Source organism: Myxocyprinus asiaticus, chromosome 26 (assembly GCF_019703515.2).
Source record: "Myxocyprinus asiaticus isolate MX2 ecotype Aquarium Trade chromosome 26, UBuf_Myxa_2, whole genome shotgun sequence".
In the NCBI taxonomy this organism is placed as follows: Eukaryota; Metazoa; Chordata; class Actinopteri; order Cypriniformes; family Catostomidae; genus Myxocyprinus; species Myxocyprinus asiaticus.
The window spans coordinates 5,209,672-5,280,000 of NC_059369.1; the positions used below are offsets into that span (position 1 = coordinate 5,209,672).

Sequence of the window (70,329 nt, forward strand, 5' to 3'; positions counted from 1 at the left end):
GTTCTTCAGGTGGGCCAACACCAGTCTCTCAAATGATTTCATGACCACAGACATCAGGGCGACAGGTCTGTAGTCATTAAGTCCTGTGATTTTTGGTTTCTTTGGGATGGGGATGATAGTGGAACGTTTGAAGCAGCATGGGACTTCACACTGCTCCAGTGATCTATTGAAGATCTGTGTGAAGATGGGGGCCAGCTGGTTAGCACAGGATCTAAGACATACAGGTGAAATGCCATCTGGGCCCTGTGCTTTCCTTATCCTTTGTTGTCGAAAGACGCGGCTCACATCATCTTCACAGATCTTAAGTGCAGGTTGAGTAGCAGGAGGGGGGGAGGAGGGGGGTTGTAGGAGGTGTTGGTGTTTGTGTGAAGTGAAGGTCAGAGTGGGTGTGGGGTGTGAGATTGGGCCTTTCAAATCTGCAGTAGAACACATTCAGGTCATCAGCCAGTTGTTGGTTCCCTACAGGGTTGGGGTAGGAGTCCTGTACTTTGTGAGTTGTTTCATGCTACTCCACACTGATGCAGGGTCGTTAGCTGAAAACTTGTTTTTCAGCTTCTCAGAGTATCTTCTTTTAGCCACTCTGATTTTCCTGTTCAGTGTGTTCCTGGCCTGATTGTACAAGACTTTATCCCCAACTCTGTAAGCATCCTCTTTGGCCTGACGAAGCTGCCTGAGCTCTGCTGTAAACCACGGTTTGTCATCGTTGAACTTTAAATAAGTCCTAGTAGGAATGCACATATCCTCACAGAAACTGATATATGATGTAACAGTATCTGTGAGCTCATCCAGGTCTGTGGCTGCAGCCTCAAAAACACTCCAATCCGTGCAATCGAAGCAGGCTTGTAGTTCTCGCTCTGCTTCATTGGTCCATCTCTTTACAGTCCTTACTACTGGCTTGGTTGATTTTAATTTCTGCCTGTAGGTTGGAAGAAGATGAACCAGACAGTGATCAGAGAGTCCCAAAGCTGCTCTAGGGACAGAGCGATATGCATCCTTTATTGTTGTGTAACAATGATCCAGTATGTTCCTGTCTCTGGTGGGGCATGTGATGTGCTGTTTGTATTTGGGCAGTTCACGTGTGAGATTTGCTTTGTTAAAATCCCCAAGAATAATAATAACTGAGTCCGGGTATTGTTGTTCCATGTCTGTGATTTGATCAGCCAGCTGTGTTCAAACATGCGTTTGGTGTGATATACACACTATCATAGATGAAAAAATTTATGATCAAGAAGGAGTGTTAAAGTTTAGTAGAATATTGTTTGCAACGGCCACGATAAAGGAGAATTTTACACTAAAAGAGAGTCCAAGATGTGTGGGTAAGCTCACAAGAACACAGTCTTGTAAATTGTGAAAACCAAACTTTAGTTGCCCCTCTCATAAAAATCTATGAGGAACAAACAGCAGCTATAGCAGATTATTTTTGGATTTGTGGAGGAAGAAGGTTGAGAGCTATATTACCAAGATATTGGAAAGGAATATGCACCAGAGTGAGACTAGTGCAAGAATTACCCATGTTAACATGGGACCCCCAAGAATCTGAAGCCCAATACAAATTGTCCAGAACAAACATAGAGTAAAGAGAGCATACAAACCAGACCCTAATGTTTACTTAGATGCAATTGGACAACCAGAGGGATATTTAAAGCTAGAGATGAAATAAAATCAGGCTTTGAATCTATATTCATGTGGATAACACCCAAAACAAATGCAGAATGGATCGATTACATTTATTACAATCAGCAAAGATTCATAAATTACACTGATGAAGCTTTAAAAGCCGTAGGAGAACAGTTAGCTGCTACAAGCAAAATGGCATGGCAAAACAGACAAGCTCTGAATTGGCTATTGGCAGAAAAGGGAGGTGTCTGTGTTATGTTTGGAGCTGACTGTTGTACTTATATCCCAAACAATACAGCTCCTGATGGCTCTTTTATGGCAGCAATGAAGAACTTGAAAAATTCAAGAGAAGAAGTGAATATGAATGCAGGAAGAGACCAACAATTCAGAAACTAGTTTGATAACCTATTTGGGTCATGGAGATAATGGCTAATTAAAGTGGGAATAATGATAGCCACAGCATTTGCTATTTTTGTGTTGCTGTTCTGTTGTATTGTGCCTCTTCTCAGATCAGTGATGGCTAATGTGGCAGCCAGACAGATAGTCAATGTGTCTGTGAGACATTGTGGGATTGACATTGCAGCCACTATGCATCCCATAACCATAGGTCCTGGACTGGATGAGCTGGACGAATTTTAAGAGTAGTAGGGAAGGGGAGCCTTTTTATTTTTGACTCTTTATTTTTACTTTTCTATTGTTTCTGATAAGAAGGGGTATATGCCAAAATAACAAACATAACACCCTCTATCTTCCTGCCTACTCTATCCAATCTAGAGTTCTACCTAATTTTATGATAAAATACAATGAATATGCTGACTCCCTGAAGTTATTATTCATTTACTATTTTAATTTTACTCATTAAGTTCAGTAATCATTTCTTTTAATTATAATGTTTAATTTTTAAACCAGTAGAATTTGAATCATTTTAGAATGTATCATGATTGAGTAAATTACTTTACACTGAAACATATACATGTATAAGGTTTGATAAACACTGAGACACATAAAGTGTCAAGAGGAAAATAAGAAAGGATCGATGAGCACCTCAGTGCTTAGCAGCAAGAGTAAGACTCTACTGGTGGTTTAAAAACCCGCTGTCTACTCCAACACCACCAGATAGCACTCCAGGCCACCGGGAATGTCTGTGAGCTCCTCTGGCACTGTGGGATGTACCATCATTCTGAGTAATCTACTAATATTGTTTAATCACTGAAGTATGTTAATCTACTAAAATAAGTGTAATCACTGATGTATTCTACACAACGCAAGGCTAAGATTGCGTGCACATGCTTTTATACACAAAGCTGATTGTTTCTGATTAAGGTTAATTTAGTTAGGGAGATAAGATCTTTTACTTCCTCCTTGTCAAATGTTTGGTCTTATTTCTCCTCCGGAGTGCAGTTTCATAAGGGCAGTCATTGGTAGAGGAATGTGTGACTTATATTGGTCACTTGGTAAGAATGAAGGAGACTGACCAGGTTGCACTCTGGGAAAGGGCAATAGGGGTGAGACTGTGAGAAAGTCTCAAAGGGGGGATATATATGGTATATTTTCAGTATTAATCATAGAAATAGAAGTATTAACAAGCATTATATAAGTTAGAGATACGTACATGTGACATAACCAATTGTAATGAGAAAAGAACGTGTGGAACATGCTCAGCCAACATACAGAGCAAAAACAGACACTCATGATGTGCAGTATAGTCATTAAGCGAGAAGCTCATTATGGTTAATGACAAGAGACTAATTGTGTTGTTATTACATTATTTTGTTTGTTTGAAATGTACACTTTCTAAAAATAAATGTTATTTTTAAAAATTGGATAAGTTGCTAGGTTTCCACCATTAGAAAGAAGTCAGATGGTCTAAGAAATAATGGTGGCAAGCTGAAATGATGTAAGATGCAAGTTCATTGGTTGGAGATAATCAGGTTGAGCGATTTATGGACTCAGAAGAGATAACAGAAGTGTATAAAGTTGGAAGTGTGGAACAGTGAAGCCAGAACGGACAGCTGGCCTTCTCAGGTTTATTGGTTGCTCAATAAACTATTACCTTTGGCATCTGGAACCCCTGACTCTGAGAGTTTTCTTGCAAAGAGGGAAAGAATCTTCAACATTTTTCCACAACATATTCTTGGTGACCACGAAGGGACCAGAATCAAGGCCAGGAGGGTGGAGGAACAACGGAGGGTCTACTGGCATGGATTGCACAAAATCACTGGCGCCAAAACTGAGGTAAGCACTTTGCTTAAAAAGTGTTTTTGTAAATTTAACTACTTGCTACAGTCTCTCCCTGTAGATGTCCCCCTCTCTTATTTCAAGCAATTTGATAGCATAGCAAAGTCTTTCATTTGGAGTGGTAAGCACCCCAGACTACATTTCAATAAATTACATAGGCCGATTGACAAAGGTGGGCTAGGCCTACCCAAGATTTTGTTTTATTTTTATGCATTCGGTCTCAGACATTTGGCTCATTGGTCGCTTCCACCTGAAAGAGCCCCTCCCTGATCTGCATTGAACAAGAACTCCTTGCTCCTATTTTGACATTGCACAGCCTTTCCATCAAACTAAATAGCGAAGTTTAATCACACCCCATTATTTCACATTTACACTCAGTATGGACAAAAGTGTCCAGAGTGTTTAATTCAGATATTTATCTAAATGTTGCCTCGAACCTATGGCTAAACCCCAAACTATGCATTAACAAGTCCCCTTTTTGTTGGTCAGAGTGGATTGCGAGGGGGGATAATTCACTCGGTGATCTTTACGAGAGGGGTGTGATGAGATCCTTTGAAAATCTGGTTCAATATTTTGGGATCCCCAGATCTCAGTTTTTTAGGTATCTTCAGTTACGCCATTTGCTCTGTACTATTTTTGGGAGCATACACCCCCTAAAGCAGCAGATACTCCAGGAGTGGTGATTTCTGCTTTTGGAAAGGGCCATGAGGCATCAGTGTATTACTCCTTATTAATTCAGAGTCTGGGGGACGGAGTCTCAACCACTCTCAAGAGATTATGGGAGAAAGATTTAAACCTGGAATTGGAGGAGAGAGAATGGGCTAGGATTTTAAAAAACATAAAAACTGCATCGAGAGATGCAAGGGTGCGCCTTATACAATTCAAGATTTTACATCAGTTCTATTGGACCCCCTCTAAATTGTATAGGCTTGGTCTTAAAGACACATCCACCTGCTGGCGATGCCAATCAGAGGAAGGAGACATGGCCCATGTTTTTTGGTGGTGCACTGAGATTCAGAAATTTTGATTGAAGGTACAGAGTGTTCTGTGTGATGTGTTGGGCATTCAGATTTCATTTTGCCCCAGACTCTGTGTTTTGGGTGATGGGGCGGTCATCGACATAGGTGATAAATACATAAACAATTGGATCCTTACTAGTGCGATGATAGGCAGGCAGATTGTTTCAAGGGGTTGGAAGTCGGTGGGAGCACCCTAAATTCGGGAGTGGTGCGAAGAGATGGGAAGGGTGGCAGCCTTCGAAGAGGTATCATGTAGAAGGCTGGGGATATGGGATTCTTTTATTGGGAAATGAGGTAGATATTTAACGTTTTTGGGGGGCTCTCGCAGTGGGTCTGTGGAGAGAGAGGTATAGTTTAGAGTTGTATGTTTATTATAGGTGTATGTGTATGTATATGTGTATATATATATATATATATATATATATATATATATATGTGTGTGTGTGTGTGTGTGTGTGTGTGTGTGTGTATATGTTTATTTATGTATGTGTATGTATGTGTATGTGTGTGTGTGTGTGTGTGTATATATATATATATATATATATGCGTGTATGTATGTGTGTATATATATATATATATATATATATATATATATATATATATATATTATTTTATTCTCTGTAAATGTGTGTACTTATGTAAGACCACTGGGATGTTCGTTTGGGGTGGGGTTCTTGATCGATGAGGGGAAGTAGTGGGTGTTAATGTTGAATCACTGTATATATGTTTTGTTTCTCTTTGTTTTGAAAATTAATAAAAATGTTAATCACAAACAAAAGTGTTTTTGTGTGATCTGATGTAAGTCTGACCTAGTAAGTGGTTGCTCTAAAAATCCTTGCCGGTCCGAGCATAACTGAATTACTAATTGGTTAAAATAAAAAGCAGAATCCAGATTTCAAACATTCTGCATACAAATGTGAATAGATATTGTAAATCATTTGAAGTGCGCAAAAATTGTGTGGATGTCGCTCTCATCGGGGCCCCATTAATTAGAGGGAGACTGCACTAAGATAGAGGCCCTTGAACTGGCTGAGGGGAAGTGAGCCTGCAAATTGATGGTGGCACTTCGTCTCAAAGCAGCACCGCTGAGAGAACGGGCATTGACAGACAATGCAGAAGTAGCATGATTACCCAGAAGTGGGATGTGAAAATCCTATATAGGTTGCCAGAAATGGCATTGAGAAGTTTTGAAGCATTTAAAGCCTGAGTAGAATGTAGAGGTTTATTGAGAAATGTATATATGTGTTGTGTTGGAATATGTGTGGAATTGACTGCATTGTCTGTTTATATGTGGTGCTGGTTTTCAAACACATTCTGGGAATTCCCTGACCGGGAATCTAACCTGGGCCATGGCGGAGAGAGCACCACAACTAAAGCCACTAGACTGCTACTGACCTGCCTGTGAGAGCACCTGAGGAAACCTTGCAAAAACACATTCCCTGACCGGGAATCGAACCCGCTTCAAATCCCACTTCTGACAAGTTTTTCCTCTGCGATCATCCTGGAACTGTCTGACCAGCGTTGTGGTGTCACATTTGCTACTTTCATTGTAAAGGCACTGGCTGCAATTTTGCTTGAGCCCCTGAGCACTGAAAATGGAAAAGATACAGAAATGAAGAAAGCATTCGAAAAGAGGAATTATTTGAAAGAAGCAACGGTGACTGTTGATTTGGAAGGAGCGAGAGCTGAGGACATAATCAAAGCGGTCACAGAGAGAATCGGAGGAGGAAAGATTTTAGCAGTTAGACCAAAACAAGCAAAGGAATATGAAGTGACTTTGGAAAAAGAGGATTATTGTGAAGATTTGATGGATGGACTGATGATAAAAGGAACAAAATGTGAAGTTAAAAAACTGCCAAACAGGGACTACGTGGTTTCCTTTATGCATTTGCCTGTTCACTTAGAGGATGAGGACATTGTAAACAAACTGAGGGGATGAGGAGTACTCCCAATCTCAATGATAAAAAGGAGGGTATATCCGGGAACGGACATTGAAGACGGCACAAGGTTTGTCAAAACCAGATTCCCAAAAGAGGTGATTTCCCTGCCATATAGCACGAAACTGGAGACGGCGGAGGGACCTCAATGCTTCCGAGTAATGCACAGCCCCCAGGTTAAAACCTGGCGGTTGTGCATGAGCCCGGCTATCATGTGGTGAAGGACTGCCCAGAATTCCGGTGTTACAAGTGTGATGAGAGGGGACACATCGCGAGGGATTGCAATTCTGTCAAGTGCCCGGATTGCAGGGAGACTTTTAAATAAATGTGAGTGCTGGATGGAGAACGAGGAGGAAGAAGAGAATGGAGAAGAGCAGGTGGACAGGCGGATGGAAGAAGGAAAGAACGAAAAAGATCCAGAGGAGGAAATAGAGGAAATACAAGAAAAAGAAACAGAAGAAGAAACAAACAATGAAGAGGAGAGAGAGGAGGGAAAGGAGCAGGAAGGATAAAAAGAGAGCAAACACAAAGCGAGGAGGAAACATGGACACCAATGGAAATGACTTCAAGTATGGGATTTTTTCTGGACAGAGCTGAAAAGGAGCAACAAGGGAACAATGAACTAAACAAAGAAATAAAAAATGAAGAGATGGAAAGAATGGAGGAGGAGAGGAGAGACAGTGCGGGGAGAGGGAGAACAAGAAGAAGATCGATTAAGGTAACACCGAATTTAGAAAGTGGGGAAAAAAAGAGTGCTCAGAAAAGGAATACTTAAATGTATGAACAGATATGAAGTGTTAAAAGGACTAGAGGAGAACCACTGAAGTTATGATGTTTAAGTATTCATTGTTCTTCCTTATGGTTTTAAGAATTGGGGCATTTAATGCAAGAGGACTTTTGGACATGAACAAATTTGAGAAAGTAAAAGAAATGTGTAAAAAAGAAGCTATTGTTGTATTGCAAGAAACAAATTGGAGAGAAGATTGTATGAATGAGATTAGAAAGATGTGGAATGGGGGAATTTTATACCATAACGGTGATGGAAAGTTAGGAAGAGGAGTAGCTGTTTTAATAAGAGATGAATTGGATAAAAAAAAATGTAAGATTTTACATAAGGATGAGATTGGGAAATGCATGATGGTTGAAATGAAATATGAAGGGAAAGAATTTATCCTGGTAAATGTACATGCACCAACAGAGGAGAAGGAAAAGAAAGCGTTTTTTAGTGTTTTAAGAAATCTGACAAAGGAGTATAAGGAAATTGCAATTATGGGAGATTTTAACACGGTTTTTAGTAAATTAGACGTGGCAGAAGGGATGGTTTTCAAAACAGATACAGGAAGAAAAGAATTAAAACTGCTAATGGAAGAAAACAACATGATAGATGTATGGAGAGAGAGGAATGAAAAGAAAAAGGAATATTCAAGGAGACAGATTGTGAGGAATTTTATACGCCAAACCAGAAATTTGGAGAATTGTATAGAGGAAATGTGGTATGAAGAAACAAGTTTAAGTGATCACAAATTGGTTTTAATACAGGTGGATTTTAATGCAGTGAAAAGAGGGCCGGGGATATGGATTTTAAACACGGAGGTTCTTAAAAATGAGGAATATAAACTCAAAATAATGGAAATCATAGAAAAGGAAAAAGAAAATGAAATGTATGAAGATGGTAAGAGAATATGGCGGGAAAACGTGAGGTACATAGTGACCAAATATTCAATCAAATACTGTGGTGCAATACAAAAAAGGGAAAAGGGAAAAGAAATAGAAATAAAGGAAGAGCTCGAAAGAGAATCAAACAAAGAGAAAAGGGATATACAAAAAATTAAAGAGATAGAAGGAACATGGAAAGAAATGAAATATAAAAGGGGCAATGTTAAGAAGCAAAGCAAAATACATAGTAGAGGGAGAAAAATGTACGAAATTCTTCTTTGTATTAGAAAAAAGAAAGGGGAAATCTGAAACAATAAAAGAAATAAAAAAGAGAAATGGAGAAGTAGTGGAAGGGGAGGAGGACATTTTGAAAGAGATAAAAATATATTACGAGGAACTTTTTAGTGCAGAAGGAATAAAAGAACAAGAGAAAGAGGAGTTACTGAGACAAATAAAGACAAAGAGTCGGAGAAGAAGACAAAAAAGAGTGTGATCAAGAAATTGTGGAAGATGAGATAGAAAAAGCAATAAGTGAACTAAATAGAAAGAAAAGTCCAGGAACAGATGGCTTAGGGAGTGAATTTTATATAGCTTTTAAAGATAGTTTAAGCCATATTCTGAAGGAAGTGTATGATGAGATTTTTAAGAAGAGAGAAATGAATCAAAGAGAAAAAACAGATTTGGAAAATTACAGACCGATTACAATGCTGAATACAGATCTAAAAATATTAGCAAAAATACTAGCAAACAGACTGAAGAAAGTGATGCCAAATATATTAAAGACAAATCAAGCATATGGGGTGAAAGGGAGGGTTATAGCAGATACAACAAGTAGCATAAGAGATATTATAAGATACATGAAAGAAAAAAAGAAAGATGGATATGTGATTAGTCTAGACTTTGAAAAGGCCCTTGACAGGGTAGAACATGAGTATTTATTTGGAATTTTAAAGGGTTTGGGGTTTGGGAGGAATTTTATTCAGTGGATTACAATTGTATATAGAGGAGCACTAACAAAGATCAAATGCAATGGCTTTTTAACAGAATGTTTTAAAATAACAAGATCTATAAGACAAGGATGCCCCTTATCGGCACTTTTATACTCACTTGTAGCAGAACCGTTAGGCCTGGCTATAAGAAAGGAAGGAGAAATAAGAGGTGTAGAAATGGAAGAAGGTAAGGAAGGAGAAAAATGTTTCCAATATGCAGATGACACAACAGTAGTAGTTAATGGAGTGGAGAGTGTGGAAATAGCCATGCGAGAAGTACAAAAGTTTTGTAAGGCATCAGGAGGAAAAATAAATGAAGAAAAAACTATTTTTATGAGGTCTGGGGAAGTGCCGGTTTTAACAAATATTTTTACTTTTAAAAGTAAAAAGAAGTGGGAATAACGAAGGTGAGGGATGTTTTATATGAATTTAAAGAAGGTTTTTTACCAATACAGTTCATAGTGGACACAATGGAGGAGGCAAAGGAGGACTATAATAAACAGGACATAATAAATAAGTATGAAATTATAAAAAAAAAAAAAGCAATACCAAAAGAATGGTTACAGAATATTCGACAAATGGAAGAAGGACAAAAAGAAATGGAGATATACAGTATGTGAGGATAGGGGAGGAACTACATGATTTTAAAGCTTGTACTGTAAAGGTGTTTTATGGTATTTTTAGGAACAAAGTTTTTAAGAAACCTATTGCAAATGAGTATTGGTTGCAGCATTTTAAAGATCTGAAAGAAGAAAATTTATGGAGAAACATGAAAGGGGTGATTGTGGAAACAAAACTGGAGAGTTTGGAGTACCTTATAAGGCACAGAGCAATTGTTTCAGAAATGAAACTTTATAAAATTGGGATGGAGGAGAGTGCAAGATGCAAAGTTTGTCAAGAAGAAGATGAGGGGTTTTTACATTTTTTTTATACTGTAAAGAGCTGGAAGAGTTTTATGGAAAATGTAAATGGCTAATAAATGATTTGAGAGGGGAGGAGGATGGGCAAGAAACGGAGTGGAACAAAGTGGTAATGTTTGGGTGGGATAAAAATTGTAAAAACAAAAAAGGGATACATTTATTCTTAATGTTGATCAAAAGTGCAATATGGGAAAGAAGAACTGTGGCAAAAAAAGAGAAAAATCTAATTGATGTATGGTGTGTTTTTAAAGGAAAGACGGAAAGATACATAGAAATGCTGTACATTTATTTTAAAAAACAAGACAAGTTGGGAGAGTATTTTTTAAAGTGTTCACAAACAGTGTTTCTAAAGTTCTAAATGAATTTAATTGGAAGGTGCCTGTTGGGCAATGATGATTATGAAAACAGGGGAAAGGTTTTTAATGTATTTGGGTGAGATCATTTTCATATAAACAAAGTGATCTTCAAGAAGAGGATAGGTTTTAAACATTTGCCTTTGAAGGATTCTTAAAAAAAAAAAAAAAAAAAAAAAAAAAGAAAAGGTCAAGCCAAGTCTTGTCCGATCTCGGAAGCTACGCAGGGTTGTGCCTGGTTAGTACTTGTATGGGAGCCTTCCTGGGAATACCAGGTGCTGTAAGCTTTTGCTTCTCCTGGATTGCTTTAACTAATACACTTCCCCCTGCCACAGCTGTGATTTTTATTCATTCATCCTTGGAAATAGGTTGGGGGGGATTCATGTATTTTCGTTCATTTTGCTTGCTCTGTGGCAAATGACAGCCTGGTCCTTTTTCTAAAAAAAAAAAAAAAAATCAATAAAAACAAAAAACCATTAGCTCTGTGAATCAGGAACAAGCATCCAGCATACTGTGCCTTCGATAGCTCAGCTGGTAGAGCGGAGGACTGTAGATGTTGCCTTGGCCATCCTTAGGTCGCTGGTTCAATTCCGGCTCGAAGGAGTGTACTTTTTACCACTTGGAGGCACTACTTGCCTTGCCCTCAAACTCACTGCTCCTTGAACTTGTGTCAAAGATGCAGGCGTTGGATCGGCAAAAATACGTTCACTGACCGTGAATCGAACCCGCTTCAAATCCCACTTCTGACAAGTTTTTCCTCTGCGATCATCCTGGAACTGTCTGACCAGCGTTGTGGTGTCACATTTGCTACTTTCATTGTAAAGGCACTGGCTGCAATTTTGCTTGAGCCCCTGAGCACTGAAAATGGAAAAGATACAGAAATGAAGAAAGCATTCGAAAAGAGGAATTATTTGAAAGAAGCAACGGTGACTGTTGATTTGGAAGGAGCGAGATCTGAGGCCATAATCAAAGCGGTCACAGAGAGAATCGGAGGAGGAAAGATTTTAGCAGTTAGACCAAAACAAGCAAAGGAATATGAAGTGACTTTGGAAAAAGAGGATTATTGTGAAGATTTGATGGATGGACTGATGATAAAAGGAACAAAATGTGAAGTTAAAAAACTGCCAAACAGGGACTACGTGGTTTCCTTTATGCATTTGCCTGTTCACTTAGAGGATGAGGACATTGTAAACAAACTGAGGGGATGAGGAGTACTCCCAATCTCAATGATAAAAAGGAGGGTATATCCGGGAACGGACATTGAAGACGGCACAAGGTTTGTCAAAACCAGATTCCCAAAAGAGGTGATTTCCCTGCCATATAGCACGAAACTGGAGACGGCGGAGGGACCTCAATGCTTCCGAGTAATGCACAGCCCCCAGGTTAAAACCTGGCGGTTGTGCATGAGCCCGGCTATCATGTGGTGAAGGACTGCCCAGAATTCCGGTGTTACAAGTGTGATGAGAGGGGACACATCGCGAGGGATTGCAATTCTGTCAAGTGCCCGGATTGCAGGGAGACTTTTAAATAAATGTGAGTGCTGGATGGAGAACGAGGAGGAAGAAGAGAATGGAGAAGAGCAGGTGGACAGGCGGATGGAAGAAGGAAAGAACGAAAAAGATCCAGAGGAGGAAATAGAGGAAATACAAGAAAAAGAAACAGAAGAAGAAACAAACAATGAAGAGGAGAGTGAGGAGGGAAAGGAGCAGGAAGGATAAAAAGAGAGCAAACACAAAGCGAGGAGGAAACATGGACACCAATGGAAATGACTTCAAGTATGGAATTTTTTCTGGACAGAGCTGAAAAGGAGCAACAAGGGAACAATGAACTAAACAAAGAAATAAAAAATGAAGAGATGGAAAGAATGGAGGAGGAGAGGAGAGACAGTGCGGGGAGAGGGAGAACAAGAAGAAGATCGATTAAGGTAACACCGAATTTAGAAAGTGGGGAAAAAAAGAGTGCTCAGAAAAGGAATACTTAAATGTATGAACAGATATGAAGTGTTAAAAGGACTAGAGGAGAACCACTGAAGTTATGATGTTTAAGTATTCATTGTTCTTCCTTATGGTTTTAAGAATTGGGGCATTTAATGCAAGAGGACTTTTGGACATGAACAAATTTGAGAAAGTAAAAGAAATGTGTAAAAAAGAAGCTATTGTTGTATTGCAAGAAACAAATTGGAGAGAAGATTGTATGAATGAGATTAGAAAGATGTGGAATGGGGGAATTTTATACCATAACGGTGATGGAAAGTTAGGAAGAGGAGTAGCTGTTTTAATAAGAGATGAATTGGATAAAAAAAAAATGTAAGATTTTACATAAGGATGAGATTGGGAAATGCATGATGGTTGAAATGAAATATGAAGGGAAAGAATTTATCCTGGTAAATGTACATGCACCAACAGAGGAGAAGGAAAAGAAAGCGTTTTTTAGTGTTTTAAGAAATCTGACAAAGGAGTATAAGGAAATTGCAATTATGGGAGATTTTAACACGGTTTTTAGTAAATTAGACGTGGCAGAAGGGATGGTTTTCAAAACAGATACAGGAAGAAAAGAATTAAAACTGCTAATGGAAGAAAACAACATGATAGATGTATGGAGAGAGAGGAATGAAAAGAAAAAGGAATATTCAAGGAGACAGATTGTGAGGAATTTTATACGCCAAACCAGAAATTTGGAGAATTGTATAGAGGAAATGTGGTATGAAGAAACAAGTTTAAGTGATCACAAATTGGTTTTAATACAGGTGGATTTTAATGCAGTGAAAAGAGGGCCGGGGATATGGATTTTAAACACGGAGGTTCTTAAAAATGAGGAATATAAACTCAAAATAATGGAAATCATAGAAAAGGAAAAAGAAAATGGAATGTATGAAGATGGTAAGAGAATATGGTGGGAAAACGTGAGGTACATAGTGACCAAATATTCAATCAAATACTGTGGTGCAATACAAAAAAGGGAAAAGGGAAAAGAAATAGAAATAAAGGAAGAGCTCGAAAGAGAATCAAACAAAGAGAAAAGGGATATACAAAAAATTAAAGAGATAGAAGGAACATGGAAAGAAATGAAATATAAAAGGGGCAATGTTAAGAAGCAAAGCAAAATACATAGTAGAGGGAGAAAAATGTACGAAATTCTTCTTTGTATTAGAAAAAAGAAAGGGGAAATCTGAAACAATAAAAGAAATAAAAAAGAGAAATGGAGAAGTAGTGGAAGGGGAGGAGGACATTTTGAAAGAGATAAAAATATATTACGAGGAACTTTTTAGTGCAGAAGGAATAAAAGAACAAGAGAAAGAGGAGTTACTGAGACAAATAAAGACAAAGAGTCGGAGAAGAAGACAAAAAAGAGTGTGATCAAGAAATTGTGGAAGATGAGATAGAAAAAGCAATAAGTGAACTAAATAGAAAGAAAAGTCCAGGAACAGATGGCTTAGGGAGTGAATTTTATATAGCTTTTAAAGATAGTTTAAGCCATATTCTGAAGGAAGTGTATGATGAGATTTTTAAGAAGAGAGAAATGAATCAAAGAGAAAAAACAGATTTGAAAAATTACAGACCGATTACAATGCTGAATACAGATCTAAAAATATTAGCAAAAATACTAGCAAACAGACTGAAGAAAGTGATGCCAAATATGTTAAAGACAAATCAAGCATATGGGGTGAAAGGGAGGGTTATAGCAGATACAACAAGTAGCATAAGAGATATTATAAGATACATGAAAGAAAAAAAGAAAGATGGATATGTGATTAGTCTAGACTTTGAAATTGCCCTTGACAGGGTAGAACATGAGTATTTATTTGGAATTTTAAAGGGTTTGGGGTTTGGGAGGAATTTTATTCAGTGGATTACAATTGTATATAGAGGAGCACTAACAAAGATCAAATGCAATGGCTTTTTAACAGAATGTTTTAAAATAACAAGATCTATAAGACAAGGATGCCCCTTATCGGCACTTTTATACTCACTTGTAGCAGAACCGTTAGGCCTGGCTATAAGAAAGGAAGGAGAAATAAGAGGTGTAGAAATGGAAGAAGGTAAGGAAGGAGAAAAATGTTTCCAATATGCAGATGACACAACAGTAGTAGTTAATGGAGTGGAGAGTGTGGAAATAGCCATGCGAGAAGTACAAAAGTTTTGTAAGGCATCAGGAGGAAAAATAAATGAAGAAAAAACTATTTTTATGAGGTCTGGGGAAGTGCCGGTTTTAACAAATATTTTTACTTTTAAAAGTAAAAAGAAGTGGGAATAACGAAGGTGAGGGATGTTTTATATGAATTTAAAGAAGGTTTTTTACCAATACAGTTCATAGTGGACACAATGGAGGAGGCAAAGGAGGACTATAATAAACAGGACATAATAAATAAGTATGAAATTATAAAAAAAAAAAAAAAAAAAAGCAATACCAAAAGAATGGTTACAGAAAATTCGACAAATGGAAGAAGGACAAAAAGAAATGGAGATATACAGTATGTGAGGATAGGGGAGGAACTACACGATTTTAAAGCTTGTACTGTAAAGGTGTTTTATGGTATTTTTAGGAACAAAGTTTTTAAGAAACCTATTGCAAATGAGTATTGGTTGCAGCATTTTAAAGATCTGAAAGAAGAAAATTTATGGAGAAACATGAAAGGGGTGATTGTGGAAACAAAACTGGAGAGTTTGGAGTACCTTATAAGGCACAGAGCAATTGTTTCAGAAATGAAACTTTATAAAATTGGGATGGAGGAGAGTGCAAGATGCAAAGTTTGTCAAGAAGAAGATGAGGGGTTTTTACATTTTTTTTATACTGTAAAGAGCTGGAAGAGTTTTATGGAAAATGTAAATGGCTAATAAATGATTTGAGAGGGGAGGAGGATGGGCAAGAAACGGAGTGGAACAAAGTGGTAATGTTTGGGTGGGATAAAAATTGTAAAAACAAAAAAGGGATACATTTATTCTTAATGTTGATCAAAAGTGCAATATGGGAAAGAAGAACTGTGGCAAAAAAAGAGAAAAATCTAATTGATGTATGGTGTGTTTTTAAAGGAAAGACGGAAAGATACATAGAAATGCTGTACATTTATTTTAAAAAACAAGACAAGTTGGGAGAGTTTTTTTTAAAGTGTTCACAAACAGTGTTTCTAAAGTTCTAAATGAATTTAATTGGAAGGTGCCTGTTGGGCAATGATGATTATGAAAACAGGGGAAAGGTTTTTAATGTATTTGGGTGAGATCATTTTCATATAAACAAAGTGATCTTCAAGAAGAGGATAGGTTTTAAACATTTGCCTTTGAAGGATTCTTAAAAAAAAAAAAAAAAAAAAAAAAGAAAAGGTCAAGCCAAGTCTTGTCCGATCTCGGAAGCTACGCAGGGTTGTGCCTGGTTAGTACTTGTATGGGAGCCTTCCTGGGAATACCAGGTGCTGTAAGCTTTTGCTTCTCCTGGATTGCTTTAACTAATACACTTCCCCCTGCCACAGCTGTGATTTTTATTCATTCATCCTTGGAAATAGGTTGGGGGGATTCATGTATTTTCGTTCATTTTGCTTGCTCTGTGGCAAATGACAGCCTGGTCCTTTTTCTAAAAAAAAAAAAAAAATCAATAAAAACAAAAAACCATTAGCTCTGTGAATCAGGAACAAGCATCCAGCATACTGTGCCTTCGATAGCTCAGCTGGTAGAGCGGAGGACTGTAGATGTTGCCTTGGCCATCCTTAGGTCGCTGGTTCAATTCCGGCTCGAAGGAGTGTACTTTTTACCACTTGGAGGCACTACTTGCCTTGCCCTCAAACTCACTGCTCCTTGAACTTGTGTCAAAGATGCAGGCGTTGGATCTGCAAAAATACGTTCCCTGACCGGGAATCGAACCCGGGCCGCGGCGGTGAGAGCGCCGAATCCTAGCCACTAGACCACCAGGGAAGGGCTGCTATTAACCTCTCTGGGAGAGCATCCGAGGCCGCCTTGCAAACTATACTGAAGAGCAAGATTGGGTTTTCTACCTCCAGAAAAGAAAGTCTCTCATTTGTCCTAAAAACAAACTTTGAGGGTCGAACTCACATCCTACAGATTATGAGACTGACGTGCTGCCTAGCTGAATGACCGAGGTCCTTCCCTTCTCACCGAATGTCAGGATGGCCGAGCGGTCTAAGGCGCTGCGTTCAGGTCGCAGTCTCCCCTGGAGGCGTGGGTTCAAATCCCACTTCTGACAAGGTTTTATTCTGCATTCATACTGGAACTGTCTGACCAGCATTGTGGTGTCATGTTTTCTACTTTCATTGTAAAGGCACCGGCTGTAATTTTGCTTGAGCCCCTGAGCACTGAAAATAGGAGTTATCATTCTTTCCAAGCTTTGGTTTGTATGTGTGTGTGTGTTTGTGGCTTTTTTTAACGATTACTAGGTAACTAGCACTTTTCAAGCACACCACCTCAATGGGCACCCTGTCACTCTGGAATCAGCAAAATGCAGGCCACTGGGCCAAACAGACAGCGGGCCAGTGACGCAATGGTTAACGCATCTGACTACGGATCAGAAGATTCTAGGTTTGACTACTGGCTGTCTCGGTTGGCTTCTATTTTTTTGCACTCCCTGACTCCCACGCCATTACAATGCCATGTCCCCCTGGAACCATTAGCTCTGTGAATCAGGAACATGCAGTCAATATACTGTGCCTTTTTTAGCTCAGCTGGTAGAGCGCAAGTCTGTAGATGTTGCATTGGCCATCCTTAGGTCGCTGGTTCACTTCCGGCTCGAAGGAGTGTGCTTTTTACCACTTGGAGGCCCTACTTGCCTTGCCCTCAAACTCACTGCCGCTTGAACTTGTGTCAAAGATGCCAGCGTTGGATCGACAAAAACACATTCCCTGACCGGGAATCGAACCCGCTTCAAATCCCACTTCTGACAAGTTTTTCCTCTGCGATCATCCTGGAACTGTCTGACCAGCGTTGTGGTGTCACATTTGCTACTTTCATTGTAAAGGCACTGGCTGCAATTTTGCTTGAGCCCCTGAGCACTGAAAATGGAAAAGATACAGAAATGAAGAAAGCATTCGAAAAGAGGAATTATTTGAAAGAAGCAACGGTGACTGTTGATTTGGAAGGAGCGAGATCTGAGGCCATAATCAAAGCGGTCACAGAGAGAATCGGAGGAGGAAAGATTTTAGCAGTTAGACCAAAACAAGCAAAGGAATATGAAGTGACTTTGGAAAAAGAGGATTATTGTGAAGATTTGATGGATGGACTGATGATAAAAGGAACAAAATGTGAAGTTAAAAAACTGCCAAACAGGGACTACGTGGTTTCCTTTATGCATTTGCCTGTTCACTTAGAGGATGAGGACATTGTAAACAAACTGAGGGGATGAGGAGTACTCCCAATCTCAATGATAAAAAGGAGGGTATATCCGGGAACGGACATTGAAGACGGCACAAGGTTTGTCAAAACCAGATTCCCAAAAGAGGTGATTTCCCTGCCATATAGCACGAAACTGGAGACGGCGGAGGGACCTCAATACTTCCGAGTAATGCACAGCCCCCAGGTTAAAACCTGGCGGTTGTGCATGAGCCCGGCTATCATGTGGTGAAGGACTGCCCAGAATTCCGGTGTTACAAGTGTGATGAGAGGGGACACATCGCGAGGGATTGCAATTCTGTCAAGTGCCCGGATTGCAGGGAGACTTTTAAATAAATGTGAGTGCTGGATGGAGAACGAGGAGGAAGAAGAGAATGGAGAAGAGCAGGTGGACAGGCGGATGGAAGAAGGAAAGAACGAAAAAGATCCAGAGGAGGAAATAGAGGAAATACAAGAAAAAGAAACAGAAGAAGAAACAAACAATGAAGAGGAGAGAGAGGAGGGAAAGGAGCAGGAAGGATAAAAAGAGAGCAAACACAAAGCGAGGAGGAAACATGGACACCAATGGAAATGACTTCAAGTATGGAATTTTTTCTGGACAGAGCTGAAAAGGAGCAACAAGGGAACAATGAACTAAACAAAGAAATAAAAAATGAAGAGATGGAAAGAATGGAGGAGGAGAGGAGAGACAGTGCGGGGAGAGGGAGAACAAGAAGAAGATCGATTAAGGTAACACCGAATTTAGAAAGTGGGGAAAAAAGAGTGCTCAGAAAAGGAATACTTAAATGTATGAACAGATATGAAGTGTTAAAAGGACTAGAGGAGAACCACTGAAGTTATGATGTTTAAGTATTCATTGTTCTTCCTTATGGTTTTAAGAATTGGGGCATTTAATGCAAGAGGACTTTTGGACATGAACAAATTTGAGAAAGTAAAAGAAATGTGTAAAAAAGAAGCTATTGTTGTATTGCAAGAAACAAATTGGAGAGAAGATTGTATGAATGAGATTAGAAAGATGTGGAATGGGGGAATTTTATACCATAACGGTGATGGAAAGTTAGGAAGAGGAGTAGCTGTTTTAATAAGAGATGAATTGGATAAAAAAAAAATGTAAGATTTTACATAAGGATGAGATTGGGAAATGCATGATGGTTGAAATGAAATATGAAGGGAAAGAATTTATCCTGGTAAATGTACATGCACCAGCAGAGGAGAAGGAAAAGAAAGCGTTTTTTAGTGTTTTAAGAAATCTGACAAAGGAGTATAAGGAAATTGCAATTATGGGAGATTTTAACACGGTTTTTAGTAAATTAGACGTGGCAGAAGGGATGGTTTTCAAAACAGATACAGGAAGAAAAGAATTAAAACTGCTAATGGAAGAAAACAACATGATAGATGTATGGAGAGAGAGGAATGAAAAGAAAAAGGAATATTCAAGGAGACAGATTGTGAGGAATTTTATACGCCAAACCAGAAATTTGGAGAATTGTATAGAGGAAATGTGGTATGAAGAAACAAGTTTAAGTGATCACAAATTGGTTTTAATACAGGTGGATTTTAATGCAGTGAAAAGAGGGCCGGGGATATGGATTTTAAACACGGAGGTTCTTAAAAATGAGGAATATAAACTCAAAATAATGGAAATCATAGAAAAGGAAAAAGAAAATGGAATGTATGAAGATGGTAAGAGAATATGGTGGGAAAACGTGAGGTACATAGTGACCAAATATTCAATCAAATACTGTGGTGCAATACAAAAAAGGGAAAAGGGAAAAGAAATAGAAATAAAGGAAGAGCTCGAAAGAGAATCAAACAAAGAGAAAAGGGATATACAAAAAATTAAAGAGATAGAAGGAACATGGAAAGAAATGAAATATAAAAGGGGCAATGTTAAGAAGCAAAGCAAAATACATAGTAGAGGGAGAAAAATGTACGAAATTCTTCTTTGTATTAGAAAAAAGAAAGGGGAAATCTGAAACAATAAAAGAAATAAAAAAGAGAAATGGAGAAGTAGTGGAAGGGGAGGAGGACATTTTGAAAGAGATAAAAATATATTACGAGGAACTTTTTAGTGCAGAAGGAATAAAAGAACAAGAGAAAGAGGAGTTACTGAGACAAATAAAGACAAAGAGTCGGAGAAGAAGACAAAAAAGAGTGTGATCAAGAAATTGTGGAAGATGAGATAGAAAAAGCAATAAGTGAACTAAATAGAAAGAAAAGTCCAGGAACAGATGGCTTAGGGAGTGAATTTTATATAGCTTTTAAAGATAGTTTAAGCCATATTCTGAAGGAAGTGTATTATGAGATTTTTAAGAAGAGAGAAATGAATCAAAGAGAAAAAACAGATTTGAAAAATTACAGACCGATTACAATGCTGAATACAGATCTAAAAATATTAGCAAAAATACTAGCAAACAGACTGAAGAAAGTGATGCCAAATATGTTAAAGACAAATCAAGCATATGGGGTGAAAGGGAGGGTTATAGCAGATACAACAAGTAGCATAAGAGATATTATAAGATACATGAAAGAAAAAAAGAAAGATGGATATGTGATTAGTCTAGACTTTGAAAAGGCCCTTGACAGGGTAGAACATGAGTATTTATTTGGAATTTTAAAGGGTTTGGGGTTTGGGAGGAATTTTATTCAGTGGATTACAATTGTATATAGAGGAGCACTAACAAAGATCAAATGCAATGGCTTTTTAACAGAATGTTTTAAAATAACAAGATCTATAAGACAAGGATGCCCCTTATCGGCACTTTTATACTCACTTGTAGCAGAACCGTTAGGCCTGGCTATAAGAAAGGAAGGAGAAATAAGAGGTGTAGAAATGGAAGAAGGTAAGGAAGGAGAAAAATGTTTCCAATATGCAGATGACACAACAGTAGTAGTTAATGGAGTGGAGAGTGTGGAAATAGCCATGCGAGAAGTACAAAAGTTTTGTAAGGCATCAGGAGGAAAAATAAATGAAGAAAAAACTATTTTTATGAGGTCTGGGGAAGTGCCGGTTTTAACAAATATTTTTACTTTTAAAAGTAAAAAGAAGTGGGAATAACGAAGGTGAGGGATGTTTTATATGAATTTAAAGAAGGTTTTTTACCAATACAGTTCATAGTGGACACAATGGAGGAGGCAAAGGAGGACTATAATAAACAGGACATAATAAATAAGTATGAAATTATAAAAAAAAAAAAAAAAAAAGCAATACCAAAAGAATGGTTACAGAAAATTCGACAAATGGAAGAAGGACAAAAAGAAATGGAGATATACAGTATGTGAGGATAGGGGAGGAACTACACGATTTTAAAGCTTGTACTGTAAAGGTGTTTTATGGTATTTTTAGGAACAAAGTTTTTAAGAAACCTATTGCAAATGAGTATTGGTTGCAGCATTTTAAAGATCTGAAAGAAGAAAATTTATGGAGAAACATGAAAGGGGTGATTGTGGAAACAAAACTGGAGAGTTTGGAGTACCTTATAAGGCACAGAGCAATTGTTTCAGAAATGAAACTTTATAAAATTGGGATGGAGGAGAGTGCAAGATGCAAAGTTTGTCAAGAAGAAGATGAGGGGTTTTTACATTTTTTTTATACTGTAAAGAGCTGGAAGAGTTTTATGGAAAATGTAAATGGCTAATAAATGATTTGAGAGGGGAGGAGGATGGGCAAGAAACGGAGTGGAACAAAGTGGTAATGTTTGGGTGGGATAAAAATTGTAAAAACAAAAAAGGGATACATTTATTCTTAATGTTGATCAAAAGTGCAATATGGGAAAGAAGAACTGTGGCAAAAAAAGAGAAAAATCTAATTGATGTATGGTGTGTTTTTAAAGGAAAGACGGAAAGATACATAGAAATGCTGTACATTTATTTTAAAAAACAAGACAAGTTGGGAGAGTTTTTTTTAAAGTGTTCACAAACAGTGTTTCTAAAGTTCTAAATGAATTTAATTGGAAGGTGCCTGTTGGGCAATGATAATTATGAAAACAGGGGAAAGGTTTTTAATGTATTTGGGTGAGATCATTTTCATATAAACAAAGTGATCTTCAAGAAGAGGATAGGTTTTAAACATTTGCCTTTGAAGGATTCTTAAAAAAAAAAAAAAAAAAAGAAAAGGTCAAGCCAAGTCTTGTCCGATCTCGGAAGCTACGCAGGGTTGTGCCTGGTTAGTACTTGTATGGGAGCCTTCCTGGGAATACCAGGTGCTGTAAGCTTTTGCTTCTCCTGGATTGCTTTAACTAATACACTTCCCCCTGCCACAGCTGTGATTTTTATTCATTCATCCTTGGAAATAGGTTGGGGGGGATTCATGTATTTTCGTTCATTTTGCTTGCTCTGTGGCAAATGACAGCCTGGTCCTTTTTCTAAAAAAAAAAAAAAAATCAATAAAAACAAAAAACCATTAGCTCTGTGAATCAGGAACAAGCATCCAGCATACTGTGCCTTTGATAGCTCAGCTGGTAGAGCGGAGGACTGTAGATGTTGCCTTGGCCATCCTTAGGTTGCTGGTTCAATTCTGGCTCGAAGGAGTGTTCTTTTTACCACTTGGAGGCACTACTTGCCTTGCCCTCAAACTCACTGCCGCTTGAACTTGTGTCAAAGATGCAGGCGTTGGATCGGCAAAAATACGTTCCCTGACCGGGAATCGAAACGGGGCCGCGGCGGTGAGAGCGCCAAATCCTAGCCACTAGACCACCAGGGAAGGGCTGCTATTATCCTCTCTGGGAGAGAATCCGAGGCCACCTTGCAAACTATACTGAAGAGCAAGATTGGGTTTTCTACCTCCAGAAAAGAAAGTCTCTCATTTGTCCTAAAAACAAACTTTGAGGGTCGAACTCACATCCTACAGATTATGAGACTGACGTGCTGCCTAACTGAATGACTGAGGTCCTTCCCTTCTCACCGAATGTCAGGATGGCCGAGCGGTCTAAGGCGCTGCGTTCAGGTCGCAGTCTCCCCTGGAGGCGTGGGTTCAAATCCCACTTCTGACAAGGTTTTATTCTGCATTCATACTGGAACTGTCTGACCAGCATTGTGGTGTCATGTTTTCTACTTTCATTGTAAAGGCACCGGCTGTAATTTTGCTTGAGCCCCTGAGCACTGAAAATAGGAGTTATCATTCTTTCCAAGCTTTGGTTTGTATGTGTGTGTGTGTTTGTGGCTTTTTTTAACGATTACTAGGTAACTAGCACTTTTCAAGCACACCACCTCAATGGGCACCCTGTCACTCTGGAATCAGCAAAATGCAGGCCACTGGGCCAAACAGACAGCGGGCCAGTGACGCAATGGTTAACGCATCTGACTACGGATCAGAAGATTCTAGGTTTGACTACTGGCTGTCTCGGTTGGCTTCTATTTTTTTGCACTCCCTGACTCCCACGCCATTACAATGCCATGTCCCCCTGGAACCATTAGCTCTGTGAATCAGGAACATGCAGTCAATATACTGTGCCTTTTTTAGCTCAGCTGGTAGAGCGCAAGTCTGTAGATGTTGCATTGGCCATCCTTAGGTCGCTGGTTCACTTCCGGCTCGAAGGAGTGTGCTTTTTACCACTTGGAGGCCCTACTTGCCTTGCCCTCAAACTCACTGCCGCTTGAACTTGTGTCAAAGATGCCAGCGTTGGATCGACAAAAACACATTCCCTGACCGGGAATCGAACCCGCTTCAAATCCCACTTCTGACAAGTTTTTCCTCTGCGATCATCCTGGAACTGTCTGACCAGCGTTGTGGTGTCACATTTGCTACTTTCATTGTAAAGGCACTGGCTGCAATTTTGCTTGAGCCCCTGAGCACTGAAAATGGAAAAGATACAGAAATGAAGAAAGCATTCGAAAAGAGGAATTATTTGAAAGAAGCAACGGTGACTGTTGATTTGGAAGGAGCGAGAGCTGAGGACATAATCAAAGCGGTCACAGAGAGAATCGGAGGAGGAAAGATTTTAGCAGTTAGACCAAAACAAGCAAAGGAATATGAAGTGACTTTGGAAAAAGAGGATTATTGTGAAGATTTGATGGATGGACTGATGATAAAAGGAACAAAATGTGAAGTTAAAAAACTGCCAAACAGGGACTACGTGGTTTCCTTTATGCATTTGCCTGTTCACTTAGAGGATGAGGACATTGTAAACAAACTGAGGGGATGAGGAGTACTCCCAATCTCAATGATAAAAAGGAGGGTATATCCGGGAACGGACATTGAAGACGGCACAAGGTTTGTCAAAACCAGATTCCCAAAAGAGGTGATTTCCCTGCCATATAGCACGAAACTGGAGACGGCGGAGGGACCTCAATACTTCCGAGTAATGCACAGCCCCCAGGTTAAAACCTGGCGGTTGTGCATGAGCCCGGCTATCATGTGGTGAAGGACTGCCCAGAATTCCGGTGTTACAAGTGTGATGAGAGGGGACACATCGCGAGGGATTGCAATTCTGTCAAGTGCCCGGATTGCAGGGAGACTTTTAAATAAATGTGAGTGCTGGATGGAGAACGAGGAGGAAGAAGAGAATGGAGAAGAGCAGGTGGACAGGCGGATGGAAGAAGGAAAGAACGAAAAAGATCCAGAGGAGGAAATAGAGGAAATACAAGAAAAAGAAACAGAAGAAGAAACAAACAATGAAGAGGAGAGAGAGGAGGGAAAGGAGCAGGAAGGATAAAAAGAGAGCAAACACAAAGCGAGGAGGAAACATGGACACCAATGGAAATGACTTCAAGTATGGAATTTTTTCTGGACAGAGCTGAAAAGGAGCAACAAGGGAACAATGAACTAAACAAAGAAATAAAAAATGAAGAGATGGAAAGAATGGAGGAGGAGAGGAGAGACAGTGCGGGGAGAGGGAGAACAAGAAGAAGATCGATTAAGGTAACACCGAATTTAGAAAGTGGGGAAAAAAAGAGTGCTCAGAAAAGGAATACTTAAATGTATGAACAGATATGAAGTGTTAAAAGGACTAGAGGAGAACCACTGAAGTTATGATGTTTAAGTATTCATTGTTCTTCCTTATGGTTTTAAGAATTGGGGCATTTAATGCAAGAGGACTTTTGGACATGAACAAATTTGAGAAAGTAAAAGAAATGTGTAAAAAAGAAGCTATTGTTGTATTGCAAGAAACAAATTGGAGAGAAGATTGTATGAATGAGATTAGAAAGATGTGGAATGGGGGAATTTTATACCATAACGGTGATGGAAAGTTAGGAAGAGGAGTAGCTGTTTTAATAAGAGATGAATTGGATAAAAAAAAAATGTAAGATTTTACATAAGGATGAGATTGGGAAATGCATGATGGTTGAAATGAAATATGAAGGGAAAGAATTTATCCTGGTAAATGTACATGCACCAACAGAGGAGAAGGAAAAGAAAGCGTTTTTTAGTGTTTTAAGAAATCTGACAAAGGAGTATAAGGAAATTGCAATTATGGGAGATTTTAACACGGTTTTTAGTAAATTAGACGTGGCAGAAGGGATGGTTTTCAAAACAGATACAGGAAGAAAAGAATTAAAACTGCTAATGGAAGAAAACAACATGATAGATGTATGGAGAGAGAGGAATGAAAAGAAAAAGGAATATTCAAGGAGACAGATTGTGAGGAATTTTATACGCCAAACCAGAAATTTGGAGAATTGTATAGAGGAAATGTGGTATGAAGAAACAAGTTTAAGTGATCACAAATTGGTTTTAATACAGGTGGATTTTAATGCAGTGAAAAGAGGGCCGGGGATATGGATTTTAAACACGGAGGTTCTTAAAAATGAGGAATATAAACTCAAAATAATGGAAATCATAGAAAAGGAAAAAGAAAATGGAATGTATGAAGATGGTAAGAGAATATGGTGGGAAAACGTGAGGTACATAGTGACCAAATATTCAATCAAATACTGTGGTGCAATACAAAAAAGGGAAAAGGGAAAAGAAATAGAAATAAAGGAAGAGCTCGAAAGAGAATCAAACAAAGAGAAAAGGGATATACAAAAAATTAAAGAGATAGAAGGAACATGGAAAGAAATGAAATATAAAAGGGGCAATGTTAAGAAGCAAAGCAAAATACATAGTAGAGGGAGAAAAATGTACGAAATTCTTCTTTGTATTAGAAAAAAGAAAGGGGAAATCTGAAACAATAAAAGAAATAAAAAAGAGAAATGGAGAAGTAGTGGAAGGGGAGGAGGACATTTTGAAAGAGATAAAAATATATTACGAGGAACTTTTTAGTGCAGAAGGAATAAAAGAACAAGAGAAAGAGGAGTTACTGAGACAAATAAAGACAAAGAGTCGGAGAAGAAGACAAAAAAGAGTGTGATCAAGAAATTGTGGAAGATGAGATAGAAAAAGCAATAAGTGAACTAAATAGAAAGAAAAGTCCAGGAACAGATGGCTTAGGGAGTGAATTTTATATAGCTTTTAAAGATAGTTTAAGCCATATTCTGAAGGAAGTGTATGATGAGATTTTTAAGAAGAGAGAAATGAATCAAAGAGAAAAAACAGATTTGAAAAATTACAGACCGATTACAATGCTGAATACAGATCTAAAAATATTAGCAAAAATACTAGCAAACAGACTGAAGAAAGTGATGCCAAATATGTTAAAGACAAATCAAGCATATGGGGTGAAAGGGAGGGTTATAGCAGATACAACAAGTAGCATAAGAGATATTATAAGATACATGAAAGAAAAAAAGAAAGATGGATATGTGATTAGTCTAGACTTTGAAAAGGCCCTTGACAGGGTAGAACATGAGTATTTATTTGGAATTTTAAAGGGTTTGGGGTTTGGGAGGAATTTTATTCAGTGGATTACAATTGTATATAGAGGAGCACTAACAAAGATCAAATGCAATGGCTTTTTAACAGAATGTTTTAAAATAACAAGATCTATAAGACAAGGATGCCCCTTATCGGCACTTTTATACTCACTTGTAGCAGAACCGTTAGGCCTGGCTATAAGAAAGGAAGGAGAAATAAGAGGTGTAGAAATGGAAGAAGGTAAGGAAGGAGAAAAATGTTTCCAATATGCAGATGACACAACAGTAGTAGTTAATGGAGTGGAGAGTGTGGAAATAGCCATGCGAGAAGTACAAAAGTTTTGTAAGGCATCAGGAGGAAAAATAAATGAAGAAAAAACTATTTTTATGAGGTCTGGGGAAGTGCCGGTTTTAACAAATATTTTTACTTTTAAAAGTAAAAAGAAGTGGGAATAACGAAGGTGAGGGATGTTTTATATGAATTTAAAGAAGGTTTTTTACCAATACATTTCATAGTGGACACAATGGAGGAGGCAAAGGAGGACTATAATAAACAGGACATAATAAATAAGTATGAAATTATAAAAAAAAAAAAAAAAAGCAATACCAAAAGAATGGTTACAGAAAATTCGACAAATGGAAGAAGGACAAAAAGAAATGGAGATATACAGTATGTGAGGATAGGGGAGGAACTACACGATTTTAAAGCTTGTACTGTAAAGGTGTTTTATGGTATTTTTAGGAACAAAGTTTTTAAGAAACCTATTGCAAATGAGTATTGGTTGCAGCATTTTAAAGATCTGAAAGAAGAAAATTTATGGAGAAACATGAAAGGGGTGATTGTGGAAACAAAACTGGAGAGTTTGGAGTACCTTATAAGGCACAGAGCAATTGTTTCAGAAATGAAACTTTATAAAATTGGGATGGAGGAGAGTGCAAGATGCAAAGTTTGTCAAGAAGAAGATGAGGGGTTTTTACATTTTTTTTATACTGTAAAGAGCTGGAAGAGTTTTATGGAAAATGTAAATGGCTAATAAATGATTTGAGAGGGGAGGAGGATGGGCAAGAAACGGAGTGGAACAAAGTGGTAATGTTTGGGTGGGATAAAAATTGTAAAAACAAAAAAGGGATACATTTATTCTTAATGTTGATCAAAAGTGCAATATGGGAAAGAAGAACTGTGGCAAAAAAAGAGAAAAATCTAATTGATGTATGGTGTGTTTTTAAAGGAAAGACGGAAAGATACATAGAAATGCTGTACATTTATTTTAAAAAACAAGACAAGTTGGGAGAGTATTTTTTAAAGTGTTCACAAACAGTGTTTCTAATGTTCTAAATGAATTTAATTGGAAGGTGCCTGTTGGGCAATGATAATTATGAAAACAGGGGAAAGGTTTTTAATGTATTTGGGTGAGATCATTTTCATATAAACAAAGTGATCTTCAAGAAGAGGATAGGTTTTAAACATTTGCCTTTGAAGGATTCTTAAAAAAAAAAGAAAAAAAGAAAAGGTCAAGCCAAGTCTTGTCCGATCTCGGAAGCTACGCAGGGTTGTTCCTGGTTAGTACTTGTATGGGAGCCTTCCTGGGAATACCAGGTGCTGTAAGCTTTTGCTTCTCCTGGATTGCTTTAACTAATACACTTCCCCCTGCCACAGCTGTGATTTTTATTCATTCATCCTTGGAAATAGGTTGGGGGGGATTCATGTATTTTCGTTCATTTTGCTTGCTCTGTGGCAAATGACAGCCTGGTCCTTTTTCTAAAAAAAAAAAAAAATCAATAAAAACAAAAAACCATTAGCTCTGTGAATCAGGAACAAGCATCCAGCATACTGTGCCTTCGATAGCTCAGCTGGTAGAGCGGAGGACTGTAGATGTTGCCTTGGCCATCCTTAGGTCGCTGGTTCAATTCCGGCTCGAAGGAGTGTACTTTTTACCACTTGGAGGCACTACTTGCCTTGCCCTCAAACTCACTGCTCCTTGAACTTGTGTCAAAGATGCAGGCGTTGGATCTGCAAAAATATGTTCCCTGACCGGGAATCGAACCCGGGCCGCGGCGGTGAGAGCGCCGAATCCTAGCCACTAGACCACCAGGGAAGGGCTGCTATTAACCTCTCTGGGAGAGCATCCGAGGCCGCCTTGCAAACTATACTGAAGAGCAAGATTGGGTTTTCTACCTCCAGAAAAGAAAGTCTCTCATTTGTCCTAAAAACAAACTTTGAGGGTCGAACTCACATCCTACAGATTATGAGACTGACGTGCTGCCTAGCTGAATGACCGAGGTCCTTCCCTTCTCACCAAATGTCAGGATGGCCGAGCGGTCTAAGGCGCTGCGTTCAGGTCGCAGTCTCCCCTGGAGGTGTGGGTTCAAATCCCACTTCTGACAAGGTTTTATTCTGCATTCATACTGGAACTGTCTGACCAGCATTGTGGTGTCATGTTTTCTACTTTCATTGTAAAGGCACCGGCTGTAATTTTGCTTGAGCCCTGAGCACTGAAAATAGGAGTTATCATTCTTTCCAAGCTTTGGTTTGTATGTGTGTGTGTGTTTGTGGCTTTTTTTAACGATTACTAGGTAACTAGCACTTTTCAAGCACACCACCTCAATGGGCACCCTGTCACTCTGGAATCAGCAAAATGCAGGCCACTGGGCCAAACAGACAGCGGGCCAGTGACGCAATGGTTAACGCATCTGACTACGGATCAGAAGATTCTAGGTTTGACTACTGGCTGTCTCGGTTGGCTTCTATTTTTTTGCACTCCCTGACTCCCACGCCATTACAATGCCATGTCCCCCTGGAACCATTAGCTCTGTGAATCAGGAACATGCAGTCAATATACTGTGCCTTTTTTAGCTCAGCTGGTAGAGCGCAAGTCTGTAGATGTTGCATTGGCCATCCTTAGGTCGCTGGTTCACTTCCGGCTCGAAGGAGTGTGCTTTTTACCACTTGGAGGCCCTACTTGCCTTGCCCTCAAACTCACTGCCGCTTGAACTTGTGTCAAAGATGCCAGCGTTGGATCGACAAAAACACATTCCCTGACCGGGAATCGAACCCGCTTCAAATCCCACTTCTGACAAGTTTTTCCTCTGCGATCATCCTGGAACTGTCTGACCAGCGTTGTGGTGTCACATTTGCTACTTTCATTGTAAAGGCACTGGCTGCAATTTTGCTTGAGCCCCTGAGCACTGAAAATGGAAAAGATACAGAAATGAAGAAAGCATTCGAAAAGAGGAATTATTTGAAAGAAGCAACGGTGACTGTTGATTTGGAAGGAGCGAGAGCTGAGGACATAATCAAAGCGGTCACAGAGAGAATCGGAGGAGGAAAGATTTTAGCAGTTAGACCAAAACAAGCAAAGGAATATGAAGTGACTTTGGAAAAAGAGGATTATTGTGAAGATTTGATGGATGGACTGATGATAAAAGGAACAAAATGTGAAGTTAAAAAACTGCCAAACAGGGACTACGTGGTTTCCTTTATGCATTTGCCTGTTCACTTAGAGGATGAGGACATTGTAAACAAACTGAGGGGATGAGGAGTACTCCCAATCTCAATGATAAAAAGGAGGGTATATCCGGGAACGGACATTGAAGACGGCACAAGGTTTGTCAAAACCAGATTCCCAAAAGAGGTGATTTCCCTGCCATATAGCACGAAACTGGAGACGGCGGAGGGACCTCAATGCTTCCGAGTAATGCACAGCCCCCAGGTTAAAACCTGGCGGTTGTGCATGAGCCCGGCTATCATGTGGTGAAGGACTGCCCAGAATTCCGGTGTTACAAGTGTGATGAGAGGGGACACATCGCGAGGGATTGCAATTCTGTCAAGTGCCCGGATTGCAGGGAGACTTTTAAATAAATGTGAGTGCTGGATGGAGAACGAGGAGGAAGAAGAGAATGGAGAAGAGCAGGTGGACAGGCGGATGGAAGAAGGAAAGAACGAAAAAGATCCAGAGGAGGAAATAGAGGAAATACAAGAAAAAGAAACAGAAGAAGAAACAAACAATGAAGAGGAGAGAGAGGAGGGAAAGGAGCAGGAAGGATAAAAAGAGAGCAAACACAAAGCGAGGAGGAAACATGGACACCAATGGAAATGACTTCAAGTATGGAATTTTTTCTGGACAGAGCTGAAAAGGAGCAACAAGGGAACAATGAACTAAACAAAGAAATAAAAAATGAAGAGATGGAAAGAATGGAGGAGGAGAGGAGAGACAGTGCGGGGAGAGGGAGAACAAGAAGAAGATCGATTAAGGTAACACCGAATTTAGAAAGTGGGGAAAAAAGAGTGCTCAGAAAAGGAATACTTAAATGTATGAACAGATATGAAGTGTTAAAAGGACTAGAGGAGAACCACTGAAGTTATGATGTTTAAGTATTCATTGTTCTTCCTTATGGTTTTAAGAATTGGGGCATTTAATGCAAGAGGACTTTTGGACATGAACAAATTTGAGAAAGTAAAAGAAATGTGTAAAAAAGAAGCTATTGTTGTATTGCAAGAAACAAATTGGAGAGAAGATTGTATGAATGAGATTAGAAAGATGTGGAATGGGGGAATTTTATACCATAACGGTGATGGAAAGTTAGGAAGAGGAGTAGCTGTTTTAATAAGAGATGAATTGGATAAAAAAAAAATGTAAGATTTTACATAAGGATGAGATTGGGAAATGCATGATGGTTGAAATGAAATATGAAGGGAAAGAATTTATCCTGGTAAATGTACATGCACCAACAGAGGAGAAGGAAAAGAAAGCGTTTTTTAGTGTTTTAAGAAATCTGACAAAGGAGTATAAGGAAATTGCAATTATGGGAGATTTTAACACGGTTTTTAGTAAATTAGACGTGGCAGAAGGGATGGTTTTCAAAACAGATACAGGAAGAAAAGAATTAAAACTGCTAATGGAAGAAAACAACATGATAGATGTATGGAGAGAGAGGAATGAAAAGAAAAAGGAATATTCAAGGAGACAGATTGTGAGGAATTTTATACGCCAAACCAGAAATTTGGAGAATTGTATAGAGGAAATGTGGTATGAAGAAACAAGTTTAAGTGATCACAAATTGGTTTTAATACAGGTGGATTTTAATGCAGTGAAAAGAGGGCCGGGGATATGGATTTTAAACACGGAGGTTCTTAAAAATGAGGAATATAAACTCAAAATAATGGAAATCATAGAAAAGGAAAAAGAAAATGGAATGTATGAAGATGGTAAGAGAATATGGTGGGAAAACGTGAGGTACATAGTGACCAAATATTCAATCAAATACTGTGGTGCAATACAAAAAAGGGAAAAGGGAAAAGAAATAGAAATAAAGGAAGAGCTCGAAAGAGAATCAAACAAAGAGAAAAGGGATATACAAAAAATTAAAGAGATAGAAGGAACATGGAAAGAAATGAAATATAAAAGGGGCAATGTTAAGAAGCAAAGCAAAATACATAGTAGAGGGAGAAAAATGTACGAAATTCTTCTTTGTATTAGAAAAAAGAAAGGGGAAATCTGAAACAATAAAAGAAATAAAAAAGAGAAATGGAGAAGTAGTGGAAGGGGAGGAGGACATTTTGAAAGAGATAAAAATATATTACGAGGAACTTTTTAGTGCAGAAGGAATAAAAGAACAAGAGAAAGAGGAGTTACTGAGACAAATAAAGACAAAGAGTCGGAGAAGAAGACAAAAAAGAGTGTGATCAAGAAATTGTGGAAGATGAGATAGAAAAAGCAATAAGTGAACTAAATAGAAAGAAAAGTCCAGGAACAGATGGCTTAGGGAGTGAATTTTATATAGCTTTTAAAGATAGTTTAAGCCATATTCTGAAGGAAGTGTATGATGAGATTTTTAAGAAGAGAGAAATGAATCAAAGAGAAAAAACAGATTTGAAAAATTACAGACCGATTACAATGCTGAATACAGATCTAAAAATATTAGCAAAAATACTAGCAAACAGACTGAAGAAAGTGATGCCAAATATGTTAAAGACAAATCAAGCATATGGGGTGAAAGGGAGGGTTATAGCAGATACAACAAGTAGCATAAGAGATATTATAAGATACATGAAAGAAAAAAAGAAAGATGGATATGTGATTAGTCTAGACTTTGAAAAGGCCCTTGACAGGGTAGAACATGAGTATTTATTTGGAATTTTAGTCAGTGGATTACAATTGTATATAGAGGAGCACTAACAAAGATCAAATGCAATGGCTTTTTAACAGAATGTTTTAAAATAACAAGATCTATAAGACAAGGATGCCCCTTATCGGCACTTTTATACTCACTTGTAGCAGAACCGTTAGGCCTGGCTATAAGAAAGGAAGGAGAAATAAGAGGTGTAGAAATGGAAGAAGGTAAGGAAGGAGAAAAATGTTTCCAATATGCAGATGACACAACAGTAGTAGTTAATGGAGTGGAGAGTGTGGAAATAGCCATGCGAGAAGTACAAAAGTTTTGTAAGGCATCAGGAGGAAAAATAAATGAAGAAAAAACTATTTTTATGAGGTCTGGGGAAGTGCCGGTTTTAACAAATATTTTTACTTTTAAAAGTAAAAAGAAGTGGGAATAACGAAGGTGAGGGATGTTTTATATGAATTTAAAGAAGGTTTTTTACCAATACAGTTCATAGTGGACACAATGGAGGAGGCAAAGGAGGACTATAATAAACAGGACATAATAAATAAGTATGAAATTATAAAAAAAAAAAAAAAAAAAAGCAATACCAAAAGAATGGTTACAGAAAATTCGACAAATGGAAGAAGGACAAAAAGAAATGGAGATATACAGTATGTGAGGATAGGGGAGGAACTACACGATTTTAAAGCTTGTACTGTAAAGGTGTTTCATGGTATTTTTAGGAACAAAGTTTTTAAGAAACCTATTGCAAATGAGTATTGGTTGCAGCATTTTAAAGATCTGAAAGAAGAAAATTTATGGAGAAACATGAAAGGGGTGATTGTGGAAACAAAACTGGAGAGTTTGGAGTACCTTATAAGGCACAGAGCAATTGTTTCAGAAATGAAACTTTATAAAATTGGGATGGAGGAGAGTGCAAGATGCAAAGTTTGTCAAGAAGAAGATGAGGGGTTTTTACATTTTTTTTATACTGTAAAGAGCTGGAAGAGTTTTATGGAAAATGTAAATGGCTAATAAATGATTTGAGAGGGGAGGAGGATGGGCAAGAAACGGAGTGGAACAAAGTGGTAATGTTTGGGTGGGATAAAAATTGTAAAAACAAAAAAGGGATACATTTATTCTTAATGTTGATCAAAAGTGCAATATGGGAAAGAAGAACTGTGGCAAAAAAAGAGAAAAATCTAATTGATGTATGGTGTGTTTTTAAAAGAAAGACGGAAAGATACATAGAAATGCTGTACATTTATTTTAAAAAACAAGACAAGTTGGGAGAGTTTTTTTTAAAGTGTTCACAAACAGTGTTTCTAAAGTTCTAAATGAATTTAATTGGAAGGTGCCTGTTGGGCAATGATAATTATGAAAACAGGGGAAAGGTTTTTAATGTATTTGGGTGAGATCATTTTCATATAAACAAAGTGATCTTCAAGAAGAGGATAGGTTTTAAACATTTGCCTTTGAAGGATTCTTAAAAAAAAAAAAAAAAAAGAAAAGGTCAAGCCAAGTCTTGTCCGATCTCGGAAGCTACGCAGGGTTGTGCCTGGTTAGTACTTGTATGGGAGCCTTCCTGGGAATACCAGGTGCTGTAAGCTTTTGCTTCTCCTGGATTGCTTTAACTAATACACTTCCCCCTGCCACAGCTGTGATTTTTATTCATTCATCCTTGGAAATAGGTTGGGGGGATTCATGTATTTTCGTTCATTTTGCTTGCTCTGTGGCAAATGACAGCCTGGTCCTTTTTCTAAAAAAAAAAAAAAAATCAATAAAAACAAAAAACCATTAGCTCTGTGAATCAGGAACAAGCATCCAGCATACTGTGCCTTCGATAGCTCAGCTGGTAGAGTGGAGGACTGTAGATGTTGCCTTGGTCATCCTTAGGTCGCTGGTTCAATTCCGGCTCGAAGGAGTGTACTTTTTACCACTTGGAGGCACTACTTGCCTTGCCCTCAAACTCACTGCTCCTTGAACTTGTGTCAAAGATGCAGGCGTTGGATCTGCAAAAATACGTTCCCTGACCGGGAATCGAACCCGGGCCGCGGCGGTGAGAGCGCCGAATCCTAGCCACTAGACCACCAGGGAAGGGCTGCTATTAACCTCACTGGGAGAGCATGCGAGGCCGCCTTGCAAACTATACTGAAGAGCAAGATTGGGTTTTCTACCTCCAGAAAAGAAAGTCTCTCATTTGTCCTAAAAACAAACTTTGAGGGTCGAACTCACATCCTACAGATTATGAGACTGACGTGCTGCCTAGCTGAATGACCGAGGTCCTTCCCTTCTCACCGAATGTCAGGATGGCCGAGCGGTCTAAGGCGCTGCGTTCAGGTCGCGGTCTCCCCTGGAGGCGTGGGTTCAAATCCCACTTCTGACAAGGTTTTATTCTGCATTCATACTGGAACTGTCTGACCAGCATTGTGGTGTCATGTTTTCTACTTTCATTGTAAAGGCACCGGCTGTAATTTTGCTTGAGCCCCTGAGCACTGAAAATAGGAGTTATCATTCTTTCCAAGCTTTGGTTTGTATGTGTGTGTGTGTTTGTGGCTTTTTTTAACGATTACTAGGTAACTAGCACTTTTCAAGCACACCACCTCAATGGGCACCCTGTCACTCTGGAATCAGCAAAATGCAGGCCACTGGGCCAAACAGACAGCGGGCCAGTGACGCAATGGTTAACGCATCTGACTACGGATCAGAAGATTCTAGGTTTGACTACTGGCTGTCTCGGTTGGCTTCTATTTTTTTGCACTCCCTGACTCCCACGCCATTACAATGCCATGTCCCCCTGGAACCATTAGCTCTGTGAATCAGGAACATGCAGTCAATATACTGTGCCTTTTTTAGCTCAGCTGGTAGAGCGCAAGTCTGTAGATGTTGCATTGGCCATCCTTAGGTCGCTGGTTCACTTCCGGCTCGAAGGAGTGTGCTTTTTACCACTTGGAGGCCCTACTTGCCTTGCCCTCAAACTCACTGCCGCTTGAACTTGTGTCAAAGATGCCAGCGTTGGATCGACAAAAACACATTCCCTGACCGGGAATCGAACCCGCTTCAAATCCCACTTCTGACAAGTTTTTCCTCTGCGATCATCCTGGAACTGTCTGACCAGCGTTGTGGTGTCACATTTGCTACTTTCATTGTAAAGGCACTGGCTGCAATTTTGCTTGAGCCCCTGAGCACTGAAAATGGAAAAGATACAGAAATGAAGAAAGCATTCGAAAAGAGGAATTATTTGAAAGAAGCAACGGTGACTGTTGATTTGGAAGGAGCGAGATCTGAGGCCATAATCAAAGCGGTCACAGAGAGAATCGGAGGAGGAAAGATTTTAGCAGTTAGACCAAAACAAGCAAAGGAATATGAAGTGACTTTGGAAAAAGAGGATTATTGTGAAGATTTGATGGATGGACTGATGATAAAAGGAACAAAATGTGAAGTTAAAAAACTGCCAAACAGGGACTACGTGGTTTCCTTTATGCATTTGCCTGTTCACTTAGAGGATGAGGACATTGTAAACAAACTGAGGGGATGAGGAGTACTCCCAATCTCAATGATAAAAAGGAGGGTATATCCGGGAACGGACATTGAAGACGGCACAAGGTTTGTCAAAACCAGATTCCCAAAAGAGGTGATTTCCCTGCCATATAGCACGAAACTGGAGACGGCGGAGGGACCTCAATACTTCCGAGTAATGCACAGCCCCCAGGTTAAAACCTGGCGGTTGTGCATGAGCCCGGCTATCATGTGGTGAAGGACTGCCCAGAATTCCGGTGTTACAAGTGTGATGAGAGGGGACACATCGCGAGGGATTGCAATTCTGTCAAGTGCCCGGATTGCAGGGAGACTTTTAAATAAATGTGAGTGCTGGATGGAGAACGAGGAGGAAGAAGAGAATGGAGAAGAGCAGGTGGACAGGCGGATGGAAGAAGGAAAGAACGAAAAAGATCCAGAGGAGGAAATAGAGGAAATACAAGAAAAAGAAACAGAAGAAGAAACAAACAATGAAGAGGAGAGAGAGGAGGGAAAGGAGCAGGAAGGATAAAAAGAGAGCAAACACAAAGCGAGGAGGAAACATGGACACCAATGGAAATGACTTCAAGTATGGAATTTTTTCTGGACAGAGCTGAAAAGGAGCAACAAGGGAACAATGAACTAAACAAAGAAATAAAAAATGAAGAGATGGAAAGAATGGAGGAGGAGAGGAGAGACAGTGCGGGGAGAGGGAGAACAAGAAGAAGATCGATTAAGGTAACACCGAATTTAGAAAGTGGGGAAAAAAAGAGTGCTCAGAAAAGGAATACTTAAATGTATGAACAGATATGAAGTGTTAAAAGGACTAGAGGAGAACCACTGAAGTTATGATGTTTAAGTATTCATTGTTCTTCCTTATGGTTTTAAGAATTGGGGCATTTAATGCAAGAGGACTTTTGGACATGAACAAATTTGAGAAAGTAAAAGAAATGTGTAAAAAAGAAGCTATTGTTGTATTGCAAGAAACAAATTGGAGAGAAGATTGTATGAATGAGATTAGAAAGATGTGGAATGGGGGAATTTTATACCATAACGGTGATGGAAAGTTAGGAAGAGGAGTAGCTGTTTTAATAAGAGATGAATTGGATAAAAAAAAAATGTAAGATTTTACATAAGGATGAGATTGGGAAATGCATGATGGTTGAAATGAAATATGAAGGGAAAGAATTTATCCTGGTAAATGTACATGCACCAGCAGAGGAGAAGGAAAAGAAAGCGTTTTTTAGTGTTTTAAGAAATCTGACAAAGGAGTATAAGGAAATTGCAATTATGGGAGATTTTAACACGGTTTTTAGTAAATTAGACGTGGCAGAAGGGATGGTTTTCAAAACAGATACAGGAAGAAAAGAATTAAAACTGCTAATGGAAGAAAACAACATGATAGATGTATGGAGAGAGAGGAATGAAAAGAAAAAGGAATATTCAAGGAGACAGATTGTGAGGAATTTTATACGCCAAACCAGAAATTTGGAGAATTGTATAGAGGAAATGTGGTATGAAGAAACAAGTTTAAGTGATCACAAATTGGTTTTAATACAGGTGGATTTTAATGCAGTGAAAAGAGGGCCGGGGATATGGATTTTAAACACGGAGGTTCTTAAAAATGAGGAATATAAACTCAAAATAATGGAAATCATAGAAAAGGAAAAAGAAAATGGAATGTATGAAGATGGTAAGAGAATATGGTGGGAAAACGTGAGGTACATAGTGACCAAATATTCAATCAAATACTGTGGTGCAATACAAAAAAGGGAAAAGGGAAAAGAAATAGAAATAAAGGAAGAGCTCGAAAGAGAATCAAACAAAGAGAAAAGGGATATACAAAAAATTAAAGAGATAGAAGGAACATGGAAAGAAATGAAATATAAAAGGGGCAATGTTAAGAAGCAAAGCAAAATACATAGTAGAGGGAGAAAAATGTACGAAATTCTTCTTTGTATTAGAAAAAAGAAAGGGGAAATCTGAAACAATAAAAGAAATAAAAAAGAGAAATGGAGAAGTAGTGGAAGGGGAGGAGGACATTTTGAAAGAGATAAAAATATATTACGAGGAACTTTTTAGTGCAGAAGGAATAAAAGAACAAGAGAAAGAGGAGTTACTGAGACAAATAAAGACAAAGAGTCGGAGAAGAAGACAAAAAAGAGTGTGATCAAGAAATTGTGGAAGATGAGATAGAAAAAGCAATAAGTGAACTAAATAGAAAGAAAAGTCCAGGAACAGATGGCTTAGGGAGTGAATTTTATATAGCTTTTAAAGATAGTTTAAGCCATATTCTGAAGGAAGTGTATGATGAGATTTTTAAGAAGAGAGAAATGAATCAAAGAGAAAAAACAGATTTGGAAAATTACAGACCGATTACAATGCTGAATACAGATCTAAAAATATTAGCAAAAATACTAGCAAACAGACTGAAGAAAGTGATGCCAAATATATTAAAGACAAATCAAGCATATGGGGTGAAAGGGAGGGTTATAGCAGATACAACAAGTAGCATAAGAGATATTATAAGATACATGAAAGAAAAAAAGAAAGATGGATATGTGATTAGTCTAGACTTTGAAAAGGCCCTTGACAGGGTAGAACATGAGTATTTATTTGGAATTTTAAAGGGTTTGGGGTTTGGGAGGAATTTTATTCAGTGGATTACAATTGTATATAGAGGAGCACTAACAAAGATCAAATGCAATGGCTTTTTAACAGAATGTTTTAAAATAACAAGATCTATAAGACAAGGATGCCCCTTATCGGCACTTTTATATTCACTTGTAGCAGAACCGTTAGGCCTGGCTATAAGAAAGGAAGGAGAAATAAGAGGTGTAGAAATGGAAGAAGGTAAGGAAGGAGAAAAATGTTTCCAATATGCAGATGACACAACAGTAGTAGTTAATGGAGTGGAGAGTGTGGAAATAGCCATGCGAGAAGTACAAAAGTTTTGTAAGGCATCAGGAGGAAAAATAAATGAAGAAAAAACTATTTTTATGAGGTCTGGGGAAGTGCCGGTTTTAACAAATATTTTTACTTTTAAAAGTAAAAAGAAGTGGGAATAACGAAGGTGAGGGATGTTTTATATGAATTTAAAGAAGGTTTTTTACCAATACAGTTCATAGTGGACACAATGGAGGAGGCAAAGGAGGACTATAATAAACAGGACATAATAAATAAGTATGAAATTATAAAAAAAAAAAAAAGCAATACCAAAAGAATGGTTACAGAAAATTCGACAAATGGAAGAAGGACAAAAAGAAATGGAGATATACAGTATGTGAGGATAGGGGAGGAACTACACGATTTTAAAGCTTGTACTGTAAAGGTGTTTTATGGTATTTTTAGGAACAAAGTTTTTAAGAAACCTATTGCAAATGAGTATTGGTTGCAGCATTTTAAAGATCTGAAAGAAGAAAATTTATGGAGAAACATGAAAGGGGTGATTGTGGAAACAAAACTGGAGAGTTTGGAGTACCTTATAAGGCACAGAGCAATTGTTTCAGAAATGAAACTTTATAAAATTGGGATGGAGGAGAGTGCAAGATGCAAAGTTTGTCAAGAAGAAGATGAGGGGTTTTTACATTTTTTTTATACTGTAAAGAGCTGGAAGAGTTTTATGGAAAATGTAAATGGCTAATAAATGATTTGAGAGGGGAGGAGGATGGGCAAGAAACGGAGTGGAACAAAGTGGTAATGTTTGGGTGGGATAAAAATTGTAAAAACAAAAAAGGGATACATTTATTCTTAATGTTGATCAAAAGTGCAATATGGGAAAGAAGAACTGTGGCAAAAAAAGAGAAAAATCTAATTGATGTATGGTGTGTTTTTAAAGGAAAGACGGAAAGATACATAGAAATGCTGTACATTTATTTTAAAAAACAAGACAAGTTGGGAGAGTATTTTTTAAAGTGTTCACAAACAGTGTTTCTAAAGTTCTAAATGAATTTAATTGGAAGGTGCCTGTTGGGCAATGATAATTATGAAAACAGGGGAAAGGTTTTTAATGTATTTGGGTGAGATCATTTTCATATAAACAAAGTGATCTTCAAGAAGAGGATAGGTTTTAAACATTTGCCTTTGAAGGATTCTTAAAAAAAAAAAGAAAAAAGAAAAGGTCAAGCCAAGTCTTGTCCGATCTCGGAAGCTACGCAGGGTTGTTCCTGGTTAGTACTTGTATGGGAGCCTTCCTGGGAATACCAGGTGCTGTAAGCTTTTGCTTCTCCTGGATTGCTTTAACTAATACACTTCCCCCTGCCACAGCTGTGATTTTTATTCATTCATCCTTGGAAATAGGTTGGGGGGGATTCATGTATTTTCGTTCATTTTGCTTGCTCTGTGGCAAATGACAGCCTGGTCCTTTTTCTAAAAAAAAAAAAAAAAAATCAATAAAAACAAAAAACCATTAGCTCTGTGAATCAGGAACAAGCATCCAGCATACTGTGCCTTCGATAGCTCAGCTGGTAGAGCGGAGGACTGTAGATGTTGCCTTGGCCATCCTTAGGTCGCTGGTTCAATTCCGGCTCGAAGGAGTGTACTTTTTACCACTTGGAGGCACTACTTGCCTTGCCCTCAAACTCACTGCTCCTTGAACTTGTGTCAAAGATGCAGGCGTTGGATCTGCAAAAATATGTTCCCTGACCGGGAATCGAACCCGGGCCGCGGCGGTGAGAGCGCCGAATCCTAGCCACTAGACCACCAGGGAAGGGCTGCTATTAACCTCTCTGGGAGAGCATCCGAGGCCGCCTTGCAAACTATACTGAAGAGCAAGATTGGGTTTTCTACCTCCAGAAAAGAAAGTCTCTCATTTGTCCTAAAAACAAACTTTGAGGGTCGAACTCACATCCTACAGATTATGAGACTGACGTGCTGCCTAGCTGAATGACCGAGGTCCTTCCCTTCTCACCAAATGTCAGGATGGCCGAGCGGTCTAAGGCGCTGCGTTCAGGTCGCAGTCTCCCCTGGAGGCGTGGGTTCAAATCCCACTTCTGACAAGGTTTTATTCTGCATTCATACTGGAACTGTCTGACCAGCATTGTGGTGTCATGTTTTCTACTTTCATTGTAAAGGCACCGGCTGTAATTTTGCTTGAGCACTGAAAATAGGAGTTATCATTCTTTCCAAGCTTTGGTTTGTATGTGTGTGTGTGTTTGTGGCTTTTTTTAACGATTACTAGGTAACTAGCACTTTTCAAGCACACCACCTCAATGGGCACCCTGTCACTCTGGAATCAGCAAAATGCAGGCCACTGGGCCAAACAGACAGCGGGCCAGTGACGCAATGGTTAACGCATCTGACTACGGATCAGAAGATTCTAGGTTTGACTACTGGCTGTCTCGGTTGGCTTCTATTTTTTTGCACTCCCTGACTCCCACGCCATTACAATGCCATGTCCCCCTGGAACCATTAGCTCTGTGAATCAGGAACATGCAGTCAATATACTGTGCCTTTTTTAGCTCAGCTGGTAGAGCGCAAGTCTGTAGATGTTGCATTGGCCATCCTTAGGTCGCTGGTTCACTTCCGGCTCGAAGGAGTGTGCTTTTTACCACTTGGAGGCCCTACTTGCCTTGCCCTCAAACTCACTGCCGCTTGAACTTGTGTCAAAGATGCCAGCGTTGGATCGACAAAAACACATTCCCTGACCGGGAATCGAACCCGCTTCAAATCCCACTTCTGACAAGTTTTTCCTCTGCGATCATCCTGGAACTGTCTGACCAGCGTTGTGGTGTCACATTTGCTACTTTCATTGTAAAGGCACTGGCTGCAATTTTGCTTGAGCCCCTGAGCACTGAAAATGGAAAAGATACAGAAATGAAGAAAGCATTCGAAAAGAGGAATTATTTGAAAGAAGCAACGGTGACTGTTGATTTGGAAGGAGCGAGAGCTGAGGACATAATCAAAGCGGTCACAGAGAGAATCGGAGGAGGAAAGATTTTAGCAGTTAGACCAAAACAAGCAAAGGAATATGAAGTGACTTTGGAAAAAGAGGATTATTGTGAAGATTTGATGGATGGACTGATGATAAAAGGAACAAAATGTGAAGTTAAAAAACTGCCAAACAGGGACTACGTGGTTTCCTTTATGCATTTGCCTGTTCACTTAGAGGATGAGGACATTGTAAACAAACTGAGGGGATGAGGAGTACTCCCAATCTCAATGATAAAAAGGAGGGTATATCCGGGAACGGACATTGAAGACGGCACAAGGTTTGTCAAAACCAGATTCCCAAAAGAGGTGATTTCCCTGCCATATAGCACGAAACTGGAGACGGCGGAGGGACCTCAATGCTTCTGAGTAATGCACAGCCCCCAGGTTAAAACCTGGCGGTTGTGCATGAGCCCGGCTATCATGTGGTGAAGGACTGCCCAGAATTCCGGTGTTACAAGTGTGATGAGAGGGGACACATCGCGAGGGATTGCAATTCTGTCAAGTGCCCGGATTGCAGGGAGACTTTTAAATAAATGTGAGTGCTGGATGGAGAACGAGGAGGAAGAAGAGAATGGAGAAGAGCAGGTGGACAGGCGGATGGAAGAAGGAAAGAACGAAAAAGATCCAGAGGAGGAAATAGAGGAAATACAAGAAAAAGAAACAGAAGAAGAAACAAACAATGAAGAGGAGAGAGAGGAGGGAAAGGAGCAGGAAGGATAAAAAGAGAGCAAACACAAAGCGAGGAGGAAACATGGACACCAATGGAAATGACTTCAAGTATGGAATTTTTCTGGACAGAGCTGAAAAGGAGCAACAAGGGAACAATGAACTAAACAAAGAAATAAAAAATGAAGAGATGGAAAGAATGGAGGAGGAGAGGAGAGACAGTGCGGGGAGAGGGAGAACAAGAAGAAGATCGATTAAGGTAACACCGAATTTAGAAAGTGGGGAAAAAAAGAGTGCTCAGAAAAGGAATACTTAAATGTATGAACAGATATGAAGTGTTAAAAGGACTAGAGGAGAACCACTGAAGTTATGATGTTTAAGTATTCATTGTTCTTCCTTATGGTTTTAAGAATTGGGGCATTTAATGCAAGAGGACTTTTGGACATGAACAAATTTGAGAAAGTAAAAGAAATGTGTAAAAAAGAAGCTATTGTTGTATTGCAAGAAACAAATTGGAGAGAAGATTGTATGAATGAGATTAGAAAGATGTGGAATGGGGGAATTTTATACCATAACGGTGATGGAAAGTTAGGAAGAGGAGTAGCTGTTTTAATAAGAGATGAATTGGATAAAAAAAAAATGTAAGATTTTACATAAGGATGAGATTGGGAAATGCATGATGGTTGAAATGAAATATGAAGGGAAAGAATTTATCCTGGTAAATGTACATGCACCAACAGAGGAGAAGGAAAAGAAAGCGTTTTTTAGTGTTTTAAGAAATCTGACAAAGGAGTATAAGGAAATTGCAATTATGGGAGATTTTAACACGGTTTTTAGTAAATTAGACGTGGCAGAAGGGATGGTTTTCAAAACAGATACAGGAAGAAAAGAATTAAAACTGCTAATGGAAGAAAACAACATGATAGATGTATGGAGAGAGAGGAATGAAAAGAAAAAGGAATATTCAAGGAGACAGATTGTGAGGAATTTTATACGCCAAACCAGAAATTTGGAGAATTGTATAGAGGAAATGTGGTATGAAGAAACAAGTTTAAGTGATCACAAATTGGTTTTAATACAGGTGGATTTTAATGCAGTGAAAAGAGGGCCGGGGATATGGATTTTAAACACGGAGGTTCTTAAAAATGAGGAATATAAACTCAAAATAATGGAAATCATAGAAAAGGAAAAAGAAAATGGAATGTATGAAGATGGTACGAGAATATGGTGGGAAAACGTGAGGTACATAGTGACCAAATATTCAATCAAATACTGTGGTGCAATACAAAAAAGGGAAAAGGGAAAAGAAATAGAAATAAAGGAAGAGCTCGAAAGAGAATCAAACAAAGAGAAAAGGGATATACAAAAAATTAAAGAGATAGAAGGAACATGGAAAGAAATGAAATATAAAAGGGGCAATGTTAAGAAGCAAAGCAAAATACATAGTAGAGGGAGAAAAATGTACGAAATTCTTCTTTGTATTAGAAAAAAGAAAGGGGAAATCTGAAACAATAAAAGAAATAAAAAAGAGAAATGGAGAAGTAGTGGAAGGGGAGGAGGACATTTTGAAAGAGATAAAAATATATTACGAGGAACTTTTTAGTGCAGAAGGAATAAAAGAACAAGAGAAAGAGGAGTTACTGAGACAAATAAAGACAAAGAGTCGGAGAAGAAGACAAAAAAGAGTGTGATCAAGAAATTGTGGAAGATGAGATAGAAAAAGCAATAAGTGAACTAAATAGAAAGAAAAGTCCAGGAACAGATGGCTTAGGGAGTGAATTTTATATAGCTTTTAAAGATAGTTTAAGCCATATTCTGAAGGAAGTGTATGATGAGATTTTTAAGAAGAGAGAAATGAATCAAAGAGAAAAAACAGATTTGAAAAATTACAGACCGATTACAATGCTGAATACAGATCTAAAAATATTAGCAAAAATACTAGCAAACAGACTGAAGAAAGTGATGCCAAATATGTTAAAGACAAATCAAGCATATGGGGTGAAAGGGAGGGTTATAGCAGATACAACAAGTAGCATAAGAGATATTATAAGATACATGAAAGAAAAAAAGAAAGATGGATATGTGATTAGTCTAGACTTTGAAAAGGCCCTTGACAGGGTAGAACATGAGTATTTATTTGGAATTTTAGTCAGTGGATTACAATTGTATATAGAGGAGCACTAACAAAGATCAAATGCAATGGCTTTTTAACAGAATGTTTTAAAATAACAAGATCTATAAGACAAGGATGCCCCTTATCGGCACTTTTATACTCACTTGTAGCAGAACCGTTAGGCCTGGCTATAAGAAAGGAAGGAGAAATAAGAGGTGTAGAAATGGAAGAAGGTAAGGAAGGAGAAAAATGTTTCCAATATGCAGATGACACAACAGTAGTAGTTAATGGAGTGGAGAGTGTGGAAATAGCCATGCGAGAAGTACAAAAGTTTTGTAAGGCATCAGGAGGAAAAATAAATGAAGAAAAAACTATTTTTATGAGGTCTGGGGAAGTGCCGGTTTTAACAAATATTTTTACTTTTAAAAGTAAAAAGAAGTGGGAATAACGAAGGTGAGGGATGTTTTATATGAATTTAAAGAAGGTTTTTTACCAATACAGTTCATAGTGGACACAATGGAGGAGGCAAAGGAGGACTATAATAAACAGGACATAATAAATAAGTATGAAATTATAAAAAAAAAAAAAAAAAAAGCAATACCAAAAGAATGGTTACAGAAAATTCGACAAATGGAAGAAGGACAAAAAGAAATGGAGATATACAGTATGTGAGGATAGGGGAGGAACTACACGATTTTAAAGCTTGTACTGTAAAGGTGTTTCATGGTATTTTTAGGAACAAAGTTTTTAAGAAACCTATTGCAAATGAGTATTGGTTGCAGCATTTTAAAGATCTGAAAGAAGAAAATTTATGGAGAAACATGAAAGGGGTGATTGTGGAAACAAAACTGGAGAGTTTGGAGTACCTTATAAGGCACAGAGCAATTGTTTCAGAAATGAAACTTTATAAAATTGGGATGGAGGAGAGTGCAAGATGCAAAGTTTGTCAAGAAGAAGATGAGGGGTTTTTACATTTTTTTTATACTGTAAAGAGCTGGAAGAGTTTTATGGAAAATGTAAATGGCTAATAAATGATTTGAGAGGGGAGGAGGATGGGCAAGAAACGGAGTGGAACAAAGTGGTAATGTTTGGGTGGGATAAAAATTGTAAAAACAAAAAAGGGATACATTTATTCTTAATGTTGATCAAAAGCGCAATATGGGAAAGAAGAACTGTGGCAAAAAAAGAGAAAAATCTAATTGATGTATGGTGTGTTTTTAAAAGAAAGACGGAAAGATACATAGAAATGCTGTACATTTATTTTAAAAAACAAGACAAGTTGGGAGAGTTTTTTTTAAAGTGTTCACAAACAGTGTTTCTAAAGTTCTAAATGAATTTAATTGGAAGGTGCCTGTTGGGCAATGATAATTATGAAAACAGGGGAAAGGTTTTTAATGTATTTGGGTGAGATCATTTTCATATAAACAAAGTGATCTTCAAGAAGAGGATAGGTTTTAAACATTTGCCTTTGAAGGATTCTTAAAAAAAAAAAAAAAAAAAAAAAAAGAAAAGGTCAAGCCAAGTCTTGTCCGATCTCGGAAGCTACGCAGGGTTGTGCCTGGTTAGTACTTGTATGGGAGCCTTCCTGGGAATACCAGGTGCTGTAAGCTTTTGCTTCTCCTGGATTGCTTTAACTAATACACTTCCCCCTGCCACAGCTGTGATTTTTATTCATTCATCCTTGGAAATAGGTTGGGGGGATTCATGTATTTTCGTTCATTTTGCTTGCTCTGTGGCAAATGACAGCCTGGTCCTTTTTCTAAAAAAAAAAAAAAAAATCAATAAAAACAAAAAACCATTAGCTCTGTGAATCAGGAACAAGCATCCAGCATACTGTGCCTTCGATAGCTCAGCTGGTAGAGTGGAGGACTGTAGATGTTGCCTTGGTCATCCTTAGGTCGCTGGTTCAATTCCGGCTCGAAGGAGTGTACTTTTTACCACTTGGAGGCACTACTTGCCTTGCCCTCAAACTCACTGCTCCTTGAACTTGTGTCAAAGATGCAGGCGTTGGATCTGCAAAAATACGTTCCCTGACCGGGAATCGAACCCGGGCCGCGGCGGTGAGAGCGCCGAATCCTAGCCACTAGACCACCAGGGAAGGGCTGCTATTAACCTCTCTGGGAGAGCATCCGAGGCCGCCTTGCAAACTATACTGAAGAGCAAGATTGGGTTTTCTACCTCCAGAAAAGAAAGTCTCTCATTTGTCCTAAAAACAAACTTTGAGGGTCGAACTCACATCCTACAGATTATGAGACTGACGTGCTGCCTAACTGAATGACCGAGGTCCTTCCCTTCTCACCGAATGTCAGGATGGCCGAGCGGTCTAAGGCGCTGCGTTCAGGTCGCAGTCTCCCCTGGAGGCGTGGGTTCAAATCCCACTTCTGACAAGGTTTTATTCTGCATTCATACTGGAACTGTCTGACCAGCATTGTGGTGTCATGTTTTCTACTTTCATTGTAAAGGCACCGGCTGTAATTTTGCTTGAGCCCCTGAGCACTGAAAATAGGAGTTATCATTCTTTCCAAGCTTTGGTTTGTATGTGTGTGTGTGTTTGTGGCTTTTTTTAACGATTACTAGGTAACTAGCACTTTTCAAGCACACCACCTCAATGGGCACCCTGTCACTCTGGAATCAGCAAAATGCAGGCCACTGGGCCAAACAGACAGCGGGCCAGTGACGCAATGGTTAACGCATCTGACTACGGATCAGAAGATTCTAGGTTTGACTACTGGCTGTCTCGGTTGGCTTCTATTTTTTTGCACTCCCTGACTCCCACGCCATTACAATGCCATGTCCCCCTGGAACCATTAGCTCTGTGAATCAGGAACATGCAGTCAATATACTGTGCCTTTTTTAGCTCAGCTGGTAGAGCGCAAGTCTGTAGATGTTGCATTGGCCATCCTTAGGTCGCTGGTTCACTTCCGGCTCGAAGGAGTGTGCTTTTTACCACTTGGAGGCCCTACTTGCCTTGCCCTCAAACTCACTGCCGCTTGAACTTGTGTCAAAGATGCCAGCGTTGGATCGACAAAAACACATTCCCTGACCGGGAATCGAACCCGCTTCAAATCCCACTTCTGACAAGTTTTTCCTCTGCGATCATCCTGGAACTGTCTGACCAGCGTTGTGGTGTCACATTTGCTACTTTCATTGTAAAGGCACTGGCTGCAATTTTGCTTGAGCCCCTGAGCACTGAAAATGGAAAAGATACAGAAATGAAGAAAGCATTCGAAAAGAGGAATTATTTGAAAGAAGCAACGGTGACTGTTGATTTGGAAGGAGCGAGAGCTGAGGACATAATCAAAGCGGTCACAGAGAGAATCGGAGGAGGAAAGATTTTAGCAGTTAGACCAAAACAAGCAAAGGAATATGAAGTGACTTTGGAAAAAGAGGATTATTGTGAAGATTTGATGGATGGACTGATGATAAAAGGAACAAAATGTGAAGTTAAAAAACTGCCAAACAGGGACTACGTGGTTTCCTTTATGCATTTGCCTGTTCACTTAGAGGATGAGGACATTGTAAACAAACTGAGGGGATGAGGAGTACTCCCAATCTCAATGATAAAAAGGAGGGTATATCCGGGAACGGACATTGAAGACGGCACAAGGTTTGTCAAAACCAGATTCCCAAAAGAGGTGATTTCCCTGCCATATAGCACGAAACTGGAGACGGCGGAGGGACCTCAATACTTCCGAGTAATGCACAGCCCCCAGGTTAAAACCTGGCGGTTGTGCATGAGCCCGGCTATCATGTGGTGAAGGACTGCCCAGAATTCCGGTGTTACAAGTGTGATGAGAGGGGACACATCGCGAGGGATTGCAATTCTGTCAAGTGCCCGGATTGCAGGGAGACTTTTAAATAAATGTGAGTGCTGGATGGAGAACGAGGAGGAAGAAGAGAATGGAGAAGAGCAGGTGGACAGGCGGATGGAAGAAGGAAAGAACGAAAAAGATCCAGAGGAGGAAATAGAGGAAATACAAGAAAAAGAAACAGAAGAAGAAACAAACAATGAAGAGGAGAGAGAGGAGGGAAAGGAGCAGGAAGGATAAAAAGAGAGCAAACACAAAGCGAGGAGGAAACATGGACACCAATGGAAATGACTTCAAGTATGGAATTTTTTCTGGACAGAGCTGAAAAGGAGCAACAAGGGAACAATGAACTAAACAAAGAAATAAAAAATGAAGAGATGGAAAGAATGGAGGAGGAGAGGAGAGACAGTGCGGGGAGAGGGAGAACAAGAAGAAGATCGATTAAGGTAACACCGAATTTAGAAAGTGGGGAAAAAAAGAGTGCTCAGAAAAGGAATACTTAAATGTATGAACAGATATGAAGTGTTAAAAGGACTAGAGGAGAACCACTGAAGTTATGATGTTTAAGTATTCATTGTTCTTCCTTATGGTTTTAAGAATTGGGGCATTTAATGCAAGAGGACTTTTGGACATGAACAAATTTGAGAAAGTAAAAGAAATGTGTAAAAAAGAAGCTATTGTTGTATTGCAAGAAACAAATTGGAGAGAAGATTGTATGAATGAGATTAGAAAGATGTGGAATGGGGGAATTTTATACCATAACGGTGATGGAAAGTTAGGAAGAGGAGTAGCTGTTTTAATAAGAGATGAATTGGATAAAAAAAAAATGTAAGATTTTACATAAGGATGAGATTGGGAAATGCATGATGGTTGAAATGAAATATGAAGGGAAAGAATTTATCCTGGTAAATGTACATGCACCAACAGAGGAGAAGGAAAAGAAAGCGTTTTTTAGTGTTTTAAGAAATCTGACAAAGGAGTATAAGGAAATTGCAATTATGGGAGATTTTAACACGGTTTTTAGTAAATTAGACGTGGCAGAAGGGATGGTTTTCAAAACAGATACAGGAAGAAAAGAATTAAAACTGCTAATGGAAGAAAACAACATGATAGATGTATGGAGAGAGAGGAATGAAAAGAAAAAGGAATATTCAAGGAGACAGATTGTGAGGAATTTTATACGCCAAACCAGAAATTTGGAGAATTGTATAGAGGAAATGTGGTATGAAGAAACAAGTTTAAGTGATCACAAATTGGTTTTAATACAGGTGGATTTTAATGCAGTGAAAAGAGGGCCGGGGATATGGATTTTAAACACGGAGGTTCTTAAAAATGAGGAATATAAACTCAAAATAATGGAAATCATAGAAAAGGAAAAAGAAAATGGAATGTATGAAGATGGTACGAGAATATGGTGGGAAAACGTGAGGTACATAGTGACCAAATATTCAATCAAATACTGTGGTGCAATACAAAAAAGGGAAAAGGGAAAAGAAATAGAAATAAAGGAAGAGCTCGAAAGAGAATCAAACAAAGAGAAAAGGGATATACAAAAAATTAAAGAGATAGAAGGAACATGGAAAGAAATGAAATATAAAAGGGGCAATGTTAAGAAGCAAAGCAAAATACATAGTAGAGGGAGAAAAATGTACGAAATTCTTCTTTGTATTAGAAAAAAGAAAGGGGAAATCTGAAACAATAAAAGAAATAAAAAAGAGAAATGGAGAAGTAGTGGAAGGGGAGGAGGACATTTTGAAAGAGATAAAAATATATTACGAGGAACTTTTTAGTGCAGAAGGAATAAAAGAACAAGAGAAAGAGGAGTTACTGAGACAAATAAAGACAAAGAGTCGGAGAAGAAGACAAAAAAGAGTGTGATCAAGAAATTGTGGAAGATGAGATAGAAAAAGCAATAAGTGAACTAAATAGAAAGAAAAGTCCAGGAACAGATGGCTTAGGGAGTGAATTTTATATAGCTTTTAAAGATAGTTTAAGCCATATTCTGAAGGAAGTGTATGATGAGATTTTTAAGAAGAGAGAAATGAATCAAAGAGAAAAAACAGATTTGAAAAATTACAGACCGATTACAATGCTGAATACAGATCTAAAAATATTAGCAAAAATACTAGCAAACAGACTGAAGAAAGTGATGCCAAATATGTTAAAGACAAATCAAGCATATGGGGTGAAAGGGAGGGTTATAGCAGATACAACAAGTAGCATAAGAGATATTATAAGATACATGAAAGAAAAAAAGAAAGATGGATATGTGATTAGTCTAGACTTTGAAAAGGCCCTTGACAGGGTAGAACATGAGTATTTATTTGGAATTTTAGTCAGTGGATTACAATTGTATATAGAGGAGCACTAACAAAGATCAAATGCAATGGCTTTTTAACAGAATGTTTTAAAATAACAAGATCTATAAGACAAGGATGCCCCTTATCGGCACTTTTATACTCACTTGTAGCAGAACCGTTAGGCCTGGCTATAAGAAAGGAAGGAGAAATAAGAGGTGTAGAAATGGAAGAAGGTAAGGAAGGAGAAAAATGTTTCCAATATGCAGATGACACAACAGTAGTAGTTAATGGAGTGGAGAGTGTGGAAATAGCCATGCGAGAAGTACAAAAGTTTTGTAAGGCATCAGGAGGAAAAATAAATGAAGAAAAAACTATTTTTATGAGGTCTGGGGAAGTGCCGGTTTTAACAAATATTTTTACTTTTAAAAGTAAAAAGAAGTGGGAATAACGAAGGTGAGGGATGTTTTATATGAATTTAAAGAAGGTTTTTTACCAATACAGTTCATAGTGGACACAATGGAGGAGGCAAAGGAGGACTATAATAAACAGGACATAATAAATAAGTATGAAATTATAAAAAAAAAAAAAAAAAAAAAAGCAATACCAAAAGAATGGTTACAGAAAATTCGACAAATGGAAGAAGGACAAAAAGAAATGGAGATATACAGTATGTGAGGATAGGGGAGGAACTACACGATTTTAAAGCTTGTACTGTAAAGGTGTTTTATGGTATTTTTAGGCACAAAGTTTTTAAGAAACCTATTGCAAATGAGTATTGGTTGCAGCATTTTAAAGATCTGAAAGAAGAAAATTTATGGAGAAACATGAAAGGGGTGATTGTGGAAACAAAACTGGAGAGTTTGGAGTACCTTATAAGGCACAGAGCAATTGTTTCAGAAATGAAACTTTATAAAATTGGGATGGAGGAGAGTGCAAGATGCAAAGTTTGTCAAGAAGAAGATGAGGGGTTTTTACATTTTTTTTATACTGTAAAGAGCTGGAAGAGTTTTATGGAAAATGTAAATGGCTAATAAATGATTTGAGAGGGGAGGAGGATGGGCAAGAAACGGAGTGGAACAAAGTGGTAATGTTTGGGTGGGATAAAAATTGTAAAAACAAAAAAGGGATACATTTATTCTTAATGTTGATCAAAAGTGCAATATGGGAAAGAAGAACTGTGGCAAAAAAAGAGAAAAATCTAATTGATGTATGGTGTGTTTTTAAAGGAAAGACGGAAAGATACATAGAAATGCTGTACATTTATTTTAAAAAACAAGACAAGTTGGGAGAGTATTTTTTAAAGTGTTCACAAACAGTGTTTCTAAAGTTCTAAATGAATTTAATTGGAAGGTGCCTGTTGGGCAATGATAATTATGAAAACAGGGGAAAGGTTTTTAATGTATTTGGGTGAGATCATTTTCATATAAACAAAGTGATCTTCAAGAAGAGGATAGGTTTTAAACATTTGCCTTTGAAGGATTCTTAAAAAAAAAAAAAAAAAAAAAAAAAAAAAAAAAAAAAAGAAAAGGTCAAGCCAAGTCTTGTCCGATCTCGGAAGCTACGCAGGGTTGTGCCTGGTTAGTACTTGTATGGGAGCCTTCCTGGGAATACCAGGTGCTGTAAGCTTTTGCTTCTCCTGGATTGCTTTAACTAATACACTTCCCCCTGCCACAGCTGTGATTTTAATTCATTCATCCTTGGAAATAGGTTGGGGGGGATTCATGTATTTTCGTTCATTTTGCTTGCTCTGTGGCAAATGACAGCCTGGTCCTTTTTCTAAAAAAAAAAAAAAAAATCAATAAAAACAAAAAACCATTAGCTCTGTGAATCAGGAACAAGCATCCAGCATACTGTGCCTTCGATAGCTCAGCTGGTAGAGCGGAGGATTGTAGATGTTGCCTTGGCCATCCTTAGGTCGCCGGTTCAATTCCGGCTCGAAGGTGTGTACTTTTTACCACTTGGAGGCACTACTTGCCTTGCCCTCAAACTCACTGCTCCTTGAACTTGTGTCAAAGATGCAGGCGTTGGATCGGCAAAAATACGTTCCCTGACCGGGAATCGAACCCGGGCCGCGGCGGTGAGAGCGCCGAATCCTAGCCACTAGACCACCAGGGAAGGGCTGCTATTAACCTCTCTGGGAGAGCATCCGAGGCCGCCTTGCAAACTATACTGAAGAGCAAGATTGGGTTTTCTACCTCCAGAAAAGAAAGTCTCTCATTTGTCCTAAAAACAAACTTTGAGGGTCGAACTCACATCCTACAGATTATGAGACTGACGTGCTGCCTAACTGAATGACCGAGGTCCTTCCCTTCTCACCGAATGTCAGGATGGCCGAGCGGTCTAAGGCGCTGCGTTCAGGTCGCAGTCTCCCCTGGAGGCGTGGGTTCAAATCCCACTTCTGACAAGGTTTTATTCTGCATTCATACTGGAACTGTCTGACCAGCATTGTGGTGTCATGTTTTCTACTTTCATTGTAAAGGCACCGGCTGTAATTTTGCTTGAGCCCCTGAGCACTGAAAATAGGAGTTATCATTCTTTCCAAGCTTTGGTTTGTATGTGTGTGTGTGTTTGTGGCTTTTTTTAACGATTACTAGGTAACTAGCACTTTTCAAGCACACCACCTCAATGGGCACCCTGTCACTCTGGAATCAGCAAAATGCAGGCCACTGGGCCAAACAGACAGCGGGCCAGTGACGCAATGGTTAACGCATCTGACTACGGATCAGAAGATTCTAGGTTTGACTACTGGCTGTCTCGGTTGGCTTCTATTTTTTTGCACTCCCTGACTCCCACGCCATTACAATGCCATGTCCCCCTGGAACCATTAGCTCTGTGAATCAGGAACATGCAGTCAATATACTGTGCCTTTTTTAGCTCAGCTGGTAGAGCGCAAGTCTGTAGATGTTGCATTGGCCATCCTTAGGTCGCTGGTTCACTTCCGGCTCGAAGGAGTGTGCTTTTTACCACTTGGAGGCCCTACTTGCCTTGCCCTCAAACTCACTGCCGCTTGAACTTGTGTCAAAGATGCCAGCGTTGGATCGACAAAAACACATTCCCTGACCGGGAATCGAACCCGCTTCAAATCCCACTTCTGACAAGTTTTTCCTCTGCGATCATCCTGGAACTGTCTGACCAGCGTTGTGGTGTCACATTTGCTACTTTCATTGTAAAGGCACTGGCTGCAATTTTGCTTGAGCCCCTGAGCACTGAAAATGGAAAAGATACAGAAATGAAGAAAGCATTCGAAAAGAGGAATTATTTGAAAGAAGCAACGGTGACTGTTGATTTGGAAGGAGCGAGAGCTGAGGACATAATCAAAGCGGTCACAGAGAGAATCGGAGGAGGAAAGATTTTAGCAGTTAGACCAAAACAAGCAAAGGAATATGAAGTGACTTTGGAAAAAGAGGATTATTGTGAAGATTTGATGGATGGACTGATGATAAAAGGAACAAAATGTGAAGTTAAAAAACTGCCAAACAGGGACTACGTGGTTTCCTTTATGCATTTGCCTGTTCACTTAGAGGATGAGGACATTGTAAACAAACTGAGGGGATGAGGAGTACTCCCAATCTCAATGATAAAAAGGAGGGTATATCCGGGAACGGACATTGAAGACGGCACAAGGTTTGTCAAAACCAGATTCCCAAAAGAGGTGATTTCCCTGCCATATAGCACGAAACTGGAGACGGCGGAGGGACCTCAATACTTCCGAGTAATGCACAGCCCCCAGGTTAAAACCTGGCGGTTGTGCATGAGCCCGGCTATCATGTGGTGAAGGACTGCCCAGAATTCCGGTGTTACAAGTGTGATGAGAGGGGACACATCGCGAGGGATTGCAATTCTGTCAAGTGCCCGGATTGCAGGGAGACTTTTAAATAAATGTGAGTGCTGGATGGAGAACGAGGAGGAAGAAGAGAATGGAGAAGAGCAGGTGGACAGGCGGATGGAAGAAGGAAAGAACGAAAAAGATCCAGAGGAGGAAATAGAGGAAATACAAGAAAAAGAAACAGAAGAAGAAACAAACAATGAAGAGGAGAGAGAGGAGGGAAAGGAGCAGGAAGGATAAAAAGAGAGCAGACACAAAGCGAGGAGGAAACATGGACACCAATGGAAATGACTTCAAGTATGGAATTTTTTCTGGACAGAGCTGAAAAGGAGCAACAAGGGAACAATGAACTAAACAAAGAAATAAAAAATGAAGAGATGGAAAGAATGGAGGAGGAGAGGAGAGACAGTGCGGGGAGAGGGAGAACAAGAAGAAGATCGATTAAGGTAACACCGAATTTAGAAAGTGGGGAAAAAAAGAGTGCTCAGAAAAGGAATACTTAAATGTATGAACAGATATGAAGTGTTAAAAGGACTAGAGGAGAACCACTGAAGTTATGATGTTTAAGTATTCATTGTTCTTCCTTATGGTTTTAAGAATTGGGGCATTTAATGCAAGAGGACTTTTGGACATGAACAAATTTGAGAAAGTAAAAGAAATGTGTAAAAAAGAAGCTATTGTTGTATTGCAAGAAACAAATTGGAGAGAAGATTGTATGAATGAGATTAGAAAGATGTGGAATGGGGGAATTTTATACCATAACGGTGATGGAAAGTTAGGAAGAGGAGTAGCTGTTTTAATAAGAGATGAATTGGATAAAAAAAAAATGTAAGATTTTACATAAGGATGAGATTGGGAAATGCATGATGGTTGAAATGAAATATGAAGGGAAAGAATTTATCCTGGTAAATATACATGCACCAACAGAGGAGAAGGAAAAGAAAGCGTTTTTTAGTGTTTTAAGAAATCTGACAAAGGAGTATAAGGAAATTGCAATTATGGGAGATTTTAACACGGTTTTTAGTAAATTAGACGTGGCAGAAGGGATGGTTTTCAAAACAGATACAGGAAGAAAAGAATTAAAACTGCTAATGGAAGAAAACAACATGATAGATGTATGGAGAGAGAGGAATGAAAAGAAAAAGGAATATTCAAGGAGACAGATTGTGAGGAATTTTATACGCCAAACCAGAAATTTGGAGAATTGTATAGAGGAAATGTGGTATGAAGAAACAAGTTTAAGTGATCACAAATTGGTTTTAATACAGGTGGATTTTAATGCAGTGAAAAGAGGGCCGGGGATATGGATTTTAAACACGGAGGTTCTTAAAAATGAGGAATATAAACTCAAAATAATGGAAATCATAGAAAAGGAAAAAGAAAATGGAATGTATGAAGATGGTAAGAGAATATGGTGGGAAAACGTGAAATACATAGTGACCAAATATTCAATCAAATACTGTGGTGCAATACAAAAAAGGGAAAAGGGAAAAGAAATAGAAATAAAGGAAGAGCTCGAAAGAGAATCAAACAAAGAGAAGAGGGATATACAAAAAATTAAAGAGATAGAAGGAACATGGAAAGAAATGAAATATAAAAGGGGCAATGTTAAGAAGCAAAGCAAAATACATAGTAGAGGGAGAAAAATGTACGAAATTCTTCTTTGTATTAGAAAAAAGAAAGGGGAAATCTGAAACAATAAAAGAAATAAAAAAGAGAAATGGAGAAGTAGTGGAAGGGGAGGAGGACATTTTGAAAGAGATAACAATATATTATGAGGAACTTTTTAGTGCAGAAGGAATAAAAGAACAAGAGAAAGAGGAGTTACTGAGACAAATAAAGACAAAGAGTCGGAGAAGAAGACAAAAAAGAGTGTGATCAAGAAATTGTGGAAGATGAGATAGAAAAAGCAATAAGTGAACTAAATAGAAAGAAAAGTCCAGGAACAGATGGCTTAGGGAGTGAATTTTATATAGCTTTTAAAGATAGTTTAAGCCTTATTCTAATAGAAGTGTATGATGAGATTTTTAAGAAGAGAGGTTTGTGGACAGATCAACCCATGTATATTTTTGAATGGTATACATTGCAGGTGGGATCTCCATATCTCGACAGTGGGACCACTTAGAGAGCTGAAACCTGCACTCCTGTACTTGCCTTGACCTTCCCTATTTATGCATTGAATATCAAGAAGACTGGAGAAAGCATTGCAGGTGGTTTTTTTCTAGAAAGGTCCCACAGGCCCCAAATTTAATATGGAGGTAGCCTGTGGCCCCCAAACATCATATTAAGAGGACAAGGCTCTAGAAAAAAGAAAAATTAATTTGGCCATTTATGCAAGAATCTCTCTCACCACTTCAACTTAGGCCCAGACAGAGCCTTTTGAATGATCAGAGTCAGCTAGGTTTAGGTTTGGAAAATTCAGTCTGGAAGCCTCTAGAGCCCTCAAATACGGGGGCTCGAACGGGGGCCCACAGGACTACAATGATCTGAATTTCTATGTCCTGCGACCTTTTGACCCCTCTTTTCTATACATCCTACTTGCCATTTAAACCAATGTAATTTTCATACTGGGTTTTTGGACACCATCCCTAAAAGGGAATTTTTTTTTATGTCAAACGAGGTCAAAGGGTCGCAGAACTCTGGACACTGCCTGAGGACACCCCCACGAGAAGCATATGTTGTTTTCGGTACATTTGGATCTTCCTGAGCGCTGTCCACCAAACCAGTATAAAAAATGAATGGTATACTTTGCAGGTGGTATTTTTCTAGAAAGGTTCCATGGAACCCAAAATCCACAAGTTGGTAGCCTGAGGTCCCCCAAACATCATATTAAGAGGACAAGGCTCTAGAATGAAAGACATTTTTTAGAGCATTTTTTTAAAACTGCTCTCACACAGCTCTCTTGCTCTCAGAGTCAGACAGAGTCTTGGGCCTAAGCAGAGTTAATTGAGGGAAACCATATTTTATAGAGCTGTAAAAAAAAATCATTCAGAAGTGTTCTAGAGCATTAACCCTTTTGCACGTACATCACACTGGTTTGATCATTCCAGAGTGGTTCCTGGGGAGTACCATCACACCGGTTTGATTAGAACGTTTGTGTCTGATGTCATCAACTGGCAAATTTGAAAATTCAAATCTGCTTTTCCGCTGTTTAGCTGCTTCAGAGAGGGATTGGCTAAGCAATGCCATTTACATGCCTATATCAGCTGCTTGAACAATCTTTTTAAGCACAGGATTTTATGTTACAGGCATTCAAAGTAACACAGAAGACTACAAATTTACTACTTAATCCACACAGTGTATAACCGTGCAAAACTAACTGAAACTCACCATATCAGCTGTCGTACTGTTTATCTGCTACATAGAAAGCACTTACTACTACATGGCTAAGCACTTGTCATTTAGATGTCTAAAACAGCTGCTAGAACTGTCTTTTTAAACCATAGAATATGTTTATTTTATGTTACGAACATTCAAACAAACAGAATACAAGTTTACTGTCCATATACAAACACTGTGTACTCTGTGTACTGAGAAACTCACCAAACCTGCTGTCATGCTGCTGCTGCTGCTGTGGAGAGAGAGACTGGCTAAATGCTTGTCATTTATGTCTAAAATAGCTGCTCAGTCTTTTCAAACACATGATAAAATAAATTTATGTAACGGGCATTCAAATAAACACAGAGGTATTAGAATACAAGTTTACAGCGCATATCATATGACAGCAGCAAAAATAATTGAGAAAAACGATCACCTTTCAAACATAATGTTTTATTCACATGAAACAAATATTATGTTGACATGCTCTGGACTCTGAAGTCTGCATTGCAATGTAAACAAACATGGGCATGGTCACAGCCTATCAATAATTACGTTTATCTTGATAATAATACAATCATTAAAAAAGTTATATAAACACACATGTTTGACATATTTGAGAATCTAATTTAAAAAAAAATTATGTAGTAAATAAGATGTTTTGTATAAAAACTAAGAATCTGAAATAAAGGATTGACATCAGTAATGCTTCACAGTTTTTTCTTCTTTTTTTTTTATGCTTCATAGTCTTCCCTTTCCCCCTATGACAAGTGTCACAGCATGTCACTTTTACCTCAGATTTGCATTGGCGCTCGTCACAGATTTTACACAAATTCTTTCTCTAAATGCATTTACAGTTTTATTTACACAATTGCCACAGAAAAAGATGTCTGCTTTTAAAAGAAAACAATTAACAGATGAGATCAGAAAATTTTAATTCTGAAGATGTCTCAGCCACTGCTTCATTGCCTGCACACACCACTTTGAACCCTCAAAGTCAGACCCCACCTGCATCTCCCACAGTGGTCTAATGTTGAGGAGATCAGGAAACAAACCACTACACTGCAGAACAGCTGGAGAAAACCACCTGGAGTGAAAGGAAAGCTGGCAAAGTGGGTTCTGAATAATGTAAATGAGATTGAGATTAATGTAATTGAGTTTATATTGTAGTTTTGTGTGATGTACTCACTGGTTACACTGGATTCACCACTGACATCCACCACTACAAGGGACTTGGGATCTCCGGGTCCATCATCATGTCCTTACTGGCCCCTTACTCTTGATAGGGCATTTCACTGATTCCCTGCAATTCAGGATCAACCTGATGAGAGGGCTGCTTGAGGAGCACAGTTCACCACGGTATCGGTGCAGTGGGGGCCGTCCTGCCTCAGACAATCCCCTGCATCTGACAGCCAGGCATTTCCCCTCTGAAATTCCTCAAACCTCTTCCCAGGGCAGCAGAACCAGGCGGCACTGCAAGGTCTGTCTCTCCAGCACACAGAAGACAAAGAAGAGGCACCTTACAAAATACATATGTGTGCCATGCAATACTCTCTTGTGTCTTACTCCATGCTTTGAGGAGTACCACACACTCAAACATTACTGCACCTATAAAAGGTCGTTTAAATGTTCTTTATAGTTTATATGTAATGTTATTTCATACTGCTAGTAAATATTATATATATATATATATATATATATATATATATATATATATATATATATATATATATAGTGATTAACATTTTATTAATTTTCAAAACAAAGAAAAACAAAACATATATACAGTGAATCAACATTAACACCCACTACTTCCCCTCCCTGATCAAGAACCCTACCCCAAACGAACATCCCAGTGGTCTTACATAAGTACACACATTTACAGAGAATAAAATAATAAATAAATGTATACATATATATACACACACATACATACACACATACACACACATACACTTACATATACACACACTACACACACACACACACACACACACACATATATATATATATATACATACACATACATATACACATACACATATACATACACATACAACTCTAAACTATACCTCTCTCTCCACAGACCCACTGCGAGAGCCCCCCAAAAACATCAAATATCTACCCCATTTCCCAATAAAAGAATCCCATATCCCCAGCCTTCTACATGATACCTCTTCGAAGGCTGCCACCCTTCCCATCTCTTCGCACCACTCCCGAATTGAGGGTGCTCCCACCGACTTCCAACCCCTTAAAACAATCTGCCTGCCTATCATCGCACTAGTGAGGATCCAATTGTTTATGTATTTATCACCTATGTAGATGACCGCCCCATCACCCAAAACACAGAGTCTGGGGCAAAACGAAATCCGAATGCCCAACACATCACACAGAACACTCTGTACCTTCAAAAAAAAATCCTGAATCTCAGTGCACCACCAAAAAACATGGGCCATGTCTCCTTCCTCTGATTGGCATCGCCAGCAGGTGGGTGTGTCTTTAAGACCAAGCCTATACAATTTAGAGGGGGTCCAATAGAACCGATGTAAAATCTTGAATTGTATAAGGTGCACCCTTGCATCTCTCGATGCAGTTTTTACGTTTTTTAAAATCCCAGCCCATTCTCTCTCCTCCAATTCCAGGTTTAAATTTCTCTCCCATAATCTCTTGAGAGTGGTTGAGACTCCGTCCCCCAGACTCTGAATAATTAAGGAGTAATACACTGATGCCTCATGGCCCTTTCCAAAAGCAGAAATCACCACTCCTAGAGTATCTGCTGCTTTAGGGGGGTGTATGCTACTCCCAAAAATAGTATAGAGCAAATGGCGTTACTGAAGATACCTAAAAAACTGAGATCTGGGGATCCCAAAATATTGAACCAGATTTTCAAAGGTTCTCATCACACCGCTCTCGTAAAGATCACCGAGAGAATTAACCCCCCTCGCAATCCGCTCTGACCAACAAAAAAAGGGGACTTATTAATGCATAGTTTGGGGTATAGCCATAGGCTCGAGGCAACATTTAGATAAATATCTGAATTAAACACTCTGGACACTTTTGTCCATACTGAGTGTAAATGTGAAATAATGGGGTGTGATTTAACTTCTCTATTTAGTTTGATGGAAAGGCTGTGCAATGGCAAAATAGGGGCAAGGAGTTCTTGTTCAATGCAGAACCAGGAAGGGGCTCTTTCAGGTGGAAGCGACCAATGAGCCAAATGTCTGAGACCGAATGCATAATAATAAAACAGAATCTTGGGTAGGCCTAGCCCACCTTTGTCAATTGGCCTATGTAATTTATTGAAATGTAGTCTGGGGCGCTTACCACTCCAAATGAAAGAATTCGCTATGATATCAAACTGCTTGAAATAAGAGAGGGGCACATCTACAGGGAGAGACTGTAGCAAGTAGTTAAATTTTGGAATACAGTTCATTTTAATAACATTAACTTTCCCAATCATCGATAAATGTAATGAAGCCCACCTGTCTACATCGCTCGAAAACCATTTTATTAAAGGGTCAAAATTAACTCTGACTAAATCAGACAAATTTGTTGGGAATAAAATGCCCAAATACTTAATGCCCTGTTTGGGCCACTGGAAGGCGCCTGGCTGGAAGGCCGTTACTGGACAGTATGCTGTCAAAGCCAAAGCTTCGGATTTAGACCAACTGACTTTGTATCCTGAGAACTTGGAAAAGGAATTAATAATTCTGTGGAGGCAAGGCATAGATCTAGTGGGGTTGGAGACGAATAATAAAATATCAACTGCATAAAGCAGAAGCTTATGCGCCACACCTCCCACCGTCACCCCTGGAAAATCATCCTCCTTTCTTATCGCAGCTGCTAATGGTTCCAGGGCAAGACAGAACAATAATGGGGAAAGAGGGCAACCCTGCTGGATGCCCCTATCCAGAGTAAAATAATCTGAAATTAATCTATTTTTTTTGTACCGCTGCTACAGGGTGTTTATAAAGTAACTTAATCCAACCAATAAACGTACTCCCGAATCCATATATTTCCAAAATCTTAAAAAGATAATCCCATTCTACCATATCAAACGCCTTTTCGGCGTCAAGTGAGATGGCAGCGACCGGAGTCTGATCATTTGCCACTGACCATATGATGTTGAGGAGACGCCTAATGTTGTCAGAAGAGCTGTGGCCCCGAATAAACCCCACCTGATCTATATGTATAAGAGATATCATAACCTTACTTACTCGGTTAGCCAAAATTTTAGCCAGAATTTTTACATCTAGCTGGATCAGGGAAACTGGATGGTAACTTTTACACTCACTTGGATCTTTGTCCTTTTTAAGAATCAGACTGATCCGGGCTTGTGTCATGGTTGGTGGAAGCTTTCCATTCTTTAATGATTCAGTATAAACTTCTAACAAAAGTGGAGCCAGTTCTGTAGCATTAGATCTAAAAAAATTCAGCGGCAAAACCATCTGGCCCCGGAGCCTTACCGGTAGGTAGGGATTTGATTACATTGTCAAGTTCCTCCAAGGTTATCTCAGAATCAAGAGAGTTTTTTTGCTCATTCATCAGTTTAGGGAGTTCTAATGGTTCCACAAAGTTCATAATATCCTCATCAGTAGACGAAGACATGGAACTATAGAGATCAAGATAGAATTCTTTAATAGCATTATTAATATCAATGGCTGAGGTAAAAATTTCACCACCAGCAGATTTCACTGAGGGAATAATAGAAAAAGACTCTCTCTGTTTAATATACACTATATTGCCAAAAGTATTCGCTCATCTGCCTTTAGACACATATGAACTTAAGTGACATCCCATTCTTAATCCATAGGGTTTAATATGACGTCGGCCCACCCTTTGCAGCTATAACAGCTTCAACTCTTCTGGGAAGGCTTTCCACAAGGTTTAGGAGTGTGTTTATGGGAATTTTTGACCATTCTTCCAGAAGCGCATTTGTGAGGTCAGACACTGATGTTGGACGAAAATTCATCCCAAAGGTGCTCTATCGGGTTGAGGTCAGGACTCTGTGCAGGCCAGTCAAGTTCTTCCACACCAAACTCGCTCATCCATGTCTTTATGTGCCTTGCTTTGTGCACTGGTGCGCAGTCATGTTGGAACAGGAAGGGGCCATCCCCAAACTGTTCCCACAAAGTTGGGAGCATGGAATTGTCCAAAATCTCTTGGTATGCTGAAGCATTCAGAGTTCCTTTCACTGGAACTAAGGGGCCAAGCCCAGCTCCTGAAAAACAACCCCACACCATAATCCCCCCTCCACCAAACTTCACAGTTGGCACAATGCAGTCAGACAAGTACCGTTCTCCTGGCAACCGCCAAACCCAGACTCGTCCATCAGATTGCCAGATGGAGAAGCGTGATTCGTCACTCCAGAGAACGCGTCTCCACTGCTCTAGAGTCCAGTGATGGCGTGCTTTACACCACTGCATCCGACACTTTGCATTGCACTTGGTGATGTATGGATTGGATGCAGCTGCTCGGCCATGGAAACCCATTCCATGAAGCTATCTACGCACTGTTCTTGAGCTAATCTGAAGGCCACATGAACTTTGGAGGTTTGTAGCGATTGACTCTGCAGAAAGTTGGCGACCTCTGCGCACTATGCGCCTCAGCATCCGCTGACCCCGCTCTGTCATTTTACATGGCCTACCACTTCGTGGCTGAGTTGCTGTCATTCCCAGTCACTTCCACTTTGTTATAATACCACTGACAGTTGACTGTGGAATATTTAGTAGCGAGGAAATTTCACGACTGGACTTGTTGCACAGGTGGCATCCTATCACAGTAGCACGCTGGAATTCACTGAGCTCCTGAGAGCGGCCCATTCTTTCACAAATGTTTGTAGAAGCAGTCTGCATGCCTAGGTGCTTCATTTTATACACCTGTGGCCATGGAAGTGATTGGAACACCTGAATTCAATGATTTGGATGGGTGAGCAAATACTTTTGGCAATATAGTGTATCTAGCCAAAAGCTTCCCTGCTTTGTCCCCTGACTCAAAGTATGACTGTCTTGCCCTGAACAACCAAAACTCCACTTTCTGTGACAGAATAGTGTTATATCTGTATTTCAATCGGGTCAATTCTCTGAGGCCATCAGATGACATACGGCGCTTCAGCTCTGCCTCGGCACATTTAATATTTCCTTCCAACTCCACAAGTTCTCGTGCTTTGAATTTTTTGATAAATGAGGCATACTGTATGATTCAACCCCTAAGAACCGCCTTAAGTGCCTCCCAAGCCACACCCACAGAGGATACCGAGGACCAGTTGGTCTTCGTATAGACACTGATTTCAGTCTTTAATATTTGTTGTAAATCAGGATTTTGCAGAAGGGATACATTAAAGCGGCAATTATATGATTTCCTTTTCTCTGTATGTGGCAATATCTCTAAACTCACCAGGGCATGATCTGAGACTAAAATATTTCCAATTGAGCAATCAACAACAGATGAAATTAGGGACTTCAAAATTAGGGATATCAAAAAAATCTATTCTAGAGTAAATTTTATTTTGAAAAAAATTTATAATCCCTACCAGTTGGGTTCAAAAGTCGCCAGATATCAACAAGACCAAGATTTTTATAGATCTTGTGAAGTGTCAATGTAGCTCTAGGGGGTTTACACACTTTTGCTTCACTGTGATCAAGGACTGAGTCCATCAAAAGATTAAAGTCTCCTCCCAATATTATATCATGAGGGGTGCCAGCAGCTTGCAACATCCCTTCAAGATCTATAAAAAAGCCCTGATCATCAGCGTTAGGTGCGTAAATATTAGCCAAAATCAACCTTTGCCCCTGAATTTCTCCTAACACAACAATGACTCTTCCTAATTTATCTTTAATCTGTTTGAGACATTTGAATTGTAGATGTTTATTAATCAATATAATGACTCCCCTGCTCTTACTTGAGCCAGCACTAAAGAAAACATGTCCACCCCATATCTTCCCAAATTTTTCAGCTTCTTACGGGAAAAGATGCGTTTCTTGAAGAAACACTATATCATATTTTTTGCGCTTAAGAACAGAAATAACCTTCCTTCTTTTTATGGGGTGCCCCAAACATTTACATTCTATGTGGAGAGAGATAACCCATTCACATTAACATTTGACATATTGATATAATAAAAATAAAAAAAATGAGTGTGTCAAAAACAAAATTATACAGACCACATTCCCCATTAGTGAAACAATCAAACCCCGAACTTCCCCCGGAACAAAACAAACAGAAAAAAGCAAAACGTGCGCATTAACCCCACGCACAACAGCGCCAACCGGCGACAATCCCTTTAAACTCAAAGAGTCCATGTACGCCTACGAGAGCCCCCACGACAACTTTACCATCAGAATGCTGAGTCTGGTGCTTCTGCACAAATTTTGTGAGACACAATTACAATAACAGAAAATACTTTGTAAAAGATACCCCAGCCAACAGGCAGAATAACAGAAAAAACGTAGATTAATTCAGCGCGAAAAACAAAACCAGCATCCTGGTTCCTCGGATGATCAAGAGCCAAACTAACTCGAGGCCACGCAAACCCCCCCCCCCCCAAACCATAACTTACTCAGCCCCTCAACTTTATAAAAGACGTCTTTTATGTGAGCATATAGATATTTTGTGGTCATCCAAAGTGTCCATTCTCGATCTGGCCGGAAACTTCAGTGTAACAAAAAATCTTCCGTCAATGCAAAATCTCTCAATCTCAAAATTTCTTGGAGTCATGCCATAAAACAAACTCCAGCCACTAGGCGGAGTCAATACAAAAAGAAATAAAAATGGCACCCAGCTTCCTCAGATAATAGAGTCCCTGAACCGCGAGTCAGTCCACTAATATAAGAAACATCAAATGGCTTACTCCAATGTATTTATCAAGGAGAGTGCCTGTTTTGAACAAATAAATACTTTGCGACCATTCTTCGTTTCTATTCTCAGTTTGGCCGGGAACATCAGAGCAAACGAGATCTTTTTCTGATGTAAGAGTTTCTTGCATTCCTTGAACCGATCGTGTTTCTCTCTTGTGGAATTCGCAAAGTCCAAGAACAAGAAAATATTATGGTTCTTCCAAGAAAGCTTCCCTTTGCTCCTCACCTGGCGCAACACGAGATCTTTATCTGATGATTTCAGAAATTTGGCCAGAATGCATCGAGGCCTATCTCCCTCAGCAGTTCTGCGAGCTGGCACTCGTGAGCTCGCTCGATTTCCAGTTTATGGCTTGTTATGTCGAGCAGACTCGGGAAAAACTCGTCCAGGAATTTCACCATATCTCTGCCCTCTTCATGCTCAGGAATTCCAACAATTCGTATGTTATTCCTTCGGCTCATATTTTCGAAATATTCCAGTTTTTCCGAAATTAATTCCAAATCTGTTTTGGACACGGGCGGATTAGCGGTTAATTCCCTTTCCGATGACTCAAGATAATCGATTCATTTTTCAACTTCTGTCAATCTTGTAAACAACTCGGAGAATTTTGTTTCCATCGCCGTAATTGATCGACGTATTACAGCGAGATCCTCCAAGTCAGCAAGAACCTTCATCAACATCACCGACATGTTGGACAACTGACGCTGAATATCTTCTCCCGACGTGCCGTCCAAATCGAGTCCCCGTCTCGCAGTCCCGTCAGAGGCCTCAGCTTGAACACGTAAGTGTCTTTTAATGTCTCCAGAGTCTGAGAATTTTGACTTCTATGCCATATTTACCTCTAAGAGCAAGTATGTTATTGGGTGTATCGAATCTCACCGGATCACAACATGAAAATAATTTAAAAACTAGCAAAGTTTGCAGAGCTCGTCATTCACACGTCTGTCTCTCGCATGGCGGCATGTGAACCCCCTGTTTTGTTTTTTTTTAATGAAATTTGTAAGTAGTTCTGAAAATTACTATGGTCTATGAAATTTGTGTTTTTTGTTTAATCATAACTGTAATAAAACTGTTAGTATTTCATCATTATTCAATATGTCATTCATTATGCTCTTGATAAAGCAGAGCCAAGTAACATAGTACTTCACGTCATGTAGACTCAGGACATTTACAACTCACAAGTGAATAACACTCTTTTCAGCATGTTTTTGTTCCTCTCCATGGATGAATCAGTGACGAAGTGGAAGGGTAGGCTTGCATTTCTTCAGTTTACACCTGCAAAAAGTAACCGATTTCACATTATTATTTATTTTTTGTGTGTGTGACAGGCACAATGAGTATTTGCAAGACATGATTATTTACATTAGATCCACCACAGACAATCACCATTATGAGGGGCTTAGGATTATGTCCTTCCCACCGCCTTATGTGAGGAAGGATACTGGTATACCAGTCCATTGTTCTCCCAGCAATATTATGGGGCCTGTGGTACAGGGGGGCAGATAGGATGAGAATGACCATGATCACCTGCAAAATGACCAAAGAGAACGCAGAGTAGTAAAGTAGTAAGGTACTCACCGAGTACATGAAAGCTGTGCAACACTCCCTTTTGTGTTAGCCCATGTTTTGAGTACCATGCACTGAAGCATTACTGAGAACTGTGAAATAAAATAAGCAAATGTTTAATAGCTGTTATTGTTGTTATGACATTTGTGTTAGTTATTGTTATATTTCCATAGTTATGTATTGTAAATTGTGTATTTTTTCCTTGTAATTGGTTTATAATCTATGAAATGTGTGCATTGTGGGCTTTTGTTTACCACAAATGCAGTGTATTTAAATGTTATGAATGCTATTTATTAGCTGTTGTTGTGCGCTACATTCAGGAGCAGGTCTGGTTATTAGCAATAATTAATTATTAATTATTATAATCAATAGGACATTGTTTAGAATCAGTGTTAGCTTTTTAATCCTTTAAATCAACGATCATCAAAGATAACCATCAATTATCAAATTCAATAGAATATTATTATCAAAGATAATCATTAATTATTAAAATCAATGGAACATTGATTAGAATTAACACTAGCTTATTGATCCTTCAAATTCAACAGTCATCAAAGATAGTTATAAATGATCAAAATCAATAGAATATTAATAAGGATTAATATCGCTGGGGCACCACCCTGGAATCAGGGACTAATAACAGAATCAATATAGGATTGTTCTCTTAGGAAAGTTGATGTCCGGAGAACATCGACATTCAAAAGGAAAACAATGAAGGCTTGAATCCAAGCACTGACATCCCCTGCCAGCCCTTGACACAGGTGTATGCAAAACAAACCAAAACACTTCTCTTTGAAATATAACAAAGTTTATTGATGCAGTAATATCAATTAATAGCCAATACAATGCAGTCAATAAACTTCTGACTTCCAACTACAAACTAAACAGTGACATGATTAGATATGGTACAAAATAAGCCTATAACACATGAGAGGAAGGTATGTGTGTGGGTGTGGGTGTGTGTGTGTGTGTGTGTGTGTGTGTGTGTGTAAGGAGCGATGCGCACAAAATTGCAGACGTGACTCTTGTGGAGAGTATGTCACACGAGGTTTCCGGCCAGAGAATATGACCGCGAATGTGGACGGGGAGAAGCCGGTTAATGGCGTCTGAACGCTTACCACATGTCTCCGCTTGTACAATAACTTAGGGACAAAGCTGAGCTTTATCACCAAGTTGTCTACTAGCCAAATGTGTGTGCAGGTATATTTGTGAGGGGTCGCGTGTGCACGGTTAGTACGAGAGAGAGAGAACAGAGTGGTGGCACTGAAGCCAGTTTCGCAATCGTGGGAGAGAAAGCAGCTGTTAATTTATCACTCAGAGACGCAGTGAACGGCTCATAAACCATCCCGCAGTCTTTGGTTCCTTAATGGATAAACTCAGTGTGCCAGTCTCACCCGCGATGGTGGAAATACACAACAGTCCAACGTGGTTGGACTACAACACAGCAAATCTCATTCGTGGTAACAGTACGTTACAGTAATACCTTGAGTATTATTAGCAACAATGAGCAGACTCGGCGGTCTGTAAACTGTACAAGCAATAATCTTGATACTTATAAACCTTTTACTTGAATCGCGTGAGGACATGGGTAGAATGAGTGTTCATCCGTCGTTTGACTCCGACTCGGTTTCTCGGAGCTCAGGTGATGACGGGAGGCCGTTTCCTCACTTTGTCGGCAGGCGGTACGGCTGCTGATTCTCAGCAGGCTGGTGGAGAAATCAGCGATGTCGACTCGGTTGAAGAGGGAAGAGAAATCTTCTTTCTTCACTTCTACAGGCAAACGGGTGAAGACGCGGATTGCTTGGCGGTCTCCTTCGGATCCATTAGCGTGTTTGGTGGAACATGGAAAAATCTCGACTCGTCCAGCGAGATGGAGATTGTATGGCCACAGTTTCAAGTCGTATGTTACTTCCTTGTGCAACGAGGCTACACCTGAGAGCAGCAATCGCTGCGTCTACGCACGGCACGCAATGTTGCTGGAAGCGACGCCCAGAAGGATCTCAGATGTTTTTCTACTCCGATGACGTCATGGTTGAGGGGCATTCTGTTGTGTGCCTCATCCAATAGGAGTTGAGAGTTCGATCATTTGGAATTTCACCCATAGGTGTAAATTGAGCAAGGTTTCATGGGATTTGTAGTCTGTTTTGGACTCCCTTTGTTTGATTTTGGCGTGGTTGTTATCAGTAAGGTTTTATGACTGTGTGTGTAGGCCTCAGTCAGGCTTTACGACTGTGTAGGCCTGCCTTTGTCTTATATCTGAATACATGAGGCCAAACACTGTTATGGTAATAATGCTTTTATTTATTAAAATATTTATATTGTTATTTGTTATATTGATATTTATTTTAAAAAAAAATGTTATTATCTATAAACAAATGCATATATAAAGCATAGATCAATAGATCAAATTAAATAAAATTAAATTTTAAGAATAATGCTAATACTGAACTTATCTCTTGCCTTTGCATTAGAGTATATTGCTGATGAATTACATAACATGCTACTTTCAACTGCAGCCCATTCCTAATATTAGCATTA

The 70,329-nt window shown here is 39.0% G+C and overlaps 21 non-coding genes across 21 annotated transcripts; 15 read left to right on the forward strand and 6 right to left on the reverse strand.

Annotated features, from left to right (window-relative positions):
* Positions 1-11,245: 11,245 nt before the first annotated feature.
* On the forward strand, positions 11,246-11,332 carry trnay-gua (transfer RNA tyrosine (anticodon GUA)). The gene is given in 2 exon segments: positions 11,246-11,282; positions 11,297-11,332. It is a non-coding gene; the product is annotated as a tRNA-Tyr (tRNA).
* Positions 11,333-16,372: 5,040 nt separating this feature from the next.
* trnay-gua (transfer RNA tyrosine (anticodon GUA)) lies at positions 16,373-16,459 on the forward strand. Its single transcript is given in 2 exon segments — positions 16,373-16,409; positions 16,424-16,459. It is a non-coding gene; the product is annotated as a tRNA-Tyr (tRNA).
* A 101-nt stretch (positions 16,460-16,560) lies between these two features.
* trnae-cuc (transfer RNA glutamic acid (anticodon CUC)) lies at positions 16,561-16,632 on the reverse strand. Its single transcript has one exon. It is a non-coding gene; the product is annotated as a tRNA-Glu (tRNA).
* A 206-nt stretch (positions 16,633-16,838) lies between these two features.
* Positions 16,839-16,921, forward strand: trnal-cag (transfer RNA leucine (anticodon CAG)). Its single transcript has one exon. It is a non-coding gene; the product is annotated as a tRNA-Leu (tRNA).
* A 5,581-nt stretch (positions 16,922-22,502) lies between these two features.
* Positions 22,503-22,589, forward strand: trnay-gua (transfer RNA tyrosine (anticodon GUA)). The gene is given in 2 exon segments: positions 22,503-22,539; positions 22,554-22,589. It is a non-coding gene; the product is annotated as a tRNA-Tyr (tRNA).
* Positions 22,590-22,968: 379 nt separating this feature from the next.
* On the forward strand, positions 22,969-23,051 carry trnal-cag (transfer RNA leucine (anticodon CAG)). Its single transcript has one exon. It is a non-coding gene; the product is annotated as a tRNA-Leu (tRNA).
* Positions 23,052-28,629: 5,578 nt separating this feature from the next.
* trnay-gua (transfer RNA tyrosine (anticodon GUA)) lies at positions 28,630-28,716 on the forward strand. Its single transcript is given in 2 exon segments — positions 28,630-28,666; positions 28,681-28,716. It is a non-coding gene; the product is annotated as a tRNA-Tyr (tRNA).
* Positions 28,717-28,817: 101 nt separating this feature from the next.
* Positions 28,818-28,889, reverse strand: trnae-cuc (transfer RNA glutamic acid (anticodon CUC)). The gene has a single exon. It is a non-coding gene; the product is annotated as a tRNA-Glu (tRNA).
* A 206-nt stretch (positions 28,890-29,095) lies between these two features.
* trnal-cag (transfer RNA leucine (anticodon CAG)) lies at positions 29,096-29,178 on the forward strand. The gene has a single exon. It is a non-coding gene; the product is annotated as a tRNA-Leu (tRNA).
* Positions 29,179-34,729: 5,551 nt separating this feature from the next.
* Positions 34,730-34,816, forward strand: trnay-gua (transfer RNA tyrosine (anticodon GUA)). The gene is given in 2 exon segments: positions 34,730-34,766; positions 34,781-34,816. It is a non-coding gene; the product is annotated as a tRNA-Tyr (tRNA).
* A 101-nt stretch (positions 34,817-34,917) lies between these two features.
* Positions 34,918-34,989, reverse strand: trnae-cuc (transfer RNA glutamic acid (anticodon CUC)). Its single transcript has one exon. It is a non-coding gene; the product is annotated as a tRNA-Glu (tRNA).
* Positions 34,990-35,195: 206 nt separating this feature from the next.
* On the forward strand, positions 35,196-35,278 carry trnal-cag (transfer RNA leucine (anticodon CAG)). The gene has a single exon. It is a non-coding gene; the product is annotated as a tRNA-Leu (tRNA).
* A 5,578-nt stretch (positions 35,279-40,856) lies between these two features.
* On the forward strand, positions 40,857-40,943 carry trnay-gua (transfer RNA tyrosine (anticodon GUA)). The gene is given in 2 exon segments: positions 40,857-40,893; positions 40,908-40,943. It is a non-coding gene; the product is annotated as a tRNA-Tyr (tRNA).
* A 101-nt stretch (positions 40,944-41,044) lies between these two features.
* Positions 41,045-41,116, reverse strand: trnae-cuc (transfer RNA glutamic acid (anticodon CUC)). The gene has a single exon. It is a non-coding gene; the product is annotated as a tRNA-Glu (tRNA).
* A 206-nt stretch (positions 41,117-41,322) lies between these two features.
* On the forward strand, positions 41,323-41,405 carry trnal-cag (transfer RNA leucine (anticodon CAG)). The gene has a single exon. It is a non-coding gene; the product is annotated as a tRNA-Leu (tRNA).
* A 5,551-nt stretch (positions 41,406-46,956) lies between these two features.
* trnay-gua (transfer RNA tyrosine (anticodon GUA)) lies at positions 46,957-47,043 on the forward strand. The gene is given in 2 exon segments: positions 46,957-46,993; positions 47,008-47,043. It is a non-coding gene; the product is annotated as a tRNA-Tyr (tRNA).
* Positions 47,044-47,144: 101 nt separating this feature from the next.
* On the reverse strand, positions 47,145-47,216 carry trnae-cuc (transfer RNA glutamic acid (anticodon CUC)). Its single transcript has one exon. It is a non-coding gene; the product is annotated as a tRNA-Glu (tRNA).
* Positions 47,217-47,422: 206 nt separating this feature from the next.
* trnal-cag (transfer RNA leucine (anticodon CAG)) lies at positions 47,423-47,505 on the forward strand. The gene has a single exon. It is a non-coding gene; the product is annotated as a tRNA-Leu (tRNA).
* A 5,577-nt stretch (positions 47,506-53,082) lies between these two features.
* trnay-gua (transfer RNA tyrosine (anticodon GUA)) lies at positions 53,083-53,169 on the forward strand. Its single transcript is given in 2 exon segments — positions 53,083-53,119; positions 53,134-53,169. It is a non-coding gene; the product is annotated as a tRNA-Tyr (tRNA).
* Positions 53,170-53,270: 101 nt separating this feature from the next.
* trnae-cuc (transfer RNA glutamic acid (anticodon CUC)) lies at positions 53,271-53,342 on the reverse strand. Its single transcript has one exon. It is a non-coding gene; the product is annotated as a tRNA-Glu (tRNA).
* Positions 53,343-53,548: 206 nt separating this feature from the next.
* On the forward strand, positions 53,549-53,631 carry trnal-cag (transfer RNA leucine (anticodon CAG)). Its single transcript has one exon. It is a non-coding gene; the product is annotated as a tRNA-Leu (tRNA).
* Positions 53,632-70,329: the final 16,698 nt, after the last annotated feature.